The sequence below is a fragment of the Bombina bombina genome, chromosome 1, assembly GCF_027579735.1.
Source record: "Bombina bombina isolate aBomBom1 chromosome 1, aBomBom1.pri, whole genome shotgun sequence".
NCBI lineage: Eukaryota > Metazoa > Chordata > Amphibia > Anura > Bombinatoridae > Bombina > Bombina bombina.
In genome coordinates, this window is record NC_069499.1 from 258,986,555 (window position 1) to 259,058,643 (window position 72,089).

The following is a 72,089-nucleotide window of genomic DNA, read 5'->3' on the forward strand; positions in this document are numbered from 1 at the left end:
AGGACAGAGTCTGAGTATTTGCAACCCCCTATCGCTGCCTCTAAAGAGGTCCACACCGCCTCTTCCGTCTGCTTAAGAAGCATCGAATCCTGGGCTGCTCTGGCTGCTTTATAGTAATCCATCAGATTGGGTGCACCCACCCCGCCCAGTGATTTGTGTCTGTTAACTAATGTTTTAGCGATCCTAGCTGTTTTGGGACCCCTAATATAGGACAACAGTTCTGATTGTATCTTTTCTAAATCTGATTTTACAATTTTGATGGGTAGAACTCTGAATAAGTACAGAATGTGTGGTAGGATATTCATTTTGACAGCCGCCAATCTCCCAAGCCAGGAAAAATTATAGTTTCTCCACTTCTCCAGGTCTTTTTGACCTGTTGAAATTGCGGGATATAATTGTATCTATATAGTAGTTGAGATTGAAGGGGTAAATTAATCCCCAAATATCTCGGGGTGTTTTTCACCCATCTAAAGTCAAAGTTTAGTTCCAATAATTTCTGGGTGTGATGTGGTATGGCTATAGGCAAAGCTTGGCATTTATCTTTATTTATTTTGTATCCTGAAATTTTAGAGAACACGTCTAGCACCCTATAAAGACTTGGGAGAGATAGAAGTGGTTTTGTAACCGTTGACAACACATCATCCGTGAAAAGACCTACGGCTAGATTACGAATTTTTGTCGGTAATGGTGTGCGGTGTTAACAAGCATTTTTTTCTCACCGCTCACTTAAGAAAACGCTGGTATTACAGGTTTTTCTAAACCCGGCGTTAGCAGCAAAAAAGTGAGTGTAGAGCAAAATTTAGCTCCACATCTCACTTCAATACCAGCGCTGCTTGTGCACGATTTCCCCATAGGAATCAATGGGGCTGATTTTGCTGAAAAAACTAACACCTGCAAAAAAGCAGCGTTCAGCTCCTGATGCAGCCCCATTGATCCTATGGAGAAAGTAAATTTATATCTACACCTAACACCCTCCGTTTGCTTCAGACATTAAAAAGTCTACACGTGACATCAGAGGCATCATGTAAAAGCCGCCACCTACTCACAGTCGGTAACACCTCACCACACACAAACAGTGAGCTTACCCGCTAAACAACACACTGTGTTAGGTCTCTTTGTTATTGCTAAAAGCGCTCTCTGTTTGTTCTCTGAATAATTGCAAAAACCGCATTCATATTTTAAATTTCGTCAAGATATCTCCATAGCCTGAAGCCAAGGCTATTTGCTCATCCTTAAAGCGCAAGTACTTTATTTTAGCTAAGTTTTACCACTGTCACTTAGCAAATTAATAGCCAATAATTGTTATAAGGGAGACATCCCTTCTATTATGTTTTATATGTTTTAGAGGATATATTTATATCTGTATTTTATTAAATTGTTACTTTGACTTTATTAAAGTGGTTTCACTTTGACACATTTTTTACCTCTTTACACTGGCAACATAATATTCAGCTGATTTGCTACATATCCCAGGCAATTTCACTATACAGGTAGCCCTCAGTTTACGCCGGGGTTAGATTCCAGAAGGAATGGTTGTAAATTGAAACCGTCGTAAATTGAAACCTAGTTTATAATGTAAGTCAATGGGAAGTGAGGGAGATAGGTTCCAGGCCCCTCTCAAAATTGTCATAAGTAACACCTAATACATTATTTTTAAAGCTTTGAAATGAAGACTTTAAATGCTAAACAGCATTATAAACCTAATAAAATAATCACACGACACAGAATATATAATTAAACTAAGTTAAATGAACAAAAACATTTGCTAAACAGCATTATAAACCTAATAAAATAATCACTCAACACAGACTTCACTTGTTTTTTTCTGCAAACAGTTTGTCAGGTTAGGAAATATCCAGAAGTAGACCCAAATGCAAGGGCGAACTTAAACAACACCCTTGCACTCTGAGTTTAATCCAGGACGTGACCCCACGACAACCTCCAAAAAACAAAGTACTCACGATATGGAGCAGGGTTAGCCTGTGTCAAAGTAATTCATGATATCAGCCAGATAGACTTCTGAATAAGGAACTGGTTTCAGGAAATGCCTTCCACAGAATCAGGAGAGCAGGGAAAGTCACTTATACTCAGACAGAAGAAGGGTAAAACAGGAAACAGTTAATAATGCAGGATTAGGTCATTTGTTATCAGGCAGTCTGAAGGTTAATACTGTGTAGACAGTCTTTGGAGAGTATGCAACAGGTACATACAAATTTTAAGCTGAGCTTAAAGATAGAGAAGTGCGCACGTGAAGGCTAAAAGTATCACAGCACCAATATAAAAATAACCATATATATTTAATAAAATACAATGTGAATACAAAAATAAAAAGGGACGTCTCCCTATACTGTAAATGTCGACAAGTGAACTATAGTTATAAAAGCGGAATAGAGGAATAAAAGCAAATAAAAAGTTATTATTCTTTGAACGTTCATAAAGCTTTAGATGAATAAAAGCCAAGCAATCTTGCACAGTTCCTGCTAGATTATTGCTAGATCATGGGTCTGATGATCATGCACAGTGTCCTGTTTGTGCAGCGTATGTATCTTTACACAGAGAGGTAATGGTATGAAGGCAAGGAGGAACACTCGTAGGTAAACCACTTAGGCACTTTATGAAATATAATAACCAAAGTTCATATACGGCATATAGTTCATATATGGTGACAGTATGCAGACAGCCCTTCAGGGATTAGTGTGTGGTACTTTACCGTATTCCGATGGTAAGTCTCGGTCAAATCTTGGACCGTTGTTGCGGCTAGCAGCCGCTCTCCCACGCTGTTCTCTGCAAACCTACTCACGTGTCGGACGGCGTCTGACGTCACACCTCACTTCTCAGAATCAAAGGGGTGTTGCTTCACGTAATCCAACAGCTGTTTAAGGATTTCCACTTTGTAACTTTGTTGTCCAAAGAGATGTGTGTTCGGCCCTTAGAGGTATATTATGGGCTTACAGCATAGGATAGAATAGGCAGATTCTTCCTCACTTCCAATGAAGTAGTGTATCGATTAATCCGGGTTAAGAATGCTGTATCAAGGTTGCTTCAGATAAAAGCTGCAATGTCACTTCAACAAGCGACGCGTTTCGCCCTCCCTTGGGCTTTATCAAGATGTTTGTGACATGCAGCTCAGACTCTTATATAGGATGTATTCTTTTGTGATATGTTTGCAGGTTAATTGATAAATAACACCTTCTTTTTTCTTAAGGTGGTATTTGTTCCTTTAATCCTTTGTATTCCTCATTATACCTTTGACATACTGCTTTTTAAGGTGGAATTGTGTAGTCTTATCACCCATGATCTAAAATTCTTATTCACCTTGGCATATAAATAGTAGGTTATGAAGAAAATTATCCCTCATATGATATAAGGAATCACGGATCCTCTATATATTATTGTGCATTTATTGACATTCTTTCTATTCATATGCTATCTACATACATATTGCTTCATTATTTTCACACATATTAAAAAGAAAGACTAAAATTAAATTAAATGACAAAAGAATAAATAATTAAGAAAAAATAAGAAAAATATAAATATAGTGAAGTGTGCCTTATAAAAAAGGTGAAAAATTATGTTATTCATTCAGAATTTATTTGAATAGTGTATTTATTTGGTCTTGCTTATACTATCTAGTTTATACTTATATATTAAACAATACAGAACTAGAGTTCGTATGAAAATGTGTGTAGTGTATTATTTCCTACTTAAATCCAGTCACGTGTCGGGCCATAGATACTATACATAAGTGCAGGTGCATGTAAAGTGCATAACAGTGTGATTATTCAAATAAAAACGGTGAGAGGTCTAATTCCGAATTAAGACCTTTAGGAAATAAAGTATCAAACTTATATATTAATTCGGCCTCTTTTATTAAAAATGTCTTTTCTGTGTTTCCTCCTCTCCAATGTCCCCTAACTTTCTGTATTCCCCAATAACTAAGGTGTTTGGTGTTGCCCTGATGTACTTCTTTAAAGTGTTTATATAATGATGTGTCTTCTCTGCCTTTTTCAATACTAAGGAGATGCTCTCTTATCCTATCCTGAGACACCTAGTGGTCTCACCAAAATAAAAAAGTTACATGAGCATTTTAATGCGTAGATGATATTCTTGTGTGTGCATCTTATTAGGTCCCTTATGATAATGTTGTTTTCTGAACTATTTATATTAAGAGTCTTAAGTTTAGAGCTGTGTTTACATGCTTTGCATGTATAGCAAGGGAAGAAACCTGTGGGTATTTTACCTGTCATATCTTGCTGGATTTTGTTCTTATGCCTCATTTTAAGTTCACTGGGAGCTAGCATACTCCTAAAATTTTTTGCTTTTTTAAAAATAAAAGCTGGTTTCTCTGCAAGTTTGTCCCCAATAATATTATCCTCCTTTAAGAGGTACCAATGTTTTCTTATTATTTTTTTAATAAGATTATGGTCTGCACTAAAGTCAGTAATGAAGGGAACTTTAATCCTATCGTTTAAATCTTTTTCTATAGTTTTATATTTGAGCAAATCTTCCCTATTGGTCAAATGTGCTTTCTCAATTGCATTATCTATTTTTGTTTTTTCGTACCCTCTATCTTCAAATTTCTCTGCTAGAATAATTACCTGATTTTCATAATCCTCAATTCTTGAGCAATTTCTTTTTATTCGCAAAGTTTGTCCGTAAGGGATATTCTCTTTCCATATGTTTAAATGGCAACTGTCTGCGTGTATTAGATTGTTGCAATCGACTGGCTTGAAATATGTTTTTGTTTCTATTTTGTCCTCAATTATCATAATCTCTAGATCTAAGAAATTAACTTTAGTATAACTGTGGTTGCAGACGAATTTAAGTCCATAATTGTTAATATTCATTCTTTCAAAAAGCTGTATTAGTTCCCCTTCTGACCCTTTCCATATGATCACCAGGTCATCAATGTACCGCTTATAGAGTACGAGGTTCGCACCGAGTGGGTCATTATGAAAGAAATTATCTTCCCAGACTCCCATAAAAAGATTTGCATAACTCGGTGCGAACCTCGTGCCCATAGCGGTCCCTTCCACTTGTCTATAAAACTTGTTGTTAAAAGAGAAGAAATTATGCTCTAATATGTATTGGATGCCTTTTAGTAAAAATTATTTTTGTTGGGATTCCATATTAGTATCTTTATCTAAAAAGTGTTTGACTGCTGATATTCCCTGTTGGTGATTAATCACCGTGTACAGGGATGATACATTGCATGTGGCGATCATCATACCTTTTTCCCATTTTAGAGAGTTTAAAATATTTAATAATTGGGTGGAATCTTTTAAATGTGATTTCAGTTTGGTTACATAGGGTTGTAGGAATCGATCTATATACTGGGACAGATTAGCGGAGATTGAGTTAATGCCCGATATGATGGGCCTTCCTGGTGGATTTGTTAGGCATTTGTGCACCTTTGGTAAAAAGTAAAAGATGGGGATTTTGGGATACTTAGGTGTTAGATAGTGGAATTCCTTATCATTTAATATCCCTTTTTCTTTACCTTCAATCAGCATATTATTGAGAGTTTTTGTGAATTTCTCAGTGGGGTTCATAGATATTATTTCGTAGGTGAAGAATGATTTCCTAGAAGTTTCCCTTGTAGAGCCACAGCCCTGGATAACTCGTCAGGGTCCATATTATGGTCCGTTTGTACTGTCAGGTTAGGAAATATCCAGAAGTAGACCCAAATGCAAGGGCGAACTTAAACAACACCCTTGCACTCTGAGTTTAATCCAGGACGTGACCCCACGACAACCTCCAAAAAACAAAGTACTCACGATATGGAGCAGGGTTAGCCTGTGCCAAAGTAATTCATGATATCAGCCAGATAGACTTCTGAATAAGGAACTGGTTTCAGGAAATGCCTTCCACAGAATCAGGAGAGCAGGGAAAGTCACTTATACTCAGACAGAAGAAGGGAAAAACAGGAAACAGTTAATAATGCAGGATTAGGTCATTTGTTATCAGGCAGTCTGAAGGTTAACACTGTGTAGACAGTCTTTGCAGAGTATGCAACAGGTAATCAGGCAGTTTGAGGGTTAACTCTGAGTAGACAGTCTTTGCAGAGTATGCAACAGGTAATCAGGCAGTTTGAGAGTTAACACTGTGTAGACAGTCTTTGCAGAGTATGCAACAGGTAATCAGGCAGTTTGAGGGTTAACTCTGAGTAGACAGTCTTTGCAGAGTATGCAACAGGTAATCAGGCAGTTTGAGAGTTAACACTGTGTAGACAGTCTTTGCAGAGTATGCAACAGGTAATCAGGCAGTTTGAGAGTTAACACTGTGTAGACAGTCTTTGCAGAGTATGCAACAGGTAATCAGGCAGTTTGAGGGTTAACTCTGAGTAGACAGTCTTTGCAGAGTATGCAACAGGTAATCAGGCAGTTTGAGAGTTAACACTGTGTAGACAGTCTTTGCAGAGTATGCAACAGGTAATCAGGCAGTTTGAGGGTTAACTCTGAGTAGACAGTCTTTGCAGAGTATGCAACAGGTAATCAGGCAGTTTGAGAGTTAACACTGTGTAGACAGTCTTTGCAGAGTATGCAACAGGTAATCAGGCAGTTTGAGGGTAAACACTGTGTAGTCAGAACTTGCAGAATTAACCCTTTAAGGACACAGCTTTCAGTTTGCTCAATTGTTTTATGACGGAAAAATTCCGTCATATGTCCTTAAGACGTTAATAACATGTAATCAGGTAGTTTGAAGGTTAACACTGTGTTGTCAGAACTTGCAGAGTTTGGAAACAGGTAAACATGCAGATTGAAGGATTCACAGAAATAACAGTATTTGAATAGTTTGCACTACACAGAGTAGTCTGAATATGCAGGGATTGCAGCAGGTAAACAGGGAGTTTGAAAGTTTCACAAAACAAACAGTACTTGCATTGTTTGGAGACAGGTATTCAGGAGGTTGAAGGTTAATCCAGCATAGTAAGTCCTTGAAGAGATTGGCAACAGAAAAGCAGCAGTTAGAGAGATTCATCAGCGAAATCCTAACAGAAGCCTCAAAGTTAACAAACAAACGGACACTGGAGAAACAGGAAGCCAGAATAAAAAGCCTGGTTGTGACATCATCAGGAAGCGGTGGCTCAGACACCTGTCAATCAAGCACACAGAAAGGATTGCAGAGCTTCCCAGCAGCTGAGCGTGACAGTGCCCCCTCCTCAAGGACCCCTCCAGGGGACCCGACCGGGCCTGGCAGGGTATTTCTTGTGAAAAGACTTGACAAGAGCTGGAGCATGAACATGAGAGGCCGGTTCCCAAGATCGTTCAGAGATAGGATAACCCTTCCAATGGACCAGGTAGTACAGCCGATTGCCCCGTAGCTTGGAATCGAGAATCTGGCTGACTTCAAACTCAGAAGTTCCCTCTACGGAAAGTGGAGGAGGTGATTTACTCTTGATAGAGTACCGATTGTAGATGACTGGCTTGAGTAGGGAGACATGAAACACTGGATGGATCTTGAGAGTCTTGGGTAAGGCCAGGCGGTATGCAGAAGAACAAACTCTGGAAACAATTCGAAAAGGTCCAATGTATCTAGGACCCAACTTGGTACAAGGTTGTTTTAGACGTATGAATCTGGTGGATAAAAATACCCTGTCTCCAGTACGAAGTAAAGGAGCCTTGCACCTTCTGCGATCAGCATATTTCTTATGTCTTAAGGAAGAAGAAAGTAGATTTTGACGAATGAGTTGCCAGTGATTACTGAGATTTTTCACTATACGATCTGCTCCAGGGACTTCAGTAGAACTGGTAATCATAGGAAAGGTTCTAGGTTCAAATCCATAAGCTGCCTTAAAGGGAGAGGTCTGTAATGAGGCGTTATAACGTGAGTTGTCAGCTAATTCCGCCAAAGGCAATAACTGAGACCAGTTGGAGTGGTGATGGTCTACATAATGTCTTAGAAAAGATTCCAAGGCTTGATTTACACGCTCAGTCTGTCCGTTGGATTGAGGATGGTGTGCAGTAGGAAGTGATATGTTGATTCTGAAGTGTTTACAAAAAGATCTCCAAAATTTGGAAACAAATTGGACTCCACGATCTGAGACTATGTCAGTGGGAAAACCATGTAAACGAGATATATGTAGAACAAAGAGTTCAGAAAGTCTTTGAGCTGTAGGCAAGCCTGAAAGAGGTATGAAGTGAGCAGACTTGGAGAACCGATCCACCACTACCCAAATGGTCGTATTTCCAGCAGAAACAGGAAGATCTGTAACAAAGTCCATGGATAAGTGAGGCCAAGGGTAATGAGGAATAGGAAGAGGGTGTAATAGACCAAACGGTCGATGAGAAGATTGTTTGTTCGAAGCACAAGAACTGCAAGCAGCAATATAATCCTTAACATCCCTCCTCATAGTGGACCACCAAACATGCTGCTTCAGTTTCCACAACGTATTGGTTATTCCCGGATGACCTGCTGAAATGTTGTCATGAGCCCAACGTAGAAGCTTAAGACGTAATCCTTTGGGTACATACAGGATACCAGAAGGTAGTTTGCAAGAAGATGGTACCCGGACTTGAGCAGCATGTAAAGCCTGTACTGGAAAAGAGGATACTTGAGCCAAAACTTTGACTGGACGTAGTATAGGTTCTGAATCCAATGGAGAAGGTTCAGAAGATTGGAACTGCCTAGATAAAGCATCTGCCTTGGAATTTTTTGAACCAGGAACATAGAAAAGTACAAAATTAAACCTGGAGAAGAACAAGGCCCACCGAGCCTGACAAGGATTGAGACGTGTAGCTGTTTGGAGGTATAAAAGATTCTTGTGATCTGTCAGAATGAAAAAAGGTTGACTGGTACCCTCTAACCAATGCCTCCATTCATCCAAAGCTAATTTTATAGCCAAAAGCTCCTTATTGCCCACATCATAATTTAACTCGGCAGGATTGAATTTTTTCGAAAAGAACGCCACAGGATGTATCTTGCTGGTAGTCGGATCACGTTGGGAGAGAACAGCTCCAGCAGCTATAGAGGAAGCGTCAACCTCCAAAATAAACTGGAAATCAGGAATTGGATGACTGAGAAGAGGTGCAGAAGAAAATGCTGATTTTAGCGTTTCAAAAGCCTGTACTGCCGAAGAGGACCAGTTCTTACAATTTTGCCCTTTCTTAGTAGAGAAGTGAGTGGAGACGTGATGTCAGCAAAGTTCTTTATAAACTTTCTATAGTAATTGGCAAAGCCAAGAAACCTCTGCAGGGATTTGAGAGTAGTTGGTCTGGGCCAGTCCTTGATAGCCGACAGTTTAGCAGGATCCATCTCAAAACCTGATTCAGAAATGATATACCCCAAAAAGGGGATGGAACTCTGATGAAAAGAGCATTTCTCCAATTTAGCGAACAGGGAATGGTCTCGTAACCTCTGAAGAACCAGTCTTACATGATGTACATGTTCCTGTAATGTTTTTGAATAGATTAGAATGTCATCGAGGTAAATGATAACAAATTGATTTAGATAATCTCTGAAGATTTCGTTAACAAAGTGCTGAAATACTGCTGGTGCATTGCACAATCCAAATGGCATTACTAGATACTCATAGTGACCAAATTTAGTGTTAAATGCCGTCTTCCATTCGTCTCCTTTACGGATTCTGACCAGATTGTAGGCCCCACGGAGATCTAACTTGGAAAAAATAGAAGCACCTTGAAGACGATCGAATAACTCAGAAATGAGCGGCAAAGGATAGCTGTTTTTGACAGTAATCTGATTCAAGGCTCGATAATCAATACAGGGACGAAGACCTCCATCTTTTTTCCCAATGAAGAAAAAACCTGCACCCACAGGTGAAGAGGAAGGACGAATGAATCCACTGGCTAAGTTGTCCTTTATGTATTCCTCAAGAGAGACATTTTCTTGACGAGAGAGGGGATAGGTCCTTCCCTTAGGTAGAGGAGCCCCTCAATACAATTCGATAGGACAGTCAAATATCCGGTGTGGAGGTAACGTCTCAGCCTCTTTTTTAGAAAACACATCACTAAAGGCATGATAGTAATTGGGCAATGATTCAGGAACTTCCACCATAGCTACGACAGGACTGGATGGTTTAGAGGGATTTTGCAGGCAATGTTTGAAACAGGTAGTTCCCCAGGAAATAAGTTCTCCTTTAGACCATGAGAAAACTGGATCATGAAGCTGCAACCAAGGTAACCCCAGAATCAATGGTATGTGGGGAGAAGAGATGACATCAAAACGAATAATTTCAGAATGAAGTATGCCCACAGTCAAAAGAAGAGGAATGGTAGAATGCTTTATGATACCAGTACCTAGAGGCTGTCCACTGACAGTAGTTACCTTAATTAACTGTTTATTGGCTTGAAGAGGAATCCTGAGAGAGTCAGCAAAGTTAGAATCAATGAATACTCCAGCAGCTCCAGAATCGATGAGAGCTTGAGCTCGAAACTTGGTGTTTCCAAAAGAGATAGTTACAGGAACAAAAAGTTTAGAATTGAGGGAAGACATGGGATTCTGGCTTAACTCTGTCCCTCTATCAAAAGTTAAGCCTTGGCTTTTACTGGCCGGATAGGACAGTCCTTCAGTAAATGTCCTTTGGTACCACAATACAGACATAACCCAAGAGTACGCCTTCTATGGCGTTCAGCTTCTGACAATTTAATAGCTCCTACTTCCATGGGTTCCACAGACTCAGGAGATTGGGAATTATTATTAGAAAGACTTGAGGTTTGAATAGGAGGACAAAATGAAGATTTAACAAAGGATCTCTGATTCCTATCTCTCTCCTGAAGACGTTCAGAATGCCGGGCATCAAGAGTAATACATAAATTGATAAGACCCTCCAATGAATCGGGGAGTTCCCGAAATACTAGTTCATCCTTAAGGCGTTTGCAAAGTCCTTTGCGAAAGGCTGCCCGTAAGGCTCCATGGTTCCAATCAGTTTCTGTGGCTAAAGTCCTGAATTCAATAGCATATTGAGCTACCGAAAGGGATCCCTGTCTCAGATCCAACAATCCTGCCTCAGCAGCTGCAGACCTCCCAGGCTTGTCAAAAACAGAAGAAAAAATGGACACAAATAATTCCACATCCTGTAGTAACGGATCATTCTTCTCTAAAAGAGGGGACACCCAGGCTAGAGCCTTACCCTTCAAGAGAGAAATAATAAAGGTGATTTTGGAAGTAGAATTGGAAAAAACTTGAGGATTGTTTCTGAAGTGTAAACGACATTGATTAAGGAATCCACGACATTCTTCTGGATTACCGTCATATTTATCTGGAAGTGGGATTCGTGGTATATTCTGTCCAACAGTTTGAGGTGGATTAAAGACAGCATTGGTGCTAGTAGCAGTGGCAGCAGGAGTCACCGTCGCTTGAGAAGGAGCGGAGAGGTTATGTAGCAGAGCAGTAATCTGGTCAAGCTTGGAATCCAAAGATTGCAAATGAGCAGAATGATTTCCTAGAAGTTTCCCTTGTAGAGCCACAGCCCTGGATAACTCGTCAGGGTCCATATTATGGTCCGTTTGTACTGTCAGGTTAGGAAATATCCAGAAGTAGACCCAAATGCAAGGGCGAACTTAAACAACACCCTTGCACTCTGAGTTTAATCCAGGACATGACCCCACGGCAACCTCCAAAAAACAAAGTACTCACGATATGGAGCAGGGTTAGCCTGTGCCAAAGTAATTCATGATATCAGCCAGATAGACTTCTGAATAAGGAACTGGTTTCAGGAAATGCCTTCCACAGAATCAGGAGAGCAGGGAAAGTCACTTATACTCAGACAGAAGAAGGGTAAAACAGGAAACAGTTAATAATGCAGGATTAGGTCATTTGTTATCAGGCAGTCTGAAGGTTAACACTGTGTAGACAGTCTTTGCAGAGTATGCAACAGGTAATCAGGCAGTTTGAGAGTTAACACTGTGTAGACAGTCTTTGCAGAGTATGCAACAGGTAATCAGGCAGTTTGAGGGTTAACTCTGAGTAGACAGTCTTTGCAGAGTATGCAACAGGTAATCAGGCAGTTTGAGAGTTAAAACTGTGTAGACAGTCTTTGCAGAGTATGCAACAGGTAATCAGGCAGTTTGAGGGTTAACTCTGAGTAGACAGTCTTTGCAGAGTATGCAACAGGTAATCAGGCAGTTTGAGAGTTAACACTGTGTAGACAGTCTTTGCAGAGTATGCAACAGGTAATCAGGCAGTTTGAGGGTAAACACTGTGTAGTCAGAACTTGCAGAATTAATAACATGCAATCAGGTAGTTTGAAGGTTAACACTGTGTTGTCAGAACTTGCAGAGTTTGGAAACAGGTAAACATGCAGATTGAAGGATTCACAGAAATAACAGTATTTGAATAGTTTGCACTACACAGAGTAGTCTGAATATGCAGGTATTGCAGCAGGTAAACAGGGAGTTTGAAAGTTTCACAAAACAAACAGTACTTGCATTGTTTGGAGACAGGTATTCAGGAGGTTGAAGGTTAATCCAGCATAGTAAGTCCTTGAAGAGATTGGCAACAGAAAAGCAGCAGTTAGAGAGATTCCTCAGCGAAATCCTAACAGAAGCCTCAAAGTTAACAAACAAACGGACACTGGAGAAACAGGAAGCCAGAATAAAAAGCCTGGTTGTGACATCATCAGGAAGGAGTGGCTCAGACACCTGTCAATCAAGCACACAGAGAGGACTGCAGAGCTTCCCAGCAGCTGAGCGTGACACAGTTCTTTCTATGCATTCCAATCTGGACTGATTTATAGACAGGAAGATTTTGTTCCTTTGAAATCTGCTCGATAGCTCAGGTCTGGTTAAACTGATTCATTTCAGCTTGCTTGGCTTTGCTGCAACACAAGCAGACAGCTCCACCTACTGGTTATTTTAATAAATGCACTGCTTCTCAATAGCAGTCACATGACTGGAAAAAAAAGGTTGTTATTCTGAAACGGTGTAAATTGAACCATTGTAAAACGAGGGTCACCTGTATATTATTCTCTGATGTTAAGCTAACATCTGCCCTTTATTTATTTAAAAAACACTTTTTTAAAACACGTAATTACTGTATAACATTTAACCCGTGCTTTTAGCGCTTAACTATTTTCACTAGCTTTTTACACCTAACAATCTAACATGAACCCCAAGTCTAAACACCCCTAATCTTACACTTATTAACCCCTAATCGGCCGTCCCAGACATCACCGACACCTAAATTATATTATTAACCCCTAATCTGCTGCTCCAGACATCGCCACCACCTACATTATACTTATGAACCCCTAATCTGCTGCCCCCAACATCTCCGCCACCTACATTAAAGTTATTAACCCCTAATCTGCCGCCCACAACGTCGCCACCACTATAATAAAGTTATTAACCCCTAAATCTAAGTCTAACCCTAACCCTAATACCCCCCTAACTTGAATATAATTTAAAATAATCTAAATAAATTTACTACAATTAAATAAATAATTCCTATTTAAAACTAAATACTTACCTATAAAATAAACCCTAAGCTAGCTACAATATAACTAATAGTTACATTGTATCTAGCTTAGGGCTTATTTTTATTTTACAGGCAAGTTTGTATTTATTTTAACTAGGTACAATAGTTATTAAATCATTATTAACTATTTAATAACTTCCTAGTTAAAATAAATACAAATATACCTGAATTACGAAAAAAAACAAACACTAAATTACAGAAAATAATAAAATAATTACATTTTTTATAAACTAATTACACCTACTCTAATCCCCCTAATAAAATAAAAATCCCCCCAAAAGAATAAAAATTCCTACCTTACACTAAATTACAAATAGCCCTTAAAAGGGCCTTTTGCAGGGCATTGCCCCAAAGTAATCAGCTCTATTACCTGTAAAAAATACAATACCCCCCCAACATTACAACCCACCACACACACACCCAACCCTACTCTAAAACCCACCCAATCCCCCCTTAATTAAACCTAACACTACCCCCTTGAAGATCACCTTACCTTGAGACGTCTTCATCCAACCTGGCAGAAGTGGTCCTCCAGACGGGTCCAAAGTCTTCATCCTATCCTGGCAGAAGAGGTCCTCCAGACGGCCAGAAGTCTTCATCCAGGCGGCATCTTCTATCTTTATCCATCCGGAGCGGGTCCATCTTCAAGACATCTGACGTGGAGCATCCTCTTCGTTCTTGATCCGACGACTGAATGACTGATCCTATAAATGTCGTCATCCAAGATGGCATCCCTTCAATTCCGATTGGCTGATAGAATTCTATCAGCCAATCGGAATTAAGGTTGAAAAAATCCTATTGGCTGATGCAATCAGCCAATAGGATTGAAGTTCAATCCTATTGGCTGATCCAATCAGCCAATAGAATGTGAGCTCAATCCTATTGGCTGATTGCCTAATCTGATTTTTATGTCGTTTTTTTTAGTTTAGTTTTCTCTTGAATGAGCAGTCCCCTTACTACTGTCTTATGTGCTGCCCATGTATATGTCGGGTTTACTGTAGAGTTAACATTGATCCCCCAATATTCTACTAGTGCGCAAAGGATATCATCATGTGTCTGAGGGTTTTTTAGGAGTAGTGTGTCAAACGTCCATGTCCTAGTACGATGTATGTCTCTCAACCCCCGATATTCAAGGAGAGAATAGAATGATCTTACCACACGCAGGCATGTATATTGGAGCTCTGCAATAACGGCTAAAGAATCTGACTGGAATAAATGTAGTCTAGTCTTATGTACGACTCATGGGCAGGTGAATAAAATGTAGTGTTACTAGTTTCGCCATATAGCGTATACCTTGTGTCATGTAGGGAATGTGGGGCCATCGAGTCTCGGATTGCTTTGACAAGATGATTATGTTGAAGCTGTTAGTTAAAGGAGTATTGTTGACCATTCGTTTTGTGGTCATGTTGATATTAAAGTCTCCTGCTAGTATGATTTTGGTTTGAGACCATTGAGTCAAAAGTTGTGCAATATGTAGTGATGTCGCGAACATAAAATTTTCGGTTCGAGAACGGCGAACGCAAACTTCCGCAAATGTTCACGAACGGGTGAACCGGGCGAACTGCCATAGACTTCAATAGGCAGGCGAATTTTAAAACCCACAGGGACTCTTTCTGGCCACAATAGTGATGGAAAAGTTGTTTCAAGGGGACTAACACCTGGACTGTGGCATGCCGGAGGGGGATCCATGGCAAAACTCCCATGGAAAATTACATAGTTGATGCAGAGTCCATAAAGGGCATAAATCACCTAACATTCCTAAATTGTTTGGAATAACGTGCTTTAAAACATCAGGTATGATGTTGTATCGATCAGGTAGTGTAAGGGTTACGCCCGCTACAGTGACAGACTAAACTCCCGCAGCGGGTACAACATCTAAATAGTTTCTAAATTTTGTCCTGAGTTTAGAAATACCCAATGTTAACATGTTCTTTGCTTTTTTTGCAAGTTATAGGGAAATAAATACAAGAAGCACTTTGCTATTTCAAAACCACTTTTTTTCAAAATGAGCGCTAGTTACATTGGAACCCTGATATCTGTCAGGAATACCTGAATATCCCTTGACATGTATAAAAAATTTTTTTAGAAGACATCACAAATTATTGATCTAGTCTCATTTTGGTATATTTCATGCCACCATTTCACCGCCAAATGCGATCAAATAAAAAAAAAATTGTTCACTTTTTCACAAACTTTAGGTTTCTCACAGAAATTATTTACAAACAACTTATGCAATTATGGCATAAATGGTTGTAAATGCTTCTCTGGGATCTCCCTTGTTCAGAAATAGCAGACTTATATGGCTTTGGCGTTGCTTTTTGGTAATTAGAAGGCTGCTAAATGCCACTGCGCACCACACGTGTTTTATGCCCAGCAGTGAAGGGGTTAATTAGGGAGCATGTAGGGAGCTTGTAGAGTTAATTTTAGCTTAAGTGTACTGTAGTAGACAACCCAAAGTATTGATCTAGGCCCATTTTGGTATATTTCATGCCACCATTTCACCGCCAAATGCGATCAAATAAAAAAAATTTGTTCCTTTTTTCACAAACTTTTGGTTTCTCACAGAAACCTCCCTGATCCCCCCCAAAACAGCTCTCTAACCCTCCCCATCTGCCTTATTGGCAGCCATCTTGGGTACTGGCAGCTGTCTCCCAGTACCCAGTTTGCAAAAAAAAGTAGTTTTTTCTGTTTTTATTTTTTTTTTCTGTAGTGTAGCTCCCCCCCCCACAGACCAACCCCCACCACCTGCCACACCAGATATGAGTGGTGGCACTGGGCAAGTGGGCACAGTATACACTGTGAGCCTGACACACATGCTGGCAGGCAGGCAGGCAACTGCAATTAGTATACACAGGAAAAAAAAAGCAGACTGATGTTCAGATGAGTCCTTCAGGACTGTAGTGGACACTGAATACACTAGCCTAGCTATCAATTTCCCTATTAAATCAGCAGCAGCTACACTGTCCCTCCTCTCACTAAGAATGCAGCTTCCAAATGACTCTAAAATGGATGCTGTCCAGGAGGTGGGAGGGTCTGGGAGGGAGGGTCTGCCGCTGATTGGCTGGAATGTGTCTGCTGACTGTGAGGTACAGGGTCAAAGTTTACTCAATGATGACGAATAGGGGCAGATTGAACATCGCATATGTTTGCCCGCCGCAGCGAATGCGAACAAGCTATGTCCGCCGGGAACTATTCGCCGGCGAACTATTCGGGACATCACTAGTAATATGTTTGAAAAATGTATGCTGGTTCTCGTTTGGGGCATATATATTACATAAGGTTATTTCAGTATCTAACATTTGTCCTCTGACTATTAAATATCTCCCCTCAGGGTCCGCTATGGTACTTTCATGGGTAAAACCCAAAGCATTATGTATCAATATCGACACCCCTCTTTTCTTAGTAGTTGCAGTGGCATGAAAATGGGAAGAAAAGTGTTTTGCCCAGTATCTGTTGATAGCTGACTTGAGGAAGTGTGTTTCCTGTAAAAATAGGAGGTTGGCGTTTAGTGCAGTGTATTGTGTCATTGCTACTCTACGCTTGACATCTGTATTCAGCCCTCTAACATTGTTAGACACTACAACTACTTAAGAAGATATTGTGTAGTTTAAGCTTCTGTCTGAGTGCTGTATGCATATGAACAGTGTAGTACGTTACCTGCAGAAATACATTTTCAATTCTAGTCTTAATTTTTCGAGGGTGGATCTGGCTGAAGCTTGGAGGTGTCATGGGGATGTCACTGAGAGGAAGGTAGAAAGCTAGAACAAAATAATAGTTTAAACAGACATAAACATGAACTATGTCTCCAACTTTGAGACAACTTATATATATAAAAAAAGGAGAAAACACTTTGAGTATTGAAAACCCATAGCTCGTCCCTCTACTCGAGGGGGGCAGGGGGTAGCCGCCTCACCTTGTAAACAACAAATATACATTTTTAAAAAGGACACAATCCCAATACCAGAGAACAAAGTCATTTGTCCCATAAACTCTGGGATGCAGGTGGCCCTGCATTTCCCAAAATGCCCCAGGGAAGAACCAAGTCTACAAAAGTGTCCCATTTTCACCAATTCGCATCCCTTAAAGGTAAACTTAAGTAGAAACTGTTTCCACTTCTGCTGCAAAGGGGGTCGGAGAGTCCACTAAGAGACTTTTTCCCTGGGTCCATTGGTCTTCTGTCTCTTGTTGGGGATCTTGTGCCATTTTGGTTGAGTTGGAAACTGTGCAGATGGTAGTCTGCAGGTAGGAGAAGATTCCTGAGAGGGTAATTGCGGAATATCAAGGTCCAGAGCTTTACAAACTTCTGGTATATCCTCCAGTTCTTTAATAGTGATGACCCTGGAGTCTTTTATTATAATCAAAGCAAAGGGGAAGCCCCATCTCTACTGAATTTGTTGTTTCCTCAGGATTGTGGTAAGGGGTCTCAGATCGCTTCTGCGTTGTAAGGTACAGAGACTTAAGTCCTGATAAAATTGTACCACATTATCTTGAAACTTAAAGGTGGAGTTCTTTCTTGCAGCTTGGAGTATCTTTTCCTTGTCTGGGAAGAAGGTAAGTTTAACTATCACATCACTAGGGGGAAGGCCATTCTTTGGTTTTGCTTTCAAAGCCCTATGAGCCCTCTCAACGTGAAATACATAATCTGGAGAGGATCCTGTAATTTGGGTGAATAATTGAGAGATATATGCCAAGAGTTCTTTGGGGGAGACTTCCTCAGGAATTCCTTTTAATCTAAGATTATTTCTCCTACTTCGGTTCTCGAGGTCATCTATCTTGTCTTAGAACTCTATTAGAAGTTTCTGTTGTGTAGAGACCGTCTGTGATATTTCATCAACATTCTCCAACATAGCATCTTTTTGATCCTCTAAGGTATCTAACCGGTTTCCCATGTTGGTCATATCAGATTTGATCTCTGCTAGGCTGCTTGTAACAGAGGAATGAATAGAGTCAATTTTTTCCCAGAGATTTTCAAAGTTGTCGGTTATATCCTTCTTGGAGACCAGAGTTCTTAAGTCAGCTTTTGTTAACGGAGTATTATCTTCCAGCCCTTGTGCAGGGTCTTGATCTGAATCTTCTTCCACTTCCATGTCTTTGGTATTTTTATTTGTTTGGGAGAATTTAAAGAATGAAGACATTGTTGTTGGTTTAGGTGTTGACTTGTCTCCCTTCCCCACTCTCCTAGAGGCCATGTTTTGTTTGCTGTGATCTTGAATCTTCTTATCAGCTAGTGAGTGTCTCATCCACTACAGAGTCGTGTGGCTGAAGCCTGATTATGGAGAAACCCCTTCCTGGCTATATTAGTTGCACAATGTTCCCTATAGGTTATTTAGCACCCCTGCTACCCCTGTGACATAGTACCCCGCAAGATGTTAAGTGTTACCTCATAGTAGATTTGTTGTAATTTTTACTTGTTTGGAACTATTCAGTTGGTGGGACCCCCCTTCACCCCTTCATTATCTATTACATGTTATCTGTTCAGAACTGCCCAAGGGTATTTTGTATGGGGTGTAGGTAGCTCTTTTTGTATCTGCCTATGAAATGTGGTGCGGGCCCCAAGGAATCTGTCCTTTATGGAAGGTAGGCTGCGTCTGGCCCTCCTGTTGCTATCCAAGAAAAATAGTCAAATCCCTCAAGGGCTGAGGCCGACTCTGCTTTCTTTGAGCTCTAGCTCCGCCCCCTGTGCTTTATGAAAATTAAATGTAATTTAGTGTGAGGATATGTTCAGAGCTGTAGGAGATATAACAGAGCACAGTCAAGGCCCATGTAGCTCCACAGTAGCAAGCATAGGAAATAACTCTGGCATGTTCTAGGCCCCAACCCTCACCTCGGGGAGAAGAGGATACGACCCGAGGGAAGGGAAAAAGGAGAAAGTATGTGACCCACCTAGACGAGCGGGGCGGGAGTGGGGAGGTGAGGGCAAGGATTACAAGAGCTCTAAACAGGCAATAAGTGAGTGAAGCAACTCAACATACAATACAGTAATATAGCCAACCACAATTTAGCAATGCAAACAAGTGTCAGGGGACACAGAGCAGTAATGCAATTACTCAATTTAAACAATTAAAGGAGGAAAAACAATCAGAGTGACCGTGTGGAGGGTGTCATATAAGATGTTAGTGATTCCAACCAGGCTCAGCAGTATAGGAAGTCCCTTGTAGCCAAGTAGTATAAGTGGGGGTATATGTAAAGTCCACAAGGTTTCTAGGCAATAATCAGATAGAGCCTGATTGGCAAGTTGTAGCGTCTCAAGTCCAGATCTTTCCACTCTCACCAAGAGACAGGTGGGAAATGGAGGAGCTAGGGTGTTAGTGTACAGGCTCCACTTATCATTAACAAGGTGTTTATGTGGGATCCCTTTAAGTATATAGGATTTGTGGCAATTGTATTTACAGTCTCTGATGAAATCTTGACCGACTTGGTCTCTAGTGTGCAGGGGTATAATAAGTATAGCCTCCAGGGGGATTATGCCTTATATGAAGATAGTAGCCCTTAGATGTGTACCCCTCTCTATGATGCTTTCATAACGTATAGGGCACCCTGCAGCTGTAGATACTTAGGCTAAAACAATAGGTGTGATTTGTAATGAGGCCATAAAAGCCCCTTGCTGGAATTATATGCAGTTGCCGGGTTTAACATATAAAGTGAGGCAGTCTATGTTGCGTCAGTGTACCTGTGACGTCTAGTTTAGTTTATCGGGCCCGGATCAGGCCCACCTCTCCCTCTCCTCTAGCAAGTAGTGTCCTGTGTCGGCCGGGTAGGAGGTAAAGAAGCCGGTATACTTCTCTCACCTGGGGTGGGGTCCATTCGCCATTGTGGATCTATGAGCTTTACAGCTGTGTCACTTTCCGGTCCGCCTCGACCTCGAGGGAGAAGGTAGGCCCAAAATGGCGGAATGAAAAAGCAGGAATCTAAGCTTACGAGCACTACCCAGGTGCTGAAACAAAGATGGGCCAGCTAGTAAGCTTAGATTCCTGATTTTTCAAATAAAGATATCAAGAGTATGAAGAAAAATTGATAATAGGAGTAAATTAGAAAGTTGCTTAAAATTGCATGCTCTATCTGAATAATGAAACAATACATTTGGGTTCAATATCCCTTTAATATTTGATATGACAAATTCAAGATGTTTATGCTCCCTTTAAAGCTCCATTGTAACTTAGGCATGTGACCTCTCAATGAGAAAAGACAATCTACTTTTCAGCTGTTGGCCATACACAGTGTGAAAATAACAGTTTTTTTACTTGTTATACGCCATATTTGCCTTTATAAATATGAGAGTTATGTGTGTTAAAACTATCAATATAAATATATATATATAAGGCTAGATAACAGGTGGAGCGCACACATATTAGTGCTATTGTGTGTTAACAGGCGCAATCAATACTGATTCTATTTACGCTCATATTACAAATTATTTTTTTGTTTTTAAAAATGAAATCTAAATGTATTTGAAATCCTTTATTTCCATAGCATTTGCACGTATTTGTTAAACTGACAAGTAATAATTGTTTTGTTCAGGTGTTAAAAATGCAGTGAATTTTACAGCAGTATTTTAGATTTTGCTCAAGAACAACACTTAAAGGGACATACCAGTCAAAATTGGAATCCACATGGATGCATTTTACTTTTGAATGGAAGCATTTTTGTAATATACATGTATTAGCAAAAATGCTTCTAATAAAAGCTATAGTTGTTTCAAAGTGTATTTAAGTATGCACCGTGCACCAGCATTTTAAACACAGCACTTGCTCAGAGAGCTTAAAGGGACATTCCAGCCATATTTGGAACCTACATGGATGCATTACAGTTTTGAATAGAAGCATTTTTGTAATATACATGTATTAGCAAAAATGCTTCTAATAAAAGTTATAGAGGTTTCAAAAGTATATTTAAGTATACAACGTGCACCAGCATTTTAAACAAAGCACTTGTTCAGAAAGCCTACATCTGGTATTGACTCAATTTGTTAATTGCTCACATGATACAAGCCCCCCTGGCTATCTGAGCGGCTGCAGTACTTAAAATGCTGTAGCACTGAGAATTTCTTGTTATGCTTCACATGCACGTGCAGAGAAAAATGTTAGCACTAAAACAGTGATAACTTTTTCTAGAAGCATTTTGCTAATACATGTATATTGCAAATATGTTTCTTTTAAAAGATGTAATTCATTACATTTTTAACCGGAATGTCCCTTTAAGGTGCTTGTACCATCTGTTAATGACTCAATTTATTAATTTTTGACATTATACAAACCCCACTGGAGCTCTGAGAAACTGCAGTATTTAAATTGCTTGTGCACCGAGATATCTAGCTGTACTTAACATGCACTTCACAAGCAAGTGCACAGAAATATGTTAATACTAAAACAGTGATAACTTTTTCTAGAAGCATTTTGCTAATACATGTATATTGCAAATATGTTTCTTTTAAAAGATGTAATTCATTACATTTTTAACCGGAATGTCCCTTTAAGGTGCTTGTACCATCTGTTAATGACTCAATTTATAAATTTTTGACATTATACAAACCCCACTGGAGCTCTGAGAAACTGCAGTATTTAAATTGCTTGTGCACCGAGATATCTAGCTGTACTTAACATGCACTTCACAAGCAAGTGCACAGAAATATGTTAATACTAAAACAGTGATAACTTTTAGCAGAAACATTTTTTCCAACACATGTATATTACAAATATGTTGCTATTCAAAGATGTAATTCATCTAAATGCATTTATATTTTTACTAGAATGTCCATTTAAAGGGAAATGAAACAGGAGAGGATTCGGAATTCAAATACAATATTGAATGGACACACAGAGCCCTTAAACCTAAGCCCAAGGATGGCGCCCCACCTAGAGATGTCATTTTCAAGATTACTTTTTCAAGAAAAGGAAAAAAATCCTACAAACATCCAGAAACAACCCTACATTTAAACATCAAGGTAACATATTCCAAATTTTTCAAGAATTAAGCTTGAGAACCCTTCAATGCAGAAGCTCCCTACTACCTTTGACGGTCCTGCTAAGGAAACATCAAATTCAGTACAAGTGGGGCTTTCCTTTTGCTCTGCACATTAGAAGAGACAGCAAAACCATCGTTATCACAGACGCAGATGGTATACAGGAGGTCTGCACCGCTCTGGGTCTTGAGGCCCCATCTGTTCCCTCTACAACACCTGTTTAACAACCTCTAGAGCATGTGAAATCCAAACCTGCCCCCAGTTCTTCCAAGTGGACCAGAGTGAACCAGAAAAAGCACAAGACCTGAACATTTCCAGAGCTGAAATACTGAGTGATGACTTTTTAAAACAGAGGAACCATGTTATCAGAATAGGGGTTACCTTACCCGTTTAATTAATATACCAAATGAGCTACTAGACATGGTATTATCCCTAAGCCGATATCCATAACCTTGCCCCCCCTCCTTACCTCCCAATATTACTAGCTTATTTGACTTATACCTTAATGTACTAAGATAATCACTGCTGCCACCAGCTTCTCCTTCTCCCTCAGACAAACTCAAGTACAACTGGTGGCCCCTATGTCAGGGGAATGTTATTGTTTTTTGTTATTGTTATTTTATTGTTTTGCTATTGTTGTGCCTAGTTATGTTTGTTTATTATATAATGATGCTGGGGTTCACCTACTTTTTCATAAACTCACCACACTCATAAACCTCATACACAGAGTAGAAGAGATATTTCAATCGATAAAAAAAGACAGATGGACAAACCTACTATGAACAAAAGCTTACTCTTTAGTTAGATCACAATGGCCCAACAATTGCATATAGTCTCATATAATGTGAGAGGGTTAAATACCGATATCAAACGTAAGATGGCTATGTCTCAATACCACAGACTCAAAGCCAATGCGGTGTTCCTTCAAGAAACCCATTTTCTCAAAGAACAGAACCCCAAATACTGGGGTAAACACTTTACCTCTCACTATCACTCTACTGCAAATACAAAAAAGAGAGGTGTCTCTTTACTAATACATTCCTCTATAAAGTTTACACATGAATCAACTACTTCAGACCCAGAAGGTAGATATTTAATAGTCAAAGGCCAAATTCAAGAGGTAAATGTTACCCTTTGCAATATATATGCCCCCAATGAGAATCAACATAGATTTTTTGAACATATATCACACCTTTTGACTCAATGGTCACAAACTAAAATTATACTAGCGGGAGACTTTAACATCACAATGTCCCCGATCAAGTCAAAATCAAATATACCTATGTCTAACAAACACCACTGTCACAATCGATTAGTTAAAAATATACAAGAATCACTAGCCCCTCACTCATTATTGGATACCTGGTTTACTTTATATGGCAATAATAACAACACTACCTACTATTCACCAGCACATAAAACTTATATTAGATTGGACTATATACACAGTTGCAAGAAAAAGTATGTGAACCCTTTGGAATGATATGGATTTCTGCCCAAATTGGTCATAAAATGTGATCTGATTATCATCTAAGTCACAACAATAGACAATCACAGTCTGCTTAAAATAATAACACACAAAGAATGAAATGTTGCCATGTTTTTTATTGAACACACCATGTAAACATTCACAGTGCAGGTGGTAAAAGTATGTGAACCCCTAGACTAATGATATCTCCAAGAGCTAATTGGAGTGAGATGTCAGCCAACTGGAGTCCAATCAATGAGATGAGATTGGAGGTGTTGGTTACAGATGCCCTTCCCTATAAAAAACACACACCAGTTCTCGGTTTGCTTTTCACAAGAAGCATTGCCTGATGTGAATGATGCCTTGCACAAAAGAGCTCTCAGAAGACCTACGATTAAGAATTGTTGACTTGCATAAAGCTGGAAAGGGTTATAAAAGTATCCCCAAAAGCCTTGCTGTTCATCAATCCACGGTAAGACAAATTGTCTGTAGATGGAGAAAGTTCAGCACTGCTGCTACTCTCCCTAGAAGTGGCTGCCCTGTAAAGATGACTGCAAGAGCACAGCGTAGACTGCTCAATGAGGTGAAGAAGAATCCTAGAGTGTCAGCTAAAGACTTACAAAAGTCACTGGCAAATGCTAACATCCCTGTTAGCGAATCTACAATACGTAAAACACAAACAAGAATGGATTTCATGGGAGGATACCACAGAGGAAGCCACTGCTGTCCAAACAAAACATAGCTGCACGTTTACAGTTTGCACAAGAGCACCTGGATGTTCCACAGCAGTACTGGCAAAATATTCTGTGGACAGATGAAACCAAAGTTGAGTTGTTTTGAAGAAAAACACAACACTACATGTGGCGAAAAAGAGGCACAGCACACCAACATCAAAACCTCATCCCAACTGTGAAGTATGGTGGTGGGGGCATCATGGTTTGGGGCTGCTTTGCTGCGTCAGGGCCTGGATGGATTGCTATCATCAAAGGAAAAATGAATTCCCAAGTTTATCAAGACATTTTGCAGGAGAACTTAAGACCATCTGTCTACCAGCTGAAGCTCAACAGAAGATGGGTGTTGCAACAGGACAATGACCCAAAGCATAGAAGTAAATCAACAACAGAATGGCGTAAACAGAAGAAAATACGCCTTCTGAAGTGGCCCAGTCAGAGTCCTGACCTCAACCCGATTGAGATGCTGTGGCATGACCTCAAGAAAGCGATTCACACCAGACATCCCAAGAATATTGCTGAACTGAAACAGTTTTGTAAAGAGGAATAGTCAATAATTACTCCTGACCGTTGTGCACGTCTGATCTGCAACTACAGGAAATGTTTGGTTGAAGTTATTGCTGCCAAAGGAGGTTCAACCAGTTATTAAATCCAAGGGTTCACATACTTTTTCCACCTACACTGTGAATGTTTACATGGTGTGTTCAATAAAAACATGGCAACATTTCATTCTTTGTGTGTTATTAGTTTAGGCAGACTGTGATTGTCTATTGTTGTGACTTAGATGATGATCAGATCACATTTTATGACCAATTTGTGCAGAAATCCATATCGTTCCAAAGGGTTCACATACTTTTTCTTGCAACTGTATACTAGTCAAATTCTGCAACCAATGCTACACTCTTTAGACCATAGACTTTAGACCTAGATACTTTAGACTTTAGACCTAGATACTGGACATTTGACCCTGGTTACCTGAAAGACACAAACACTCATAACAAAAGCCTTCATAGAGTATTGGCATATAAATACTAACTCTACACAAAACCCAATCAACACATGGGCAGCACATAAATCAGTGATCAGAGGATTTCTTATCCAGATCAAGGCTCTCTATAACAGACAGCAACAGCCCAATTAGACCAACTTCACCAGGAAATATAATCATTAGAAAGCCAACATAGAATGATTCGCCAATCGACGATTTTACAAGAACTCCAAAACAAAAGAGACTCGCTCACCAAACTTTTAAACTCCCAGGCGGCTAGAGCCATTCAAAGATTAAAATCCCAATACTTTATCTATGCTAACAAGCCAGATAAATACATGGCACATAAAATCAGGGAAAGATGTAAGGCCTTAGTAATACCTTCTAAACAAAAACCAAATGGTACCCTCACTTCCCACCCAATGAATATAGTAGACACATTTGCTGACTTTTATGGGGAACTCTATAATGGGAAAAAAAGTAAATCATACAGTTGTGAAACAAACTATGCTAAGACACTTTTTATCAGACTCGCATCTGAATTCTATCTCAGAGGATGACAAACAATCTCTTTTTTTTGTTTAAATGATTTTTATTGAAAATTAGTATAATGAGAAACAAGTGACATAGTTACAGTTCGTTTAGCAACGGTATAACAGCAGTTCACTATAATGATAGTCATCAACAATCAGTGACCTAATTTTCATAAGTATTTTCAATATTGGTTAAAAGTGTGAATGAGTCATAACAGAACATATCTCGTCATAGGGGGAAAAGGGAAAGGTACAGAAGGGTAAAAGCGAGAGAAAAGGGGAATAGTAATGGTAATAGTAACCCATCTGGTCCACCCCAACACAGGTGTAGTGGATCGAAATCATACCTCTAAAGTCTCTGGAAGAGAGTGATACAATGTTTACAGTTTTACGTGGAAGATGTTGGGCGAGCATTTTAGGTGTGAGCATGGGACCCCTGTTCCCATAAAAATTGAACATTGGATATTGTGTCTTGTTTACCTATATAGCAGTAGTGCATCTTTTCCAGCGTGAGGACATGATTCACTTCAGATTTCCATTGGGCAATGGTGGGTGTTTCACGTGTCTTCCATAATCGGGGGATTAATCTCTTAGCACATGAAAGCATTAAAAGCAGCAATTTCTTGCGAAAAGCGCAAGTGATTTTAGGGATAAGATTGAGAAGTATGATTTGCGGAGAAAGTGAAATATGTACGCCTAAGACACCAGCTATGTGCCACTCTATTTGGTTCCAAAAATTGGCTAAGTGTGGGCAAGACCACCATATGTGGACAAGGGTACCGTCCTCTCCACATCTCCTCCAACAGCTGGAGGAGGCGTTTGGGTATATGGTTCTTAAGCGTTCTGGGGTTAGATACCACCGAGCTAGTATTTTATAGTTCAGTTCAGATATAGTCAGAGATAAGGAAGAGGAGTGTGTATAACGGAAGCATCGCCTCCAAGTCTCTGTGTCAAGGTCAATTTGAAATTCGTCTGCCCATCTCATAAGGTATGTGGGTCTTCTCTCTGGGAAGGAGCCCCTGAGGATTTTGTAAGTCAGGGATAGATGTGCTCTGTCTATGTTAGGATTGATACATAGCTGCTCAAAAGTGGTTAAGGGTCTCAATATCGTTTCCTTGTGAGGGCTGTGGTTAATCGCGTGTCTAATTTGTAGGTAGGAATACCAGCAGTGAAAGGGAGGTCCCAACTCTTCGTTAAGCGTAAGTCTGTCTTTGACACCTGAGGTGTCAGCCACTAAGTAGATTGGCAAGGCCGTGAGGAGCTTATTAGCGGGATTGTGAGTAAAGAGATTGTGCTTGAGAAACAGGTGGTATCTGAGAAGAGGGGTTAAGGGAGATATTTGTGTTGAGACTCCTTTTGTGTGGGTGAGTACCTCATCCCATATAGCCAGGGTGGTTTTAACATAATCGTTGTGTTGTATAGAGTGTGGTCTGGTTTCTTTGGGGATCCAGGGTAGGTCTCTCATGTGTTCAACCTGAGAAAGGCAACCCTCCATTTGAATCCAGACTTTCGAGGGGTTGGCGTGGTTCCATGCTACTACCCTAGCCAGATGTGCAGCTCTATAATAATTAGTAAGATTGGGTACACCAAGGCCCCCGTCTTCCTTACTCAGGTACATAGTGTGTTGGGCTATTCTCGGGCGCTTATATGACCAAATAAAAGAATTGATCATTTTTTGTTGTGTTTGGAGAAATGGTTTCGGTATGGCCATGGGTAAGGTTTGGAATAAGTATAAGTATCTGGGAACTATCATCATTTTTACCGTGTTTATTCGCCCCAGCCAGGACAGATGTCCCTGTCTGTGCCATTTCTCTAATGAGGTCCGAACGTTATGTTGTAGGCTGATATAGTTGTCAGGGAGGAGTTTGTGCATATCTTTGGAGATTGTTAATCCTAAGTATTTAAGTTTATCGGATAGTATAAATTTTGTTTGCTGCGATATAGTCAGTGTTTCTTGGGGAGTTAAATTAATCGGCATTAACCCTGACTTCTCCATATTAATGGAGAAGTTGGAGACTTGTTTATATTCTTCCAAGATTTGTATGAGGGCAGGGAGGGAAGCGGATGGGGATCGTAAAGTGAAGATCACGTCGTCCGCAAACAAGAGGCATTTTTGAGTGATATTTCCAAAATTTAGGCCTTGAATATGTTGGCAGTGTCTGATTTGCAATGCCAATATTTCAACTGTAATAGCAAATAGCAGGGGTGAGAGCGGGCATCCTTGACGCGTGCCATTGGAAATGGGGAAAGGTTGGGATATGCTATTATTTACTTTAACTTTTGCGTTCGGGTTATGGTAAAGAGCCTTTATTCTGGCAATAAATAGCTCGGGGAAGCCAAATTTTGACAGAGTGGACCACATAAATTGCCAGTCCACCCTGTCAAATGCTTTCTCGGCATCTGTCGAGAGTAGTGTGAGAGGAGAAAGGTTATGCTGTGCTTGCTGCAATGAGTGGAGTAGTCTGGTGGTGTTATCTTTCGCCTCCCTTCCTTTAATGAAGCCCACCTGATCAGGGTGGATTATGTTGGGTAGCATCATATTCATGCGGTTGGCCAATATTTTGGCGTAGATTTTCATATCAACATTTATAAGCGAGATTGGCCTATAGTTACTGACCAATTCTGTAGCTTTGCCCGGTTTTGGGATGACAGTGATCACTGCTTCTAGGAGGGAGCTAGGAAAAACAACACCACGGTCTATGTCAGTGTAAAGTGATAGAAGTTGGGGGTTTATGTGTTGTTGCAAAAGTTGGTAAAACTTTGTTGTGAGACCGTCTGGGCCCGGGGATTTGCCATTTGGCAGGGATTTTATAACTAGGTTAATGTCTTGGAGGGTAATGGGGGAATCTAGGAATTGCTTGTTTTTCTTCTGTAATAGAGGGCGTGTCAACAGTGGCTAAGTAGGATTCTAGTTTTTCTTTCTTATCCTGTGGTGAGGTGCCAGCTATATTGTATAGTTTCGTATAATAGGAAACAAATGAGTTGATAATTTCTTCGTTTTTGTGAGCGGCTTCGCCAGAGGGCTGTCGAATTGTCCTAATGAAATTGGAGAGTCTTTGTTTTTTAAGGGATCTGGCTAATAGTCGGCCTGCCTTATTGCTTTCTACAAAAAACTTGGACTTAGTGGTCAGCGCCCTCATATGGGCTTTTTGTATCAGAAATCTATTAAGGGCTGCTCTTGCGTCCGTCAACTTGGTGAGTTTAGTAATAGAAGATGGGTCTGTTTTAAGTGTGGCTTCACACGTGGCCAGATCTTTAGTCAGGGATGTAAATTGAGCAGTATGTATCTTGCGTTGTGTGGCAGTATGCTTTATTATGACCCCCCTTATATAACATTTATAGGCCTCCCAGTTGTTTGCGGACGACGTGTCCTCAGGTTTGTTTAAGGTAAAGAATTCATCTGTGTGTTTTTTAATGTCATCGACTGTTTCCTGGTTAGTCAGTAAATGGTCGTTGAGTCTCCAGTTGTAGGTAGTGCGAGGTTTACTAGCCCATTTAAATTCAGTGGAGACCATACTGTGGTCTGACCAGGAGGTGTGTGTGATTTTCGAATGTACGAGAGTGGAAAGCAGGGTTTGGTCACACAGAATGTAATCTAATCTGGAGTACGTGCGTTGTGGATGTGAAAAAAAGGTGTAGTCTTTCCTATTAGTGTGTACCATGCGCCAAGTATCAAATAAATTAACAGATTGTAAGGCTGCGCAATTAGATCTAAGGGTGTTATTACGTATATAGGATTTTCCACTGGATGTGTCCAATATTGGGTTCATGGGAAAATGAAGATCTCCACCAACGATGATTGGACCCTTAGCCATATCTAATATTGTGTTAATCAGGGGTTTATAAAAATTGGGGGTGGGCCTATTTGGGGCATAGATATTTACCAGGGTAATTGGGGCGCCATAACACAAGCCAACTAGAATTAAGATTCTGCCCTCACTGTCAGAGTATTTTTGCAATAGGTCAAAGGGGAAGCTGCGCCTAAATGAGATGCCAATCCCATTTTTCCTATGTGTACCTGAGCTACAGTAGTGTTGGTCAAAGTATCTCTTGGATAGGGTAGGTTCATGCTTTTTCATAAAGTGTGTTTCCTGAGTCATGATGATATCAATTCCTCACTTATAGAAATCATGAAACGCAATAGAGCGTTTTTCCGCTGAAAGGAAGCCTTTAACATTTTGTGTGGCAATATGTAGAGTTTCCTCTTTGTGGTATGGGGTATGTGTCGTCATAATGTCCAGTGCCTAGAGCTGTTTTACTGATGTGTACGGAAGGACCAGATGGGACACTGTAAAGGGTTACGGGGGTTAGTATTGGGAGGGACAGGTGCTAATGAAACAAGCTGTTTAGGCGAGGATAGTCAAGGTGGGAGAGGAAAGAGGGAGAGTTATGACTTTAAAAAACAATATTAGAGCAAATAACAATGATTATTCAAATAGCATTGATATGTAGTACAAAATTTGAACTTAGAAAAAAGTATATAATAAATTTTTAAGTTTTAACTTTTAACTTGGAACTTGGGAGCTATTGTTACAGGCCGGGTGTTGATGTGAGGCAAGATGGTGTATAAGTAGTTTATATTAGTATGGTGTTAGTCTGGTGCCTTGTGTCAAGGGGTTTGTGTCCCATGTGAGTTGTTTTAGTTTTGAGAACTCGGTCAGCTTTGAAGCACCTTACGTAGTGGTGGGAGGGGGTTAGTAGATAGTGTCAGGTAAATTTCTTACTTGGTTACTTAGTGTGAATGTATTACCGGTAGTGTTAGAATTTACACGTTACTTAGACTAATGGACGTGGGTTAGGGGTTGGAAAATCAAGGTCGTCTCCATGGACAATGCAATGTAGTATTATTCATTACCAGCATAGCCTCTAGTTTCATTAAAGAAAGTCCTTAAAGTGTGTGGATATAGCTCTATAGGGGCCGAATGTATTGATTCTAAGTGGGAGTTGCTAGGTAGTTCAGAGCTAGGTCAACTAGTGTAGCTAAGTATTCAGCGGTAATGCAATAGTATCTTGCGTTGCAATCAGGACTTATAAACAGTATAGAAATATTTGCAAGTGGGTGTAAATTGAGATAATATAAATAATACTATAACCTCAGTGCGTAACATAGCAGAACTTAGTTGGATAAAAGCATAACTTAATAACAACATGGTGTCTTCATATAGTGCAGGAGGTGGAGGATCTATAGGGCTCAAATCAGTCCCCTGTCACCCTTAATTACACGGAAGGGAAAGTGGATGAGTTGAGCTCTAGTACAAGTAATCTTAGCACTTTAAATAATATATGGAGAACACCTTGGATAAGGGGTATAAAACCTAACGGACAAAATACATGGGGAAGAAACATTTGGTTAATCATAACTATACGATTTGAAACAGTCATATAAAGGATACTCAGAAGCCCATCTGTTGGGCTTGAAGCCAGCCTTATTGGATAATTGGAGAGAGCAGCAAAAATGAGTAAAAAAGAAAGAGGAAAGTGTCAAAGTAGTCTTAATTACTCATCTGACGGAGTCTGAGTCCATGGTGTCCATGCTGGTGGAGGATATTTGTCTCCTTTTATTCTGTCTGGAGTCGGTATCCGGATCTGGTCTTCGCTGAGACTTGGGGCTGCTTTGTCCATTTTGCTGTCTTTGAGAAGATTGAAGATTGGTTATATCTGGTAGGGAGATATTCAGAATGCTACAAAATCTGTGGATGTCAGACGGTGAAGAGCACTCTGTCTTCTTTCCGTTTTTCATAACTATTACTGAAGTGGGGAATCCCCATCTGTATGGGATATGAAGTGTGCGAAGGTGGGATGTCAAAGGTTGGAAATCCCGCCTCTTTTGTAGCGTTCTAAGGGATAGATCTTGGTAAATTTGAATTCTATGATCTTGGAAATGTATAACTTGCCTTTTCCTGGCAGCGTTGTATATCTCTTCCTTTTGTCTGTAGCTTTGGAAGTGGACTATAATGTCTCTTGGAGGGGAGTCATCTGGGGGTTTTGGGCGTAGGGCTCTATGGGCTCTGTCTAGGGAGACCTCAGTATTTTCAGGGAGATTGTCTCCTAGTATCTCAGTAAATAGAGCCTGGAGATAGTCACGAATATCATTATTTAGTACCGATTCTGGTATCCCCCTGAAGCGCAGGTTTCCCCTTCTGGTGCGATTTTCCAAATCGTCAATTTTGTCTTCTAATTCTGTGATATGTTGGCTTTGTTGTGTTTGGCTGGTTGAGAGATTTGCTAGCTTTTGTGCTACGACGTATTCATGTTCTTCTAGGGTATCCACTCTGTGGTTGAGGTCACTGAGTTCTTTTTTCAGATCAGCGCATTCGTCTTTTATGCATGTTTTAACTTGTTCAATCAGGGTTACTATGGCTTTGTAAGTTATTGGCGTGTCATCATCTTGGACTGTAGTTAAAGTTGTTGCTTCGTTAGTTGAAGATGAACTATTTTCCTGGTCTTCTTCTGTATTGGTCATCAAAGGATTCATTCCTCTGGTCGTGGGTGGAGGATCTGTTTGTTTGAAAAAAGTGTGCACTGCAGCCTGGTGAGCTTGTGATAACTTTTGCGGTTTATCTTGGCGTGTGTTCTTTCTTTGTGACATAGTGCCTTGGAGTAAAGGTAGGCTTCTGTAGCTGTCTTGTGATACTTCAGCACACAATACCCCCCGGGGAGTTTACCCTCACAGGGCGATTACGGTGAGGGGAGAATGGGGTATGACCCGCTGCACCTCAGTACAGCGGGAAAGGGAGCAGGGGTACGTGCCTGAGCTGTGATGTAGCTAGAGTCACAATATTAGGAACAGATATATACAAATTGTGTGTTTTCCACCTTGTGGCGCTTGCAGGATGATGCGTCCTTTTAGTACAGGGTGTGCCGTACTTTTATTTTGTGTCTGAAGCCCAGAACTAAAGTATTAATAAAAATCAGGCTCTGGCTGTGCCACTGAAACAGATAGTGATGTTCTAATTTAGGTAATGTTCAATATCCAGAGTCGTGTGGGTATCCAAATGTTTCTTACTGTATTACGGCTACTTGTAAGGGGAAAGCAGCACGGATGGGGCTGCGTTGTTACCTGAAGTAATTTTGCCAATGATGTCGCAGCAGGAGATGTGCTCACTTTAGTGTTCACGGCGTTATAAACTAGGACAAGTTCTTTATGCAAATGAAAAGTACATCGCCTTGAGTGACTTTTGACTTCACTTAAATAATATCTTCATATGTGGCTTAGGTGCGAGTGGGTCCCCTGTTAGTTAATAAATACATCTGTCTGTGATAGCCTGTCAGCGTGGTAGGACACAGTAGAACACAAAGCAGCACAGTAGTGAGTTGTTTTTAGCAATTGTCCCAAGTATGTGGCAGCAAAAATATGTAAAGATGTCAAGTGGACGACTTATGATGGTAGTGTGGTTAATCCCTTAAAAGTTTATCTCTTATCTGCCACGCTGCGGTAGCTGTCAGGGTAATATTAGGTAGGAGGCGATGTGTGCAGTGCCTGTATCTTACCGGGCGTTGCTGCGTATGATCTGATTCCGGATGATTCCTCGATCTGCAGGGTTGGTAGTTCTGTGTGCCGTGTGTTATATTAATTACTTTCTTGTGTCGCTTGTATGCGACCTCGGTTTCTGCCCCAGATCCGGTTTAATTCAGGGCTATGTGCGTCAGAGCTAGGATTGCTGTAACGCTTGTTGCGGTGAAGGCCTCATGCCTGAGAGACTGCTCCAGTTGTGCCCTTGGCTGGGGAATGAGCCACCGAGTCTCATAAACAGCTGCTTATGCGTTGTGTGCAGTCTGCGATTGTTTAAGGCATATTACAGGAGCTTTCTACTACTTTTATGGGCAATAACACCCGGCCCGCACTCAGAGCTTCAGTGAAGTGCGGCCATTATGGTCGGCTGCTCGCTCCGCCCCCGACAAACAATCTCTTAACTCCCCCATATCGCAATCTGAAGTCGTTTCAGCCATAAAAGACCTAAAGCCAGGTAAAGCAGCGGGACCTGACGGTTTCCCAGGGGAATATTATAAGCTGTTAAGATCCACACTGATCCCCCATTTTACAAAATTTTGCAATTAAGTCATGGAGGGGCATCCGATTCCAATTGAAATGATTCAAGCCAAAATAGTGGTTATCCCTAAGCCAGACAAAAATCATAAATACTGCTCCAGCTATTGCTCAATCTCCTTAATTAAACAAGACATTAACATTTTAACTAAAATCCTAGCTAATCATCTCAAATAAATTTTACCATCGTTAATTCATTTAGACCAAGTGGGATTCATTAAAGATAGGGAAGCCTCTGACAATATTAGACGTATGATCAGTATTATCCACTTTCTACATAAGACAAAGACGCCTTCTCTGCTCCTTTCGTTGGATGCAGAGAAGGCGTTTGATAGAATTGACTGGAATATATGCTAGAGGTACTCCGTCATATTGGGTTTGACAGCAATATACTCTTCACCCACAGTACAGGTCACATTAGCTGACTATAAATCTAAGCTCTTTCCTATCCTCAATGGTACTAGGCAGGGGTGCCCTCTCTCTCCCCTCCTGTTCGCCTTATGCATTGAACCTCTAACGGCAAACATTCGATTAAATCCTGACATATCAGCAATTAAAATAAAGAACACTGAATATAAACTAGCCCTTTTTGCCGATAATATCCTACTAACAATCACGAAACCACTCATCACCCTTCCAAATTTGTACCAAATGTTAGATAAATTCTCCTCCATATCTAGATATAAAATCAATTTGGACAAATGTAAGGCACTACCCATAGCTATACTTCCACATACCCTTAAAAATATAGAGATACATTTTGACCTTAAATGGGCTAAACATTCCTTGAAACATTTGGGAATTCGGTTGCCTACCCAATTTCAACACCTCTACAAATACAACAATGTTCCTCTTTTCAAAAATATACATAAAGACCTTCAGAGATGGAAATCCTATTATTTCTCTTGGCTGGGTCGTTTATCAGCAGTTAAAATGGCCATCTTACACCGGCTTCTATATTTATTCTGTGCTCTACCTATCAAAGTCCCTGTCAGGGTTCCTTTCATGCTCTGTACCTTTAACTGGTATCATCCTTAATTACCATTAGTGCTATAAAGGCACCTCCCCCTCCTAGACTCATTGCTTGGTTATTTTGTTTGGTAGATACTGAAAGTTCTACCTCCTCACCCAAGTCTGGCTTTCTAGCCACTTTACCTGCTGTGATTCCAAAGTTTCTGTTACCCTTTTAACAGCAGCCAGAACCAGTTACACTGTGGGCTCTTCCTATCTCCAATTAGCCTGCCTCAGCTTACCTGCCACTACCGCTGACATACTAACTGGCCTCAAGTTAAGCAGACTGAGCTGCGCTGCAGCTCCGCATCCTCACAGCCCTCCGGCTTCAGAGCGGGTGACGTCATCAGCTGCAGCCGCAGCTACAGTTCTCCCTACTCACCGCGTGCAGAGGATAAGGGGCTCCGGTGACTGAACAAACTTGCCTGGTCTGATCCCTCCACTCTGACACCTCTGGAGTTCTACCTACCACGCTAGTGGAAACAGGTCGTATATTATTACATTGTATAACAACAGACTGTCATTATACAGAGAATTACATACCGCAACAACAACTGTCTATTGATCCTGCCTAATATCAGTATCTTAGTCATTTGTATGCACTATCTCAATCTGTTACATATTTTGTTACACTGTTACGCCCTAAATGTTCACTGAACTCCTGAGAGATTTGAGTACAGACTATTAAGGGCCATATTAATACACAGAGCTTACACACCTTTGGGCCTCCTGTGTTAACCTCTGTGTAACATATATATATTTATAAATTGTCATATTTGTGAATCCTAGAAAACAGAGGTTTAAATACTTAAAGATAATTTTCAGTGTGACAGTCCCCCCCTTAGAACTCAATACCTTACAAACCGAGATCTTAACATTCATAGGAGGGAATAAGAAGGATAGAATTCTGAGACTAATAATGACACAGCATAACAAAATAGGAGGAATGGGTGCACCCAACCTTCTAGATTACTGCCACTCAGCTAGGTTAGCACAAACGGCTTTGATTGGGGGATTGAGAAGGGAGGCCATCTGGATATCTCTAGAATCTGACTTAGAAGGCAGAAGCCATCGAGATGAAAAAATCTGGAACACTGACCAAAAATTAGATCTGTTACACAATATACATCACCCGTGACTGACCATACATCCTATCTATGGTCCAAGATAACCAAAAGTAAGAAGCTCCTACCTGCTAAATCAATACTGACACCAATCAGATAATTGCTTCCCAAAGATTTCCACAAACAGATAAGTAAGTGGGAGAATAAAGGCCTTTATAGGGTGGCGTACCTCCTAGAGCACAAACAGATTACAACATATTCAAGACTTCGAGACCACACAAACTACATTGGTATCTATATCTACAGCTGGGATCTTCACTACATAAATTTATACAAAACATATCTTCTCACCCACCTACTACATTTGCAATTCACTGCATAGACCAAAACATACCATCTCAAGACTATACCTAGCTATCCAAAAATCTTCTAATGACAACAAAACCTCGGTAAGGGTAAATTGGGAAAAAGAACTGGAAATTACACTGGAGAAACAGGTATGGGATAATATTTTTAGTTCAGCGAACAAAGGACTAATTAGTACACTAATAAGAGAGAATACTTTGAAAACTATTTTCCGGTGGTACCTGACACCTATTAAAACTTTACATATGGCCCTATCTAACACAAAAAATTTTTTATAGAGGCTGTGGGGAAATAGGCACATATCGTCATATGTGGTGGGACTGCTGCATTATAAAGGACATATGGAAAGCCTTATCATCCCTACTTAGCTCGCTAATGGATGAAGAAATGCAGGCTCGCCAGAAACACGGGGTATCAAGCTCCATTCGGAGCTTGATAGATAGGCCCCTATATCTCTAGTTTAGTGAGGTTAGATATCAAAGTTGCAATTGAAAGTCTAAATAGATAGTAGGAGGCACAGCATCTAGTTAAGTTTGTACTATAATTTAATCTCTGCTAACTGCACAAACTTTATATCTTATATGTATTTCAACAATGGACTTGGACTTAAAAATGCAGAACTGAAGATACTGTTATGTTATCAAGAAGCTCAATTGAGTGTCAGTGTAAAGGTTCTGATGTCAGTTTAGATTCAGAAGGACTTTATATAGATACTGTATATTATGAAGTGTATTTTTGTTTGTTTTCCACTTTTTTTTTTCTTGTGTATTTTTGTATAATCTGTTTGAAAAAAAGCAATAAAAGATTTAAACATAAAGGGAAATAAAACCCACATTTTTCTGTTCATGATTCAGTTAGAGCATAAAATCTCCATCCACCATAGTTGGCTGTTGCAATCTTTTTCATCCTTTAGACTTGTTCATCATCCCAGGAGTTTACTATCTTGTTTTTCAGTTTTGCACATATTCACATGTATATTATCTACTTGATATGTTTTCTCTCATCTTGAACTTCCTTTCCATAGCATTTGCAGCTCCCCAGGTATGTATAATCTGTGTGCGCTATTACTATAATTACAAAATACATTATTATAGCTACATAGAAAATATAAGGGCATTTTTATGTTTTTAACCAGTATAATTTGCCCAAATTATTGCTTTTGAAGGTCTTTTTTTTGCCATTTTATATCAATTTAGCAATTATAATAAAAAAAAAGTATTATTTTTCTTTATTTCTGTGCTGTACTTTAATATGGGATCTCAGGAAAATGCTTTAACTCTTCTAGATAATTCCTTGAACACAATTGTTTTCTTAGTAAAATCTAGGTCATCCTAGAGCTGTATCTGTGGCCATTTCTGATAATAATTGAGAGCATCATAGTATTAATATCTAGTTCTATTACTCCCACATAATAATTGACACATGCTGATAAACCTGTAAAAACAGACTAATGAATCTTCTAACGATGAGGGTCATTTCAGAGGTTACATCAAAACATAAAACTGCATTAACATGCTAACGCTATTAAAGGAACAGGAAGCCCAAAATGCTTTTAATGATTTGAATAGAACATACATTTTTAAACAACTTTTTAATTAAATTTTATTATCACATTTGCTTTATTCTCCTGTAATCCTTTATTGAAGGAGCAGTAATTCATTACTGGGAGATAGCTGAACACATCTGCAAACCAATGAAAAGAGGCAAATATGTGTTCCCAGCTCCTGTGCTGACTTAGGTATACTTTTCAAGAAAAGAGACCAAAAGAACTAAGCAAATTAGATAATAGAAGCAAATAGGAAAGTTGTCTAAAATGATATGCTCTATCTGAATCATGAATGGAAAATATTGGATTTCATGTCACTTTAAGTGCCTGAGGCCCTCCACCAAGGAGATGTACAAAAGGGTATCAAAAAAAGCGTTACACCTTTAAGAGATAAACCTCCTATTACGTCTTTCTGTACCCAAAAATGATTTGACCAATAAACACTCACCAACAGGTTTTGGGCTAAAGACCGGTCACGGTCACGTTTATTTATAACAATAAACCTTTAAAACTAGGCTATGTAAATATGCCAACCTAGGCAACTTTAATAATGATAACGAAAAACTGTATCAAGTTCTTAACTGGTGGCGACAATGAATTAGTTAGGGTGAATTTAACCCCTACTAACAGACAGCCAGGGCCCTACACAGTGTTTGCAGCGCGGCACGGATTGTACGCACCCAATTGGCAGAGAGAGAAAGCTGTAAGCTGTTAGAGGTGTTTGGCCTATGATTCGTAGGGGGGAGGAACCCCTAGGTCGGCACCTAGCGGGCGTCGCCTCCCCCATCCTAGGGCATCACTCGTCTCTCTCCCTGCCCGCTCTCTGGGCCCTGACCAACCGCCACAAGAGTCAACCGCCTCTTGCCGCCACAACCGACTAGCTCCCTTAACATATATATTAAAACTCTTCTTTTTTTTTTTTAAACAACCAATAAAAGTGCTTTGCGAAGTTCCCCGAGTAAGATGTCCAATCCCACATCCCATGTGAGATGGACGCCATCAGGGTGATAGAGAGCCTTATTGTCAGCCGTTATAGCATCGTGCCTTATGGCAAAACCGCCTAACGCACTGAACGTTCTCCCCATTTCCCTGTTTAGCTTCTTCCTAACATTGTATGCTGCCCTCTGTGTCACAATGTACCTCCAACGCAGTCGTGCAACCACGTTGGACCATCCAATCTTGACATCCTTAAGCGAAGCGCATACCCAACGTACATCCAAAGCCATTCTCCTAATAAGGTCCAAAACAGGAACGGACCCCATGTCGTTCCCTCCTAAATGCAGTACAATAATGTGAGGTTGCCCCCACCTCCTGTGCGCATCCTGAAGAAGGGCAGGCAACTCGTTCCATGTTAACCCCCTGTGCCCTAGCCACCGAATACTAGCTCTGGATGCGGGAAATCTCAATTGCTGCCCATCCAGCCGCTGCAATGCCCTGATGGACGCCCAATGCACAAAGGAGTGCCCCACTATCCAGACATGCTTCGTGGAGGTATTCTTGCCTGATATAACATGATACAAAGCTGAGCCAACATGACCCCCGGAAGCAGAGAATTACACAACCTCCTACTCCCCAAAATCAACATAATACTGTGGCCCCATACCCCCGGTTATTATGGGCCCAGCCCTAAAGAGGCTTGCCTCCCAAAGGACATATATACGACTTAAATCTGCTTGATTTCCAATGCCCTAGCTTCTTAATATCAGTTTCTGAGGCCCCACTGCTAGCCGCGCTAGTGGACGCCCCGATCCTAAAGGAATGGGACGCTATTCTCGATGGGTCAAGCCCGGCAGCAGCCGCTGCCTTAGCTAGTACATTTTTAAATTGATATAACGATAGGGAAGACCCGTCCTCGTTTATGAATAACTGTTGGGAGCCGTGCGTTCTCACTAGACAATATTCCTCAAAACTCCTAACCAGGCAACATTCCGGGAATTCATGTTTGTGCAGTGTGAGCCACGCTCCCTTAACCTCTGGGTCAGTCTTGGACCTAGGGACTAGGAGCAACAGACCACAATCGACTGGCCGTATGTGCTTCCATTTGATGCCGCCATTCTCGCCGGACCTAGATGCGGTCACTAGTTCTCCAACCCTCAATGCCCCGGCCAGGGCAAACGGGAAAGCCGCCTTAAAGTGCAAAGCCTCGAACCTTGATGAGCACACTGACTGCAGTGTTCTCACCAGCTATCGCAACCTTAAAGGTGTGATGGGCTCCCTATGATCCTTCTCGTGTGGGGACATCCACCCCCACCCCTTCAGGACCTGTCTCACTAGGAACGAGCGCGAATAGTCAGTGATGCAGAATGTTTTATTAAAGAATGAGACAGCAGACAACCTACTCTGCGCAGCCAACCTAGACACCCCTTGCCTATGCAAGCCTGCTAACCAATCCAGCACATGTACCTGCATAACCAATTGGACAGAGAACCCCTGTTGGCCCGGTGAAGCAGACCCATTTTCATAGGTACGCCATGTCTTAGGAGCCAAGGACGCCCTTACTAGGGGGAGGACACTTTCCCAGCCCCCGCCATCTGCCAAAGAAAAGGAGGGAAAGTTAGACCTTTTTTTTCGGCCAATGGCGCTACCCTCCTGAACTGTTCCCAATGAAATCTGGAGAGAGAATCTTCCACAACATTTTTAAACCCAGGAACTTGCCGTGCCGTAAAACTCACGTTCAACTGCAAGCAACGCAGCACCAGGTGTCTTAAGTATGTGACCACCCTCGGTGATGATGCCGATAACTGATTTATGGCATAGACAACGCTCAACTTGTCTGACCAGAAAACTACCGCCCTATTGGCTAACTTCTGACCCCAGAGTTCGATCGCCACTATGATTGGGAAAATCTCCAACAAGGTTAGGTTTTTGGTCAGGCCCAACATAACCCAATCTTCTGGCCAAGGAGCCGCGCTCCATTCGCCGCTGAAGTACGTACCATACCCGAAGCCCCCCGCCGCATCAGTAAAGAGGTGCAGTGTTTGATTAGAAATAGGGTCTTTGCGCCAAATGCAGACACCATTGAATTTCTTCAGAAAGTCTTCCCAAACTCTGAGGTCCTCCTTCATCTCGAAGGACACCTTGATCCTAGAACCCTTCCCCCAGGACCTTACAGATGACTCTCCAGCCTCCTATTGAATATTCTCCCCATAGGTATCGGCCTACCCGCGAAATTCAGTAACCCCAGCAATTACTGTAACTCCTTAATGGAAATTGAGTCAGCGCCGCTCACAGACAAAACCACCCGCAACAGGTGGTCGACTTTGTCCCGAGGAAGCCTACAAACTGCGGCCCGCGTATCTATTTCAATACCTATAAAGTTAAGACAGGTACATGGGCCTTGTGTCTTGTGATCTGCCAAAGGCACCCCGAATATCCCCATCATATCCTGCATGATTGCCATTATGCGCGAGCACTCATCCGAGTCAGCCTCCCCCACCAGCAGGAAGTCATCCAGGTAGTGGTCCACGGCCCCACCCCCGGACGCCCTCTGTACTACCCAATAGAGAATAGAACTGAAACATTCAAACAGAGCACATGATAGTGAGCACCCCATGGGGAGACATTTGTCCACATAGAATGCACCATTCACCTTCAGGCCCATAAGCCGGAAAGCGGATGGGTGCAGGGGCAGCAGGCAAAAAGCTGACTCTATGTCCAGCTTTGCCATCAGAGCCCCTATACCCTTGCCCCTGATGATTGCTAATGCATCATCAAAGGACTGATAATGTACCGAGCTCATATCTGGGTCGATGGCGTCATTCACCGACGCCCCTTTTGGAAAGGACAGATGGTGAATAAGCCTAAACTTGCCTGTGTCCTTCTTGGGGACCACCCCCAATGGGGACACCACCAAATCGGGTAGAGGCTTCACCCAATATGGGCCAGCAACCCTGCCCAGAGCCAACTCCTTATTCATTTTCTCTCGAACCACCTCTTTAAATTCATAAGCCGATTTAAGGTTCCGGTGAACCATAGACCCCGCCATGGGTACACCCACAGGAATCCTAAACCCCTCCCTTAACCCCGCCCTGAGCAGCTGAGCCACCTCCAAGTCGGGGTAGTGAGCCAGCCATGGCTCCATGGCTGCTGCCTTAAGTGGCGTTGGGGCCCTTGTACCCAAGGCCCCTTTTTGAAGCTGGCTTCTCTGCACCAGACTCTTTTCACCTGTTAGAATCTGCTCCTCTCCTGTACACTGCCTGACCTGCCGCGCCCATGCTCCTCCCCGTCTGAGACGTCACTAGGGGAAGAAGCGCGACGCGATGCTGGAAGGGGCGGGGCTATGGCCCAACACAGGCCCAGGCACAAGAAGAGCCTGAACAGCATGGGTGCCCCGCCCCCCGGCCTGACCTACTCCCATGCCGCCCGCACTCGCAGGGGACAAAGTCCCCACAAGGACCTGAGCTAGCAATAGGACGGAAGACAAGGCCGCAGGGGGAAGGGCCTGCAGCTGCTGCCATGACATTTGCACGGCAGCAGCCTGGCCCAGTTGTGGCCTGTCCTCCTGGGGTGGGGTATTAAGTAGATGGGTGGGCTCTTGGCCCTGCGAATAAAGTGAGGGCGAATAGGTTAGAGGGGCTGCATGGGAACCCCTAGGGGGTGAATGATTAAGTGGCGAAGGCCCTGAACTCCCCACGTGGCCTGCCTCACTAGGTAAATCAGGGGTGAAAGGAACCCCTAGAGCAGTGATTTTTAACCTTTTTTTTGCCATGGCACACTTTTTTACATTAAAAAATCCTGTGGCACACTACCATCCCAAAATTTAAAAAAAAAATCACACATTGTAGCCTAATACAGCATATATATATATACACATACACACAAACACACACATACTGTATGTATTGTGCTGTTATGCCATGCCTCCTACAAACTACCCCTGCACTGGGAGTAAAAAACAAGCAAAGTTTAAAAAATATGTCACACTGTTGTCAGTCTGCCGTGGCACACCTGAGGATCTCTCACGGCACACTAGTGTGCCACGGCACACTGGTTGAAAAACACTGCCCTAGAGCACTTGGGGCATCTTTAGTCTGGGGAGGGTGGCCTGGAGGAGAGCACTGGAACCCAGAGCCTGAAGACGAGGCCCTAAGTCCCAGTCCCCTCCTCACAGTAGTCCTATTCTTAAGCATGGGAGCTGCCCTGGGCCTAGCTGCCGGGGAAGCGGGTACCACATCCTCAGAGCCTGATACAAAGCTTTCTCTTGCAGCTCCCCGCATGCCTGGAACCTTCTGCACAACTTCTCTATAACGCTTTGGCAGCACGGACTTCCTCTTGGAACGCGCCATCTCTACAGAAGAAAGCTTCCTTGAAGTCTGGAACCAGGAACAAAAGAGGGCCGGATCCACTGCAGTCAGGACCTATAAAGGTAAGCAGAAACACCCGCCCATACACTTGCAACAATGTAACACCTAGTACCTTCCAGACTTCAACTTAGTTATCCCTTAATTTTGTTACAGGCCCACTAGAGGGCCCTCCCCTTCCAGTATAAGGGTATGTTGAAATCTCAGGCTTTGGGGGAGGATAGATTCCATAATACTGAAAAGTATTTGATTTATTGCAAATCATGGGGATTTTATTTGTACCTAATAATCTTCAAATAGTTATCTGATTATTATGCACAGAGAAATATTGGATCTGATATTATAGTTAAAGGAACATTGCACACTAGATTTTTCTTTGCATAACTGTTTTGTAGATAATCCATTTATATAGCCCATCTTCCACCTTATAGTGTTTTTATAAAAATGTATAGTTTTGCTTAATTTTTAAGAACATTGTGCTGATTTTCAGACTCCTAACCAAGCCGCACAGTGTCAGATGTATACGCGTGTTTACAGACTCCTGCTGCCTACTGTTTATGTTTTCTGTCTTTTCATATGTAGGGAAGGGGGGAGGTCAGTAGTGTCTGCTCTATTTGTTCACCCAGCCCCTTTCACTGGGTGTCCCAGACTAACCTCATCAACAGTGCTAAACTGGGAGCTTCTTAGTAAGTTTTTAAAAGGTTTTATACTGGATTTTTAGATCAGTATATGTGCATATTATTATTTATGGTAGTGTCTATTACATGCAGTTATATGAAAATTGGTGTATACTGTCCCTTTAAATGATTGCTGGATGTTTTATGTATAACTTGAGTTTTAAAACATCTGGTTCAATCATTGGCTTCTGAAATCAGAGCAATCCTGAATTCTATTTTTTTAATAATACTCTGTCATGAATCATGATTGGCCATTAGATTGTTTGTCTTATTAAATTTGTCAATGCTCCACTGAACTGTGTTCTATTTTCATTTGAGAGTTTCTCACTCTTTAGCTCGAAAGGCTGTGCAGATTATCTTTCACAAAAGTAAGAAGATCTACTCTTTCATATTTTTACCCAGTTTTTTGGTAAAACTTAATCTTTGCATACTCAGATATTTACATCATGGGATTTCACTTTTTTTATGGGGGAAGAAGGAGAAAAAAAATAACATCAATGATAATATTAGCAACAGGAGAGAGTTTCTTGCTGCACATAATTTTAAGAATTGAGGCTCATTTCAATCAGAGTGTCTTACTCTTAGAAATAAAAAGCTAAATTCCCAGGGAGGGGTTAGCATTTTCCACCTCTTGTCCCAAAACTCCCCATCTCAATGCTAGTTATAGTGTATATTTCTTGAACGTTTTTTCTCATACTTCACAATATAGTAAGCTGTTTGTTCCTTATGTACCATTTCAACAACCTGAATTTACTTCTTTTTGTTGGGTCACAACACTGACATCGACAGTATAGTTGAAATTAAACTTTTATGATTCAAATAGACAATGCAATTTTATAATAACTTTCTAATTTACTTCTATTATCTAATTTGCTTAATTCTCCTGATATCCTTTTTTGAAAAATATAACTAAGCAGACTCAGGAGCAGCAATCCACTACTGGAAGCTAGCTGCTGATTGGTGGCTGCACATATATGCCTCTTGTCATTGGCTCATCTAAAGTATTTAGTGCAGCATGTGCAGTTCTCTAAGTGTGCTAGTTCATAAGTGTAGAGAGTTATAACAAGGGAGTTAGACAAAGGAGTGGACAACAGAAATAAGTACTTTCAAATCTCCCAAATTTACTGCAAACATGCTACACTTTCTAATGTCTGAATTAACCTTTTTCTCCCTTCTGCTTAAAGTCAAAGCCAACGTAACCCTCTAAACCTCATTAACTGCACCTCTGTTAGTACATCCCAATTCTCCTGTGCCATTTGGAATGCACGCTCTGTATGCAATAAGCTTATATCTATTCCCAACCAATTTATTTCTTGTTAGCTTAACCTGTTAGCCCTCACTGAAACTTGGTTTTACTCCCCTAACACAACTGCTGTAGCCTCTCTGTCCTATGGCGGCATGCACTTCAGTCACACTCCCAAGCCAGGAGACAAGCAAGGAGGGGGAGTAGGAATTCTCCTGTCTCCACAGTACCTTTCACTGCATTCCTTCACCCCCTCTCTTTCCTTCTTATCTTTTGAAGTTCATGCTATTCACCCTTTCTCCCCTCTAGCTCTTCGTGTTGCACTTATCTATCTGCCCCCTGGCCCAGCATCACAATTTCTGTACCACTTTGAAGCCTGGCTTCCACATTTTCCCTCTTCTAATGTCCCTTCTCTCATTTTAGGGGACTTCAACATACCCGTTGATAATCCTAATATGCCTGCTGCCTCTAAACTTCTATCCATTACCACCTCTTTTGGCCTGTCCCAGTGGACAACATCTCCAACCCACTGAGAAGGCAACTCAATAGACCTGGTCTTCACTAATCTTTGTGCCGTTTTCAACTTCCTTAACTTTCCCTTTCCTCTCTCTGACCACCATCTACTAACTTTTTCTCTTACTCTACCTGCTACATCTTTGCAAGCCCCCAAGAAACTGCTACCTTACAGGAATTTAAATGACTTGGATCTCACAGACTTTTCAAACTCAACTGAATCCTCTGCTCTCCGACATTTCATCCCTCTTTTGCCCAAACCTTGTTGCTTTACAGTATAATTCAGCTCTAAAATTAACACTTGACAAAGCTGCACCCTCTACTGTTCACTGTACATCAATCACTCAACGGCAACCGTGGCACACCAAACAGACCAGATATCTTCAGCGATGTTCATGGGCTGCTAATAGGCAGTTGAGGAAATCAAGCACCTGTGCTGATTTCCAGCATTATAAATTCATCCTTAAGTTCTATAACTCGGTGCTCAGCCTTGCCAAATAAGTCTATTTCTCCTCCCTTGTTTCATCTCACGCATCCAACCCCAGAAAGCTGTTCAACTCCCTTCTACATCCACCTGCACCCCCGCCCACAGCAAACCTCACTGTTCAGATTATTGCTGATCACTTCAAAAATATAATTGACACCATTACTTCCCTCCTGTAACAGAGGAAGAAGTCCCTGTACTCCTATCCTTGGCTCATCTCACAACCTTGACCCTATTCCTTCACAACTTCTTCCCTCTTTCTCTGCTTTACTAACCCATACCCTAACTCATCTCTTTAACCAATCTCTCATCGCTGGCATATTTCCTTATACTCTCAAGCATGTGTCAATCATACCAATCCTAAAAATGCCTTCACTTGACCCATCCACACCGTCTAACTATCGACCGGTCTCCTTACTTCCCTTTGCTTCAAAATTATTGGAACGACTGGTCTATAATCGGCTAACTCAATTTCTCAAAACTAACTCCATTCTTGATCCACTACAATCTGGTTTCCGCCCTAAACACTCAACAGAAATCGCTCTTGCTAAAGTAACAAATGACCTGTTATCAGCTAAACCAAAGGCCACTACTCCTTACTAATTCTTCTTGACGTATCTGCTGCTTTTGACAAATTCGACCATCCTCTCCTCCTAAAAATACTACATTAATTTGGCATTCGAGACACAGCTCTCTCCTGGTTTGCCTCATATCTCTCAAACCATTTTCAGTTTTCTTTAACAACATATCTTGTGATCCTATGCCTCTCTCAGTTGGAATACCTCAAGGCTCTGTCTTGGGCCCCTTGCTTTTCTCTCTCTATACATCCTCCCTTGGAAAACTTATAGCCTCCTTTGGATTCCAGTACCACTAATATGCTGATGATACCCAAATCTATCTTTCCTCTCCTGATATCTCTCCCTTTTTACTCAACCAGATTTCCAAATGCCTCTCTGCAATTTACTCTTGAATGTCTTCACACTACCTCCAACTCAATCCATCCAAAACTGAGCTGCTTCTTATTTCCCCCTCTTCGAGACATCCAACACCTGACATTTCTCTGATGGTTGGAGACTTTATTCTCAACTCCTCACCTCAGGTCCACTGTCTTGGGGTCACACTAGACTCAGAACTCACATTCAACCCACATATACAAGCACTTACCAAATCCTGCCGTTCACACCTATGCAACATTTCCAGAATTTGTCCCTTCCTTACTCAAAAAACTACAAAAATACTTATTCATTCCCTCATTTTGTCATTCATTGATTATTGCAATCTACTCCTAAATGACCTTCTAAAACACTGCCTCTCTGCCCTCCAATCTAATATGAATGCTTCTGCTAGACTCATCCATCTAAGTCCCCCATCTACATCAGCTGCTCCGCTCTGCCAGTCTCTACACTGGCTCCCCATAAACTCCAGAATACAATTTAAAGTATTAACCATAACTTACAAAGCACTCAACAGTCTAACTCCCAACTATATTTCCTCTCTCATCATGAAATTTTCCCAATCCCGTCCTCTTCAATGAACCTCTGACCTACTCTCCACTCCTGTAATCTCTACGTCCCACTCCCTCCTCCAAGACTTCGCACGTGCTGCTCCAGGCTTTTGGAACTCTCTACCCTGCTCCATAAGACTGTCTCCAACCTTGTATAGCTTCAGACGCTCCTTGCAAACCCACCTATTCAGAGTGGCTTACCATCTCTCCTCTATCCCGCATCCGAACCAAACTAATACATGAACTGCCTTACTCACTGCTGCAACTACAACCGATGTGACAAGCTACCCAACCTTATGTCTCTGCACCCTAAACCTATAGACTGTGAGCTCTCCGGAGCAGGGCCCTCTTACTCCTGTACTAGATTTGTTTAGTTTTGTTATGTTTTGTATTTTATCAAAAATCATTGTCATTGTATACACTTATCATTGTACTCAGCGCTATGGAATTTGGCGGCGCTATACAAATAAATGATAATAATAATAATAATATTCAGCTAGCTCCTATTAAAGCATTGCTGCTCCTTCAACAAAGGATACCAAAAAAATAAGTAAATTTGATGATATAAGTAAATTGGAAAGTTGTTTAAAAGTGTATGTTCTATCTGAATCATGAAAGAAAACATTTGGATTACATGCCCCTTTACAAGGACTCTGGTCTTTCTGTAAATAGATCATTCTAACATCAGCCACCAAATAATATTAATTTTATTAAAATAATAAAAATAATAAAAACATACTGTAAAAGACAGATATATTCTATGGGTTATTTAGAATATTTTACAGTATGTTTAGTAATTTTTATTATTTTTAAAATATTTTATATTATATATATTTATATTATATTATTTACATTTTTCAATAACGCGCCTTAAGATTACTCCGGGAAGCGGGTGGTTGGTTGAGAAGTGGAGGAGGAGGGGGTCGGATGGCCTTGCACTACAGAAAAAAAAGGACATGCAAGGATGGGGAGCTACACTACAGAAAAAGGATGGGGTGCTCCCTAACTAACAATCTGGAGGGGGGGAGGTGGAGAAACCACTACACAACAGAATTTAACCACCCCCCAAAAAAAAACATATAGGTACTGGCAGACAGCAGACATAGTTAGAGGGAAGAGGTTAGGGGGATCGTACACTGCAGAAAATATAAAAAAATATTAAAAAATACTTAATAAAAAACCCAAATTGTCTTAAAGGGACATTAAACCCACATTTCTTTTATGATTCAAATATAGAATACCATTTTAAACAACTTTCTAATTTACTTCTAATATCTAATTTGCTTCATTTTCTTAATATTCTTTCCTGAAAAGCATATCTAGATAGGCTCAGTAGCTTCTGATTGGTGGCTGCACATAGATGCCTCATGTGATTGGCTCACCAATTTAACAAATGATATCTAAAGATTTCAGCAAATTAGATATTAGAAGTAAATTGGAATGTTTTTTAAAATTGTATTCTATACCTGAATCATGAAAGAAAATCTTTGGGTTTAATGGCCCTTTAAATCTTCATACTGGCAGACTGTCTGCCAGTACCTAAGATGGTGGCAACCAATGGGGGTGAGGGAGTTAAGAGAGCTGTTTGAGAGGGATCAGGTAGGGATCAGGGGGTGGGTGGGAAGTGTCGGGTGGGAGGGTAATCTCTACACTAAAGCTAAAATTATCCTTACAAGCTACCTGATTAACCCCTTCACTTCCATGAATAACAGAAGTGTGGTGAGCAGCTGCAATTAGCAGCCTTCTTATTATCAGAAAGCAATGGCAAAGCCATATATGTCTGCTATTCCTAAACAAAGGGGGTCCCAGAGAAGTTTTTACAATAATTTGTGTCATGATTGCACAAGCAGTATGTAAATAATTGAAAAACTCAAAGTTTGTGAAAAAGTTGACATTTTTTTTTAATATGATAGCATTTGGTGGGGATATGGTGGCATGGAATATACCAAAATGTGCCTAGATCAATACCTTGGGTTGTCTACTTAAAAAAAAAATATATATAAAATTTTGACAGCGAAATAAAAAAAAAAAACAACAACAAGACTCTATTTGTGTTTAAATGGAGTGATAGCAAAAATGCTAAAAATTCTCCAGTATCTTGGGCAAGTTCTACTCTGAAAGTCCCAGTAGTGAAGAGGTTAAGGTGAGTTATGTATTTATTAAATGAAAAATATTGAAAAAATATTAATAAATAATCACCTAGATTTAGAGTTTTGCGGCCAAAGGGATGCGTTAGCTACGCGTGTTTTTTTTCTAGCGCTGCTTCTAAACAATGCTGGTATTGAGAGTAGTGATGTCGCAAACCTAAAAATTTGGGCTTGCGAACAGCGAACGCGAACTTCGCCAAAAATTCACGAACCGGGCGAACCCCCATTGACTTTAATGGGCAGGCGAATTTTAAAACCCACAGGGACTCTTTCTGGCCACAATAGTGATGGAAAAGTTGTTTTAAGGCGATTAACACCTGGACTGTGGCATGCCGGAGGGGGATCCATGGCAAAACTCCCATGGAAAATTACATAGTTGATGCAGAGTCTGGTTTTAAGCCACAAAGGGCATAAATCACCTAACATTAGCGCTGTGGAATCTGTTGGTGCTCTACAAATAACCGATAATAATAATAACATTCCTAAATTGTTTGGAATAACGTGCTTTAAAACATCAGGTATGATGTTGTATTGATCACGTAGTGTAAGGTTTACGCCCGCTTCACAGTGACAGACCAAACTCCCCGTTTAAAGGGACAGTCTACACCAGAATTTTTATTGTTTTAAAAGATAGATAATCCCTTTATTACCCATTTCCCAGTTTTGCATAACTAACACATTTATAATAATATACTTTTAACCTCTGTGATTATCTTGTATCTAAGCCTCTGCAAACTGCCCCTTTTTTCAGTTCTTTTGACAGACTTGCAGTCTAGCCAATCAGTGCCTGCTCCCAGATAACTTCTCGTGCACGAGCACAGTGTTATCTATATGAAATACGTGAACTAAAACCCTCTAGTGGTGAAAAACTGTTAAAATGCAATCTGAAAGAGGTGGGCTTCAAGGTCTAAGAAATTAGCATATGAACCTCCTAGGTTAAGCTTTCAACTAAGAATACCAAGAGAACAAAGCAAAATTGGTGCTAAAAGTAAATTGGAAAATTGTTTAAAATTACATGCTCTATCTGAATCACAAAAGTTTATTTTGGCCTAGACTGTCCCTTTAACGCACCGCAAACAGTCCATTTGCACATCCACAAACTCCCCATTTGCACAAGGTTGGATACCAAGCTAGCCATGTCCCGTTCCTTGTCCTCACTGATGTCATTGAAGGTCTCTTCCTCCACCCAGACAACAAGCCCCCTGGGACGCCTGCTGTGTTTGGTCTTCCACCTCCTCAAAGCCACCTTCCTCCTCTGACTCCTCTTCTTCAGACTCCTCTCTCTGCGTTGCCTCTCTATGAATTATTATAAGGTGTGTTAATTAGTACTATTCCTATCAGTTTAATCCCTGTTATGTGCCTTTTTTATTGGTTTGGTTTTTGAAGCCACAGTGCTGCACCAGAGGCCAGACAAATTAGGCATGTAAAAATTATGCCTGAAAAATTAGGTATTGTTGCAGCCGCTGCTGTAGCAGCGGCCAGAAAAATTGATGTTTGTTTCCCAGGCAGAAAGTGCCCTAAAACATTGCGGCTTGAACCCTAGTTGGTGGCGGATAAGTCACGCAAGTCATTCGGCATTCGAAGATAAAATACATCAGCGTGTGGACCATTTTTAGCCCAAGGCAGCTCATCTCAGAGTCATCAGGCCTTTTTTACTCTAATGTATCGCCCAATGTCAGTCCCTTCAGGATCCATCCTTCATTCATCTTAATAAAGGTGAGGTAATCTAGACTTTTTTGACCTAGGCGACTTCTCTTCTCAGTCACAATACCTCCTGCTGCACTGAAGGTCCTTTCTGACAGGACACTTGAAGCAGGGCAGGCCAGAAGTTCTATTGCAAATTGGGATAGCTCAGGCCACAGGTCAAGCCTGCACACCCAGTAGTCAAGTGGTTCATTGCTACTCTGAGTGTCGAGATCTGCAGTTAAGGCGAGGTAGTCTGCTACCTGTCGGTCGAGTCGTTCTCTGAGGGTGGACCCCGAAGGGCTGTGGCGATGCATAGGACTTAAAAAGCTCTGCATGTCCTCCATCAACAACACGTCTGTAAAGTGTCCTATCCTTGCCGGCATGGTCGTGGGAGTCGGAGGATTACTTTCACCTTTTCCCCTGTTAGATTCCCTTTGTGCTGTGACATCACCCTTATACACTGTGTAAAGCATACTTTTTAATTTAGTTTGGAACAGCTGCATCCTTTCCGACTTGCGGTAATTTGGTAACATTTCAGGCACTTTATGCTTACGCCGGGGGTCTAGTAGCGTGGACACCCAGTACAGGTCGTTCTCCTTCAGCTTTTTTATACGAGGGTCACTCAACAGGCACGGCAGCATGAAAGACCCCATTTGCACAAGGTTGGATGCCAAGCTACTCATGTCCCGTTCCTTGTCCTCAGTGATCTCACTGAAGGTATCTTCTTCCCCCCAGCCACGTACAACACCACAGATACCAGATAGGTGACAACGAGCACCCTGGGATGCCTGTTGTGGTTGGTCTTCCTCCTCCTCCTCAAAGCCACATTCCTCCTCTGACTCCTCTTCCTCACAATCCTCTTCCAGCATTGCTGCTGGTCCAGCAAGCGATGCTGATAAGGCTGTTTCTGGTGGTGATGGAGACCACAACTCTTCCTCTTCATGCTCATCTACGGCCTGATCCAGCACTCTTCGCAGGGCACGCTCCAGGAAGAAAACAAATGGTAGATGTCGCTGATGGTGCCTTCGGTGCGACTGACTATGTTTGTCATTTCCTCAAAAGGACGCATGAGCCTACAGGCATTGCGCATGAGCGCCCAGTAACGTGGGAAAAAAATTCCCAGCTCCGCAGAGGCTGTCCTAGCACCCCGGTCATACAAATACTCGTTAACGGCTTTTTCTTGTTGGAGCAGGCGGTCGGACATTAGGAGTGTTGAATTCCAATGTGTCGGGCTGTCGCAAATCAAGCGCCTCACTGGCATGTTGTTTTGCCACTGGATATCGGAAAAGTGTGCCATGGCCGTGTAGGAATGTCTCAAATGGCCACACACCTCCCTGGCCTACTTCAGGACGTCCTGTAAGCCTGGGTACTTAAGCGTTTTACTATCAGATTACACACATGTGCCTTGCACGGCACATGTGTCAACTTGCCCAATTTCAATGCCGCCACCAAATTACTTCCGTTGTCAGAAACCACTTTGCCAATCTCCAGTTGGTGCGGAGTCAGCCACTGATTCACCTGTGCGTTCAGGGTGGACAGGAGTGCTGTTCCGGTGTGACTCTCTGCTTTCAGGCAAGTCAACCCCAAGACGGTGTGACACTGCCGTATCCGGGATGTGGAATAGTACTTGCGGAGCTGGGGGGTGCCGTTGATGTGGAGCAAGACGCAGCAGCAGAAGAGGACTAAGCCCAGGAAGAGGTTATGGAAGAGGATGGAGTTGGAGGAGTAGAGGAGGTGGCAGCAGGCCTGCCTGCAAATCGTGGCGGTGTCACCAACTCCTCTGCAGAGCCATGCATTCCATGCTTGGCAGCCGTCAGCAGGTTTACCCAATGCACAGTGTAGGTGATATACCTGCCCTGACCATGCTTTGCAGACCAGCTATCAGTGGTCAAATGGACCCTTGCCCCAACACTGTGTGCCAGACATGCCATTACTTCCTTTCGCACAATCAAGTACAGGTTGGGGATTGTCTTTTGTGCAAAGAAATTCCGGCCGGGTACCTTCCACTGCGGTGTCCCAATAGCTACAAATTGTTTGAACACCTCAGACTCCACCAGCTTGTATGGTAAAAGCTGGCGGGCTAAGAGTTCAGACAAGCTAGCTGTCAGATGCCGGGCAAGGGGGTGACTTTGTGACATTGGCTTCTTATGCTCAAACATGTCCTTGACAGACACCTGACTGTGGGCAGATGAGCAGCAACTGCTACGGAAGAGAGACGGAGCGACAGATGGTTGAGAGGGGGCAAGGAGGACAGCAGTGGTTGACGTGGCTGAAGATACTGGACCAGGAGGAGGATGGCGGCTTTGAGTTTGTGTGCTACTTCTACTCATGTGTTCAACCCATCTGCGTTTGTGATGTGAGATCATGTGCCTTCGCAAAGCAGTTGTACCTAGGTGGGTGTTGGACTTCCCACGACTCAGTTTCTTTTGGCACAGGTTGCAAATGGCATCGCTGATGTCAGAGGCAGACACACAAAAAAATTCCACACTGCTGAGCTCTGCAATGACGGCATTCTGGTGGTGGCAACAACATGCGTTGATTGGCGTGCTGTCTGGCTGACCCCGGGTGCCAATGCATGCTGTCTGACTGTGCCACTAGCTCCTTGCGACGACCTCCCCCTGCTTCCAACTCGTCTCCTCCTCCTCTCTGTCTCCCCATCTGAACTTTCCCCCTCTTCTTCTTCTCTTCTAGCGGGCACCCACATGACATCCACGGACGCATCATCATCAACCGCTTCACTTGTATTTGACAAATCAACAATGGAAGCAGCAGCGGGTACAACATCATCATCATCACACAGTACGTCCATGTCAGTAATGCTGCCTGACTGAAACATATCACTGTTATCTACATCCTCTGTCAATGATGGTTGCGCATCACTCATTTCTTCAAATTGATGTGTCAATAACTCCTGATAGATCAAGTGAAGTGGCTGTGGTGCTATTGTTGGTGGTGGCGGCAGGCGGGCGAGTGGTCACTTTAGAGGTGCCCGAAGCTAAGCTGGAGGTGGATGGTGCATCAAGGTTCCGAGCGGAAGCTGTAGAAGATTGGGTGTCCTGTGTTAGCCAGTCAACTAGGTCCTCCTCAGAACTTTTCACATTCATGGTACGTGGCCTCTGAACACTGGGCATTATTGTAGCATCAAAGGGAATCACAGCACCATGACCACGACGGCACCTGCGGGGTGGCCTGCCTCTGCCTGTCATTTTTTTTTAAATGTACACTTACACTACTATTAAACAAAATATGAGTGGTGCCACTGGGCAAGTGGGCACAGTATACGCTGTGAGCCTGACACAAAAAAGCAGCCTGAAGTTTCACAGTCAAATTTTTTTTAAAAAAAATATTTACACTACTGTTACAACAAATATGAGTGGTGGCACTAGTTGGCAAGTGGGCCTGGCACACACGCTGGCAGGCAGATAACTGCAATTAGATTACACTAGCAGACTGATGTTTCACAGTCAAAAAAGTTTTTTTTAAAATATTTACACTACTGTTACAACAAATATGAGTGGTGGCACTGGGCAAGTGGGCTTGGCACACACGCTGGCAGGCAGGCAACTGCAATTAGATTACGCTAGCAGACTGATGTTTCACAGTCAAAAAAGTTTTTTTTTTTTTAAATATTTACACTACTGTTACAACAAATATGAGTGGTGGCACTGGGCAAGTGGGCCTGGCACACAGGCTGGCAGGCAACTGCAATTAGATTACAATAGCAGACTGATGTTTCACAGTCAAAAAAGTTTTTTTTTTTAAATATTTACACTACTGTTACAACAAATATGAGTGGTGACACTAGTTGGCAAGTGGGCCTGGCACACATGCTGGCAGGCAGGCAACTGCAATTAGATTACACTAGCAGACTGATGTTTCACAGTCCAAATTTTTTTTTAAATATTTACACTACTGTTACAACAAATATGAGTGGTGGCACTAGTTGGCAAGTGGGCCTGGCACACACGCTGGTAGGCAGGCAACTGCAATTAGATTACACTAGCAGACTGATGTTTCACAGTCAAATTTTTTTTTTAAATTTACACTACTGTTACAACAAATATGAGTGGTGGCACTAGTTGGCAAGTGGGCCTGGCACACACGCTGGCAGGCAGGAAACTGCAATTAGATTACAATATCAGACTGATGTTTCACAGTCAAAAAAGTTTTTTTTTTAAATATTTACACTACTGTTACAACAAATATGAGTGGTGGCACTGGGCAAGTGGGCCTGGCACACACGCTGGCAGGCAACTGCAAATAGATTACAATAGCAGACTGATGTTTCATGGTCAAAAAAGTTTTTTTTTAAATATTTACACTACTGTTACAACAAATATGAGTGGTGGCACTAGTTGGCAAGTGGGCCTGGCACACACGCTGGCAGGCAGGCAACTGCAATTAGATTACACTAGCAGACTGATGTTTCACAGTCAAAAATGTTTTTTTTTTAAATATTTACACTACTGTTACAACAAATATGAGTGGTGGCACTAGTTGACAAATGTGCCTGGCACACACGCTGGCAGGCAACTGCAATTAGATTACACTAGCAGACTGATGTTTCACAGTCAAAAAAGTTTTTTAAAAAAATATTTACACTACTGTTACAACAAATATAAGTGGTGGCACTAGTTGGCAAATGTGCCTGGCACACACGCTGGCAGGCAACTGCAATTAGATTACACTAGCAGACTGATGTTTCACAGTCAAAATTACACAGGCAAAAAAAAAAAAAAGATGTTCTAGCCCTAAGAAGGGTTTTTTGAGGTGCTCTGCTTACAGTTTTTTTTTAAATATTTACACTACTGTTACAACAAATATGAGTGGTGGCACTAGTTGGCAAGTGGGCCTGGCACACACGCTGGCAGGCAGGCAACTGCAATTAGATTACACTAGCAGACTGATGTTTCACAGTCAAAAATGTTTTTTTTTTAAATATTTACACTACTGTTACAACAAATATGAGTGGTGGCACTAGTTGACAAATGTGCCTGGCACACACGCTGGCAGGCAACTGCAATTAGATTACACTAGCAGACTGATGTTTCACAGTCAAAAAAGTTTTTTAAAAAAATATTTACACTACTGTTACAACAAATATAAGTGGTGGCACTAGTTGGCAAATGTGCCTGGCACACACGCTGGCAGGCAACTGCAATTAGATTACACTAGCAGACTGATGTTTCACAGTCAAAATTACACAGGCAAAAAAAAAAAAAAGATGTTCTAGCCCTAAGAAGGGTTTTTTGAGGTGCTCTGCTTACAGCAGAGATCAGATGAGTCCTTCAGGACTGTAGTGGACACTGAATACACTAGCCTAGCTATCAATTTCCCTAAAAAATCAGCAGCAGCTACACTGTCCCTCCTCTCACTAACAATGCAGGATCAGAATGAATCTAAAATGGCTGCTGCCCAGGAGCTGGGAGGGTCTGGGAGGGAGTGTCTGCTGCTGATTGGCTGTAATGTGTCTGCAGACTGTGAGATACAGGGTCAAAGTTTACTCAATGATGATGAATAGAGGGCGGATCAAACATCGCATATGTTTGCCCACCGCTACAAACGCGAACAAGCTATGTTCGCCGGGAACTATTCGCCGGCAAACAATTTGCGACATAACTAATTGAGAGTTCTCTGAAGGGCTGCGTTAGGCACAAAAAAGGGAGCGTAAAGGCATATTTTCCTCCACTTCAACTCTCAATACCAGTGTTGCTTACGGTAGCGGCTAGCTGGAAAACGTGCTCATGCACGATTCCCCCATATGAAACAATGGGGCAGATTGGGCTGAAAAAATCCTAACACCTGCAAAAAAGCAGCGTTAAACTCCTAACGCAGCCCCATTGTTTCCTATGGGGAAACAGTTTCTAAGTCTGCACCTAACACCCTAATATGTACCCCGAGTTTAAACACCCCTAACCTTACACTTATTAACCCCTAATCTGCCGCCCTAGCTATCGCTGACCCCTGCATTACACTATTAACACCTAATCTGCCGCTCCGGACACCAACGCAACCTACATTATACCTATGAACCCCTAATCTGCTGCCCCCAACATTGCCGACACCTACATAATATTTATTAACCCCTAATCTGCCCCCCCCAACATTGCCGCTACCTTACCTACACTTATTAACCCCTAATCTGCCGACCGGACCTCGCTGCCACTCTAATAAAGTTATTAACCCCTAAACCGCCGCACTCCCGCCTCGCAAACCCTATATTAAATAGTATTAACCCCTAATCTGCCCTCCCTAACATCGCCGCTACCTAACTTCAAGTATTAACCCCTAATCTGCCGACCGGACCTCGCTGCTACAATAATAAAGCTATTAACCCCTAAAGCTAAGTCTAACCCTAACCCTAACACCCCCCTAAGTTAAATATAATTTTATTCTAACGAAATAAATTAACTCTTATTAAATAAAGTATTCCTATTTAAAACTAAATACTTACCTGTACAATAAACCCTAATATAGCTACAATATAACGAATAATTATATTGTAGCTATTTTAGGATTTATATTTATTTTACAGGCAACTTTGTATTTATTTTAAGTAGGTACAATAGCTATTAAATAGTTGTTTACTATTTAATAGCTACCTAGTTAAAATAATTACAAAATTACCTGTAAAATAAATCCTAACCTAAGTCACAATTAAATCTAACACTACACTATAATTAAATAAATTAAATAAATTACCTACAATTAAATAAACTAAACTAAATTACAAAAAACTAACACTAAATTACAAAAAATAAAAAAAGATTACAAGAATTTTAAGCTAATTACACCTACTCTAAGCCCCGTAATAAAATAACACAGTCCCCTAAAATAAAAAGAAATCACTACCCTAATCTAAATTAAAAAAGTTAAAAGCTCTATTACCTTTCCAGCCCTTAAAAGGGCTTTTTGCGGGGCATGCCCCAAAGAAATCAAATCTTTTGCCTGTAAAAAATAAACACAATACCACCCCCCAACATTACAACCCACCACCCACATACCCCTACTCTAACCCAAACCCCCCTTAAATAAACCTAACACTACCCCCCTGAAGCTCTCCCTACCTTGAGTCGTCTTCACCCAACCGGGCACCAATGGACCAAAAGAAGACATCCGGAGCGGCAGAAGTCTTCATCCTATCCGGGCAGAAGAGGACATCCGGACCGGCAGACATCTTCATCCAAGCGGCATCTTCTATCTTCATCCATCCGACGAGGAGCGGCTCCATCTTCAAAACTTCCAGCGCGGAACATCCTCCTTCTGATCAGCCAATAGAATGCGAGCTCAATCTGATTGGCTTGAGATTTTTCCTATGTTAATTCCGATTGGCTGATATAATCCTATTAGCCAATCGGAATTCGAGGGACGCCATCTTGGATGACGTCACTTAAAGGAACCTTCATCCGTCGGATAGTCGTCGGGGAAGGAGGATGTTCCGCACCAGAGGTCTTGAAGATGGAGCCGCTCCTCGTCGGATGGATGAAGATAGAAGATGCTGCTTGGATGAAGATGTCTGCCGGTCCAGATGTCCTCTTCTGCCCGGATAGGATGAAGACTTATGCCACTTCGGATGTCTTCTTTTGGTCCATCGGTGTCCGGTTGGGTGAAGACGGCCAGGCTAATCAACTTCTCCCAACACTCTGTTTCTGCTGCACCTCTCTGCGAGTCCCTTCACTGGCTCTCTATTCACAGGAGAGTTAAATTAAAAATTCTTACCCTGACCTAAAAAGCCCTCACCAATGCTACCCCACCCTACCTGTCCTCACTCATCAACAAATATACTCCAGCCCACCCCCTGTGATCCAACAATGACCTGCTCCTTGCGTCCTCTACCATGCTAGACTACAGGACTTCTCTTGTGCAGCACCAACCCTCTGGAACGCACTTCCTCAAGCTGTCAGATTATCCTCTAACCTGTCCTCCTTTAAACACTCCCTTAAAACCTTTTTGTTAAGGGAAGCTTATCAGCCGACTCAGTAACAAATTTATTTCACTTACCTAACAGTTGCCCTCATCTATCTCCTCACTAATTTCATTCTCACCTTTGCAGTCTCCACCTCCTGTTTCAGATCCTCCTTCCCATCTAGATTGTAAGTTCCCACAGGAATAAGGCCCCTTAATTCCCCCTGTATTTGTCTGTAAATCGTTGTCTTTTATTGTATTGTTTCTCCTTTGTACTTTTATCTTTGTACCCATGGGCAGTGCTGCAAAATCTGTTGGTGCTTTATAAATAAAGAATAATAATATTCGGTAATCCTAGGATTACCCGTGTAAAACGGACATTACCCAAGTGGCTGTGAGTAAAATCATAAATCCCCTTAGAGTGCATGCACTTTATCGAGTCACTGCATCAAACATATATACAATGCACCATAATTTCCCCATCTTCACTATCTTTTTAACCTCCGCCTGGGGGTTCAAAATAGTGTAGATGGGGGAATTACAGTACATCAGGCTTTACCCACAGCCACTTGGGTAATGTACATACATACATACATACATACATACTGTATACAGTATATATATTTATATTTATTTATATATATATATATATATATATATATATATATTAACAACCTTGAAAAAACATTTTTTTGAAAGCTTGTTAAAAAAAATAATAACGAAATTGTATAAAAAAGCTTCTCACAAACAGCTAGATTACGAGTTTGCGGTTATGAGTCAAATAGCAGCGTTGTGGCCCATAATGCATCATTTTCCCTAACGCAGCCATTACAACTCTTATCGGTATAGAAAAAAGAGGAGGTGTATCCCAGCGCCAACCAAACCTTGTATGCCTAAGACGGTGATACCTAGCTACCACCAAGTGTAAACAGAAGTGCAAAGGGTATACTCAGGCGCCAACAGTACGGAGGCTAAGGTTAAAATAAGGATTTATTTACATATATTTACTCACATATAAATATACAACTGCATGGATCCACGCTAAAATTATAAAAACAATAATCTAAAAGTTTAAAACCAATCAATCTCTGTGGTGAGGAACAAACTGTTACAGTGTGTCCCAATGTGGTACAGTGTGTTCCAATGAGTTACCAAAGGGACATAATAAAAGACATTGAATACAGTTTAAAAAATGGTAGAAAGTAGTAAAAAAATAATAAATATAATAAATGTCCAATAGATAATGTCCAAGTGAGTGTCTGGAAAAAACAAATTAGTAGTGAGTGACTGTGTTAAAATACTCAATATCAAAATTAAAAAATTAAAAAATTGTAAAAATTGAAAAAATCCAAATGTGAAAAAATGTGAAAAAAAGTAGATCAGTGGAAAATGTGAATAATATGTGAGGTGTCCTTGAAAATTCAAAAAATGCAAAAAAATCCAGAAAAATCCTGTGAGTGTCTTATAATATGTCCTAAACAATTTCCAGAGAAAATCCTATGAGTGTCCAAAGGAAATCAAATGAAAGTCTATTTACTCTGTGCTTGTCCAGTGTAAAAGATGGTTCAGTGCACAAAATTACACCAAAAATATAATAAAAATAGCAAACAGAAAAAACCTGCGAAGAAAGAAACAAGACACAATGTGTAAAAACTTTACAGAAATATCCTCCTAATGGAATAGAGCTTACCAGGTCTACGCGTTTCGGCCTCTCCTAGGCCTTTATCAAGACTGATGGTAAGCTGTTGGTGTTGGCCTTTTATAGGGCCTTTGATTTTGTAACCGGAAGTTAGACTGATTGGTAACTTCCGGTTTTCCGTTTTTCGTTATCATTATAAATTTTATTTTTATTGTGCAACTCTATGACTCCTGCTATACTCTATGTGATACAATATCCTCATGCAAGAAATCTGTTAACATTGCCTATGGCATCTTACTCTTAATCCTTAGCCTCCGTATGCTAATGACGTCACTTCCGGTTTGGGTCCGTGGTTAACTCTGTCTAATCGTTAACACTTTGGCTACTAATTTCACTAGTACGGTTTACCCTCTTGTAAGTTACAATTGCCGGATGCTTATTTTATTAAAATTTGCTAAAACTTATTCATAATCTTAAAGGATTTTCCGTATGGTGGAAAAAAATTTTGTTCAGTTTTTTAAGTGATCCCATTGGTCATGACATCACTAGTTGGCAGTTGTGATTGGTTCAGGGGTGTCCGATTCTTAACACTATTTTGTTTATAAATAGTTAAGGTGTGTCTGGACCCTATACTCTGATTGGATGTATGTTTGTTTACATGATATCCCTATGCATTCCTGTGACTCTATCGCTGTTGGAGGGAGAGTTATTCCATTCATAATATTTTACATTAGTTTGTTAAGAGTTGGTATATGTTCCTATGACTCAGTTGCTGTTGGAGGGAAATTATTCCATTTGTATATCTGGATGGAGGGATTTTTGTATATTTCTTATCTTATATGTTGAGGAAAGGAGAAATGTTTGTTACTTTTATCCTTGCTTGATCTTTGTAGTCTACGTGTTGTAGTAATGATTTTGGCAGATTGTTACTTTGTTTAATTTCTCCAAATTATCATGTCTATATAGTTTGGAAGAAATAGATATTTAAATCTTTGATGGGATATTTAAATAAAGGTATTCTATTCTTTAGCAGAATAGAAGGGTTTATGATTTTATAAATCTTTTTATATGCGGCAAAAAGTATAGAAATATTTATGATTTTATGAATCTTTTTGTATGCGGCAGGTGGTGAGCATTTTGTATTAAGTTTGCTCAGGATAATAATAATATACTTAACCCTTAGCGTGTAAGGGTAGTGGTTTCCAAGGATTTCTGGTAATCTAATGGAGATTTTGCTTCATAAAATAAAGTTTCTTTTTAACTTAACAATAAATTAACAGTGATTATGTCGTCTTCTTCTTTACTTTAGGGGGGGGGGAGGGGAGGGGGGGGGGCGGGGGGGCGATGTCCTCTCAAAGTGCTGATCATGCTCTACTTTAAGAGACAGTCAGCCAGATTCTGGCATCTTTATCTGGGTAAAATGTGATCAAGGGTTCAATGATCGGATTATAAAATCCTTATATGAAGATAGGCTTACTTCTTTTCCTTATTGATAATGATCTTAACACCTCAAAAGAGGATACCTTTTTCAATTATCCGTGTCTCACATTGTCTATGTTTGGGCTGTATGGCATACATGTGATTTAAATGCTCCTACTATTGATCTTAACATTTCTTGGAAGGGTGGCTCCCTCCATTTCTTATTTATAGATGATCGTAGATATTTCAAATTGTCTATGTTTGAACTGAACAACTTATACGTTGTCTGCTGTCCATACATACTTTCCTATCTACTAATTTAATACCTTGTGGGTACATTTGAAAATAAAAATAATAATAATGACTCAGGAGGTTGTATAGTCACAGTCGTTTCTGTATAGATTACTGAGGATATTCGGTGTATAGGAACCGACCTATAGGCGAAATGGTGTGGTATTGCAACACAAAACTGTAATTTAGTGGATATCCCTAATTTATAGGGGCTCTACAGAAAGCTATGGGGAAGGGAAAACTTGGAGGTTTAATCTCTGGCCGTCGTGATGGAAGCATACTAGTTGGACTTTCTAGTTTTGTCTAATCTAAAGGGGAGATTCCATTTCACCCTTGTTCCAACTTATATCCGGAGGGGAGAGTTCTAAAAATTCTAAGTGAATGTAATCAGATCAAATTGTATAAGTGGGATAGATCTTCCTTATTGTTCAATCCCTTTGGGTGCAGGCAGTCCAGATTGAAGATCCATTTTGATTCGGCGGTGAGTAATTTCTTCGTATAGTTTCCTCCTCTCCAGTCTTTTCGGATCTTTTGAATTCCCATAAAGGTTAGTTCTTTGATGTTACCTTTATGTATAGTTGAAAAATGACTGTACAGAACTGTGTCCATATTTAACTTCTCGATCAATAATAAGTGTTTGCGTATTCTATCTTTTAGAATTCTTGATGTTTGGCCTACATATTGGAGGCCGCACGAGCATTGTAGCATATAAATGACCCCTGTATCTTGACATCTGATTAGTTCATTCACTTTGTATTCTTCTTTGGTGATGTGGCTATGGAATGTGGTAGCTTTCTTTCCGCATTTGCATGCTTTGCATAGCGGACATGGGAAAAAGCCTTTTTCAAATGTATCCAAGATGCCCTGCTTTTTCTTCTTTTCTATACTTGGGGCCAGTTTGCTTCGTAGATTCTTCGTCTTCCGATACACAAATTTTGGTTTCAATGGCAGTTTATCGCCTATTAGGTCGTCTTCTCTCAAGAGTGACCAGTGCTTTTGAAATATTCTCTCAATTATGTCTTTGTTTTCACTATATTCTGTAATCATGACCACATTTAGGCGGTCTTCTTCTGTTATGGATGTTTTTTCTTTGTACTTTAGAAGTTCCTTTCTTTCAATATTCTCAACTTCTTGGATCTTCTGATCTAATGCGTCTTGGTCGTATCCCCTCTCTAGGAACTTGTTCTTGATAATTTTTGCCTGTTCTCCCCATTTCTCCTCTGTGGAGCAATTCTTCTTGATTCTTAATAGCTGTCCCTTTGGGATGTTGCTCTTCCAGCTTTTATGGTGACAGCTTGTACTATGTATGTAATTATTACTGTCGACACTTTTAAAATGTGTAGATGTTTCAATCTTGCCATTTCTGACTTCAATTTTCAAATCCAGAAAAATAAGCTCCTTAGTACTACAGGTATAGGTGAACTTTAAGTTGTTTGTGCTTTTATTCATGACCTCAATAGTGTAGTCCAAGTCCTCCTGAGTGCCTTTCCAGACGATAATGATGTCATCTATATAACGGCGGTAGAGGACCAGGTCCGCGCCTGCTGGGCACGACTCCCAGAAGATGTTTTCCCACTTGCCCATATATAAGTTGGCATAGCTAGGCGCGAACCTGGTCCCCATTGCTGTGCCGCAGATTTGTTGGTAGTAATTTCCATCGTCATGGAAATAGTTGTGGGTCAATATATACTGAATCCCGTCTAGGATGAAGTCTTTCTGGTCCTCAGGGACTTCTGGGTCCTTATCAAGAAAGCATTTGACTGCTTCCAACCCATCTTCATGAGGGATACACGTATATAGTGACATCACATCACATGTCGCAAAGATGTAGTCCTTTTCCCATGGGATCTCTTCTAGGAGGTTTAATATCTGAGTAGAGTCTTTAAGATATGAGGGTAACTGTTTTACATATCTTTGAAGGTTAAGATCAATGTATTCAGAGAGATTACTGCTTAGAGAGCCGATACCCGAAATTATCGGTCTCCCTGGTGGTTTCTGTAATGTTTTGTGAATCTTCCGTAGGTGGTATATTACCGGAGTGATGGGATGACTTATGTTGATATAATCATATTCTTTCTTACTCAATATTCCTTGTTCTTTAGCCTGATCCAGAATCTGCAGTAATTCTTTCTTGTATGCCCCTAGCGGATTTGAGGGTAGTTTTCGATATGTTTCTTGATCTCCCAGGATCCTAGCATTTTCCAATTTATAGTCAGTTCGGTCCATGATGACAATTCCACCACCCTTGTCCGCTGGTTTAATGATCAGATTGTGGTTGTCTTCTAATGTTTTGATCGTCTTAATTTGTTGGTTTGTAAGGTTTTTTGTTCTCAGCTTTAATTTTTTGGATTGTAGCTCCTTAATTTCTTTGCAGACTATTGTCTCAAATGCCTCAATTGAGGCCCCCTTGCTATTTGTGGGGAAAAAAGATGACTTTGGTCTCAGACTTGTGTGTCTGTAGCTGTCATTATGTTCCTGTGAGCTCCATATTGTTCTTTCTATTGCTGATTTGGCAAAGAATCTTTTTAATGTGAGTTTCCGGATAAATTCTTTTGTATTAATGAAGGTCTGGAATTTATCCAAACTTCTTGTCGGTGCAAAAGAGAGACCAAACTACAGGATGGAGTTTTCTTCTACAGTTAGAGTGTGCAAGCTTAGATTGAATATCCCCTCAGTATTTCCCGTGATGGTTATTTCGTTCCTCTCGCTACCTCTCTTGTTTAGTTTCGTCCCTCCTCGCCTTCCTCTGTGTGTCTTCTTCTTGTCGAGGTTGTTGGTTTGTCTGATTCTGTTTCTCTCTGTGGTCTTGGGGCTCTGTCTCTCTCTCTGCTGTATGCATGGTCCAATCCTAAAAAAGATTGATCTGTCATGATGCCCGGTGTGGATTTCTGAAGTTCTTTCTGTGGTTCCATTTTTTTGGTCCGTTGTTGGATTTTCCATTCTTCCCTTGTATGCCCCTCATCTTTTCTATGAGTATTGGGTCCTTCTTTCTTAGTTGGTGTTCTGTACGTATTGTTCCTCATGCGATATGTATCATCTCTATTGTCATTTCCCTCACGGGGATAGAGTTCCCTCTGATCTTTATAGCTGCATTCATTATCGTTCCGTCTGTAGTAATTCATTCTCCCCTCATAATATTGTTGTTTTGGTGAATATTGGTGTTGGTAATCTCCCCTATTGTGTCTTCCATCCTGGGTATAGTCCCATCTATTGTGCCAGTTTTCTCTCCTTATTATGGGTGTGTGTTCTTCTCTCCTTCTGTATTCTCTTTCTTTATCGTGTTCCCACCGATACCCATTATTTTGCCCTCTATTGTCATAGTGGGGTCTTGGTCTATTGTTACCAAAGGGCATTTGGGTATGGTAATTGGATCTTGTATAGTTTCTCCTATAAGGTCTATTGGAGTATTCATTTTTTGGTCTATAGTGTCTAGTCGTTTGTCTCCTTGAGTCATAGTCATATCCCGTATTCTGTTGATAATCACTACTAGATTTAGTGTGTGTAACTATATCTGCCTTGTCCCTCTCCAATTTCGTGTCTATAGTTTCTTCTGTCATAGTGTTAGTATGTTCATCATTTTTTATCTCTTTATTTTCTAATTCTCTTAGCAATTTTTTGTTTTTTTTCTGTATGACGTCATCTCTGATCTTTTTCACCTTCTTAAATAGATTATCCTTCCTTTCTATTATATCTGTGGAATCTTGTCCAGAGTGTTCTAAATTAATTAGAATTTCTTCATTTTCCTTAATTTTTAAGTCCATGTGTAATGCCAATGATTCTCTATATTCTATAATAAGTCTAATCAGCTGTCTAGACGTATTGATTAGAACCAATCTCCATTTCTCAGAGATGGGGTCTGATAGAGGGAAAGCACATTCTTTGTGTGTCATGAGCCCTTTTGGAATAATCTCCAATTCCAAACATTTTTTCAGAAATGCAATTTCTGCCTTATATTTCACTTCTGAGATCAGAAGTTTTTCTAATTCCCTAAATATAGACTGTATATCTACAGTCTCATCTTCATCTAGTTCAACACTTATCATTTTAGTTTGTTTATTCACATTGAATGATACATCCTGACGAAGTGAAGCAAAAGAATCCATATCTATATATTCCAAATGGATGTCAATATAGTGGCAGCTGGAATAATACTAGGATGAGTAACCGATAGTGAAAAGAGGAGGTGTATCCCAGCGCCAACCAAACCTTGTATGCCTGAGACGGTGATACCTAGCTACCACCAAGTGTAAACAGAAGTGCAAAGGGTATACTCAGGCGCCAACAGTACGGAGGCTAAGGTTAAAATAAGGATTTATTTACATATATTTACTCACATATAAATATACAACTGCATGGATCCACGCTAAAATTATAAAAACATATAAATAAATAAATATAAATATAACTTCCGGTTACAAAATCAAAGGCCCTATAAAAGGCCAACACCAACAGCTTACCATCAGTCTTGATAAAGGCCTAGGAGAGGCCGAAACGCGTAGACCTGGTAAGCTCTATTCCATTAGGAGGATATTTCTGTAAAGTTTTTACACATTGTGTCTTGTTTCTTTCTTCGCAGGTTTTTTCTGTTTGCTATTTTTATTATATTTTTGGTGTAATTTTGTGCACTGAACCATCTTTTACACTGGACAAGCACAGAGTAAATAGACTTTCATTTGATTTCCTTTGGACACTCATAGGATTTTCTCTGGAAATTGTTTAGGACATATTATAAGACACTCACAGGATTTTTCTGGATTTTTTTGCATTTTTTGAATTTTCAAGGACACCTCACATATTATTCACATTTTCCACTGATCTACTTTTTTTCACATTTTTTCACATTTGGATTTTTTCAATTTTTACAATTTTTTAATTTTTTTAATTTTGATATTGAGTATTTTAACACAGTCACTCACTACTAATTTGTTTTTTCCAGACACTCACTTGGACATTATCTATTGGACATTTATTATATTTATTATTTTTTTACTACTTTCTACCATTTTTTAAACTGTATTCAATGTCTTTTATTATGTCCCTTTGGTAACTCATTGGAACTCACTGTACCACATTGGGACACACTGTAACAGTTTGTTCCTCACCACAGAGATTGATTGGTTTTAAACTTTTAGATTATTGTTTTTATAATTTTAGCGTGGATCCATGCAGTTGTATATTTATATGTGAGTAAATATATGTAAATAAATCCTTATTTTAACCTTAGCCTCCGTACTGTTGGCGCCTGAGTATACCCTTTGCACTTCTGTTTACACTTGGTGGTAGCTAGGTATCACCGTCTCAGGCATACAAGGTTTGGTTGGCGCTGGGATACACCTCCTCTTTTCACTATCGGTTACTCATCCTAGTATTATTCCAGTTGCCACTATATTGACATCCATTTGGAATATATAGATATGGATTCTTTTGCTTCACTTCGTCAGGATGTATCATTCAATGTGAATAAACAAACTAAAATGATAATTGTTGAATTAGATGAAGATGAGACTGTAGATATACAGTCTATATTTAGGGAATTAGAAAAACTTCTGATCTCAGAAGTGAAATATAAGGCAGAAATTGCATTTCTGAAAAAATGTTTGGAATTGGAGATTATTCCAAAAGGGCTCATGACACACAAAGAATGTGCTTTCCCTCTATCAGACCCCATCTCTGAGAAATGGAGATTGGTTCTAATCAATACGTCTAGACAGCTGATTAGACTTATTATAGAATATAGAGAATCATTGGCATTACACATGGACTTAAAAATTAAGGAAAATGAAGAAATTCTAATTAATTTAGAACACTCTGGACAAGATTCCACAGATATAATAGAAAGGAAGGATAATCTATTTAAGAAGGTGAAAAAGATCAGAGATGACGTCATACAGAAAAAACCCAAAAAATTGCTAAGAGAATTAGAAAATAAAGAGATAAAAAATGATGAACATACTAACACTATGACAGAAGAAACTATAGACACGAAATTGGAGAGGGACAAGGCAGATATAGTTACACACACTAAATCTAGTAGTGATTATCAACAGGATACGGGATATGACTATGACTCAAGGAGACAAACGACTAGACACTATAGACCAAAAAATGAATACTCCAATAGACCTTATAGGAGAAACTATACAAGATCCAATTACCATACCCAAATGCCCTTTGGTAACAATAGACCAAGACCCCACTATGACAATAGAGGGCAAAATAATGGGTATCGGTGGGAACACGATAAAGAAAGAGAATACAGAAGGAGAGAAGAACACACACCCATAATAAGGAGAGAAAACTGGCACAATAGATGGGACTATACCCAGGATAGAAGACACAATAGGGGAGATTACCAACACCAATATTCACCAAAACAACAATATTATGAGGGGAGAATGAATTACTACAGACGGAACGATAATGAATGCAGCTATAAAGATCAGAGGGAACTCTATCCCCGTGAGGGAAATGACAATAGAGATGATACATATCGCATGAGGAACAATACGTACAGAACACCAACTAAGAAAGAAGGACCCAATACTCATAGAAAAGATGAGGGGCATACAAGGGAAGAATGGAAAATCCAACAACGGACCAAAAAAATGGAACCACAGAAAGAACTTCAGAAATCCACACCGGGCATCATGACAGATCAATCTTTTTTAGGATTGGACCATGCATACAGCAGAGAGAGAGACAGAGCCCCAAGACCACAGAGAGAAACAGAATCAGACAAACCAACAACCTCGACAAGAAGAAGACACACAGAGGAAGGCGAGGAGGGACGAAACTAAACAAGAGAGGTAGCGAGAGGAACGAAATAACCATCACGGGAAATACTGAGGGGATATCCAATCTAAGCTCGCACACTCTAACTGAAGAAGAAAACTCCATCCTTAAGTTTGGTCTCTCTTTTGCACCGACAAGAAGTTTGGATAAATTCCAGACCTTCATTAATATCAACATAAGTCATCCCATCACTCCGGTAATATACCACCTACCGAAGATTCACAAAACATTACAGAAACCACCAGGAAGACCGATAATTTCGGGTATCAGCTCTCTAAGCAGTAATCTCTCGGAATACATTGATCTTAACCTTCAAAGATATGTAAAACAGTTACCCTCATATCTTAAAGACTCTACTCAGATATTAAACCTCCTAGAAGAGATCCCATGGGAAAAGGACTACATCTTTGCGACATGTGATGTGATGTCACTATATACGTGTATCCCTCATGAAGATGGGTTGGAAGCAGTCAAATACTTTCTTGATAAGGACCCAGAAGTCCCTGAGGACCAGAAAGACTTCATCCTAGACGGGATTCAGTATATATTGACCCACAACTATTTCCATGACGATGGAAATTACTACCAACAAATCTGCGGCACAGCAATGGGGACCAGGTTCGCGCCTAGCTATGCCAACTTATATATGGGCAAGTGGGAAAACATCTTCTGGGAGTCGTGCCCAGCAGGCACGGACCTGGTCCTCTACCGCCGTTATATAGATGACATCATTATCATCTGGAAAGGCACTCAGGAGGACTTGGACTACACTATTGAGGTCATGAATAAAAGCACAAACAACTTAAAGTTCACCTATACCTGTAGTACTAAGGAGCTTATTTTTCTGGATTTGAAAATTGAAGTCAGAAATGGCAAGATTGAAACATCTACACATTTTAAAAGTGTCGACAGTAATAATTACATACATAGTACAAGCTGTCACCATAAAAGCTGGAAGAGCAACATCCCAAAGGGACAGCTATTAAGAATCAAGAAGAATTGCTCCACAGAGGAGAAATGGGGAGAACAGGCAAAAATTATCAAGAACAAGTTCCTAGAGAGGGGATACGACCAAGACACATTAGATCAGAAGATCCAAGAAGTTGAGAATATTGAAAGAAAGGAACTTCTAAAGTACAAAGAAAAAACATCCATAACAGAAGAAGACCGCCTAAATGTGGTCATGATTACAGAATATAGTGAAAACAAAGACATAATTGAGAGAATATTTCAAAAGCACTGGTCACTCTTGAGAGAAGACGACCTAATAGGCGATAAACTGCCATTGAAACCAAAATTTGTGTATCGGAAGACGAAGAATCTACGAAGCAAACTGGCCCCAAGTATAGAAAAGAAGAAAAAGCAGTGCATCTTGGATACATTTGGAAAAAAAGTAAAAGGCTTTTTCCCATGTCCGCTATGCAAAGCATGCAAATGCGGAAAGAAAGCTACCACATTCCATAGCCACATCACCAAAGAAGAATACAAAGTGAATGAACTAATCAGATGTCAAGATACAGGGGTCATTTATATGCTACAATGCTCGTGCAGCCTCCAATATGTAGGCCAAACATCAAGAATTCTAAAAGATAGAATACGCGAACACTTATTATTGATCGAGAAGTTAAATATGGACACAGTTCTGTACAGTCATTTTTCAACTATACATAAAGGTAACATCAAAGAACTAACCTTTATGGGAATTCAAAAGATCCGAAAAGACTGGAGAGGAGGAAACTATACGAAGAAATTACTCACCGCCGAATCAAAATGGATCTTCAATCTGGACTGCCTGCACCCAAAGGGATTGAACAATAAGGAAGATCTATCCCACTTATACAATTTGTTCTGATTACGTTCACTTAGAATTTTTAGAACTCTCCCCTCCGGATATAAGTTGGAACAAGGGTGAAATGGAATCTCCCCTTTAGATTAGACAAAACTAGAAAGTCCAACTAGTATGCTTCCATCACGACGGCCAGAGATTAAACCTCCAAGTTTTCCCTTCCCCATAGCTTTCTGTAGAGCCCCTATAAATTAGGGATATCCACTAAATTACAGTTTTGTGTTGCAATACCACACCATTTTGCCTATAGGTCGGTTCCTATACACCGAATATCCTCAGTAATCTATACAGAAACGACTGTGACTATACAACCTCCTGAGTCATTATTATTATTTTTATTTTCAAATGTACCCACAAGGTATTAAATTAGTTGATAGGAAAGTATGTATGGACAGCAGACAACGTATAAGTTGTTCAGTTCAAACATAGACAATTTGAAATATCTACGATCATCTATAAATAAGAAATGGAGGGAGCCACCCTTCCAAGA